Source organism: Bacillus rossius, chromosome 1, assembly GCF_032445375.1.
Source record: "Bacillus rossius redtenbacheri isolate Brsri chromosome 1, Brsri_v3, whole genome shotgun sequence".
NCBI classification, from domain to species: Eukaryota; Metazoa; Arthropoda; class Insecta; order Phasmatodea; family Bacillidae; genus Bacillus; species Bacillus rossius.
In genome coordinates, this window is record NC_086330.1 from 300,524,453 (window position 1) to 300,596,541 (window position 72,089).

The window sequence follows — 72,089 nt, forward strand, 5'->3', positions numbered from 1 at the left end:
AGTTTGCTGACGGTTGGTAGATGAGGAACTTAAGCTACTTTTAGGCTTTTACCTTCATGTTTTATTAAATAATTTATTTTTACATAAAATTATTTTTTTTGGGCATTCGTCGAGGATGTAACCAAGGACAATAACCGATTTAATAAAAAAAAAATTAATAAGGAAATTTTTAAATGAATTTTGGAATTTTTTATGAATTTATAGCTAAATAATTACAGATTTTTGGATGTGGTGTCATCCAAGATGTCCGACAGGTCCTTATCATAGTCAACGAGCAGCGGACACGCCCAAACATTTCCTATTCCTCACGATTGACTAGCCACCACCAAGCCACCACCAAAATCGTAGTCCCATAAGGAATACATTGCACCTGAACATACCAAATCATACTGCTTATGTTATTATTTGTTATAATAATAATAATAATAATAATAATAATAATAATAAAATAATTCGTAAAGTAAAAATCATAAAATGATAAACTTTAGAGGAAGATATTTTGGGGATCTAACAAAACAATTCACTGTATTATTTTACCTTATAATTTAGATTGTGTTTCTATTTAATAATAATTATTAGAATTTAAACTTTTTAGAATGGTGTTAAACTTTACTCTGAATTAATTCGCAATGAGTTCTTGCTCTCCTATTTATCTTCCTAATATAGTTGTGGAAAAATATTTTTATATGTATTTTTCCTTTAAACAATTAATTCATCACTTAGAATGATGTGCTTTAATAAATGTATAATTTATAATTGTATAATGTAAAAGAACAGCTAATAAAATTAGAAGTCATTGAATTTATGAAAAGAAAGAAATTATTTTAATAACAATACACAATATATACACTAAGTGAAATAAAAAAAGTTTTTTTTTGTACTTAAATATATGTGTTAATTTTTTATTTGATTAAAAGTTGTATCAAACAATTGAAGTTAAGTAATTGAGACCATAAATGTGTAAATATTTCAAGGCCAAACTCTGACTTATTTAATGGTCTTTTTTTTAAGATGCATCTTTTCTTTGCACGACAGTCCCTCCCGAGAACCGAGAAGTCTTCCTGGAGTCACATCTGATCGTTATATGCCTTCAACTTCATCCGGACGGAAGGTCAGGGTGCGCCACCGCAGCATCGCCTGGCTCAGTACGCGCCTTTGCGGGGCCGGTCGAGTTTCCGCATAATTTTTTTTTTTTAATTTTTAGGTTACTACGATAGGAAGAAAATTATAAGTGTATTGATAATGGAATTTACGGGAAACTGTATAAGTTATACGATATACACAGATCACGTTTACAGTCTTTAAACTTTAATTTTTAATTGTGGGTTTTGGAAAGTTATACATTAAGTAGTGGGGAAGGTGCCCGACGAAATTATATTCCCCGAAGTGGTTGGGTTCTCTCGGCGGCCCTGCGCAGTTGTTGTGAAACCTTACATCAATGAAAATTTGATCTTCTTAAAACCCTTTGAAAAACTTAGGTTTCTACCATTTTCAGAAAACTATTTTATTTTTTAAATTACGAACCATATAGATACTAAAAATGAAGAGTTATTATGCAAACCACTTCTCACATACGAGTGGCGGTTAATTCGAAACTATATACAACACGATAACATGTTCTCAATTATTGCTATGATTGAAATAATAATTTACCTTTAACTTCTTAAAAAAATCACCTTACATGAAAATCTTAGTAAAATCTTTTACACATAATCAATTAAAGTGTATTACTAATTTATTTAAAAAAAACGAGCGAAACACAACATAATAGAAGGAAAAAAATTAGAATTAACTCTCCCCCCCCCCCCCCCCAGAAACTCTTATTGCTAAACTAGAATTGGTTGTCAGGTGGAAAAATATAAAAGAAAAAAAAGTACATCGTTCATTCTGCAAAGTCATGTTGTTTACCGTCTGACGGAATCGGTTATGCCACATCGCAACAACGCATACCTCACAACTACCTCATACGTCATACGTCCTCCAGCTAATCAAGAAAGAGGATTACCATTGTTCTTGACGTGAACAGCATGTTTACGGCCGTTTTGCGCGATAACTGATATGTGCGGTGGACAAACTAATTCAGCGGTTATACCGACCGGATTAAGGGCTCAGACCTGATCGCAGTAGAGGCACGCTTCAATGGCGTCGCCGAAGCGGAGACAGCTATATATACGACGAGCTAGGAGCGGCGAGGTTTTCTGTTCCTCTTGAGTGTTCGAGACGACGCCGGCGGCATGGAGGCGACTAAGGATGGGGCAGTCGCTCTCTTGAAAGCCGCCGGCTTCAAGATCAAGAAGGTTACGGAGGCCAGGACGGCTCGCTGGAGGTTGTCGCTGTCCCTCAAGAAGCTGAACGAAGGTATTGCAGTCTGTGTCTGGCAGATCGTCTCTCATTTGACAGTTCTCAGAAGTAGCGCCAGTGCTTCTGCCACCAGGCCCATAGCTAGATCCTGTACACACATTAGACACACATTCAACGAAAATGACATACATTGGACACACTTTCAACAAAAAAGGGCACACATAGGACATACATTCAACGAAAAAGACACACATTGAACGCAATTTCAACAAAAAGGACACTCATTAAACACCCATTCAACGAAAATGACACACATTGGATACACTTTTAACACAAAGAACACACATTGGACTGAAATTGTACGAAAATGACATACTTTTGGACACACTTTCAACACAAACGACACACATTCAATGGAAAGGACACGCATTGAGCACACATTTAACGAAAAGGACTGGCCCATTGTCAGGTACTGGTGAAGGAAAATTATATGTGTAACCATTACATAATTTTTTTAAATTATGGTTTCTTTATAATGGCACTTTAAAAGAAAATTAATTGTCACACTGTAATCTCAGGTAATAGTAGAATTTAAGAACCCCAACGTTTATTCACAAAATTTTATGTGATGATTTTGGTTGAGAGAAAAAAACTTATCATTTATATTTTTGTTTTTATTTGTTTTTAATGCCCTGTTTTAAAGTTATATGTGAAAAATAATATATATATATAATTAAATATATGAAACACATATGTCAAGTTTGTACGAAAGACATGCTTACAGTAACATTGTGCAAGAGCTATAAATGGAAAGGAAATACATTATTGTAGCCCAGAAAGGAGATTCGAATAATCATTCCAAAATAATCTCTCTGTACCCTTATGGAAGGGAGAGGTGCTACGTCCCTGCTGACAATATTGTTTGTAGACATCTTCACGAGGTTGTCAGTGATCTTGATTAAACATCGCATGTTGTTGCTTTGCGAATAACAGTTTGAAAAATGTACACCACTTTCGATAACTGCCAACTTTGAGGTGTTATATGACACAGACTATAGCGAGTATGAAATTATAGTACCAGTGCACTTTAAAATTCTGGTATTATCTATGAAATCCTGATACTCTTTTTTTTTCTCTCGTCACAACAGAGTAGTGAAATTGAGTGTGTTCTGATGAAAGCACCATGATCTAGAATTCCACTTGGATGGTGGCCATTTTAGAGTTCTTTAAAATGGCAATTGTTTTCCAATGTTAATATTAGGAATATGGTTGTTTCTGGATAGTGGTTCAGTAGATCCCTTAACCACTAAAAGTGCATCTTAGTGGATGCGACCATCTTTGAGATGCTTCCGAATCCTCCCAATGGATGCTGATGCATCCCTACATGCATTAACTATCGATATTTCCAGGGATGCGACACTCTCACCCACTGGTACATTTAGCTTCAGAATCCTGTTTCATTTTGTTGTAACACAAGATTTCATTAGATCTTGGCATAATACTTGTGGACAACATAAATAATTTAAGTTAAAACTTAAATAGAGACAAAGAAAAATGTGAATAAAAGTTAAGTTCTAATTGCATTTAATTTTCATTATAAGTACTTTAACTATTTCGGAATTTATATTAAAAACCTTTTTTTGACCAATAATGGAGCAAAAATGGGCATCCCAATTGGTAAATAGAGGACTGGAGCAGGTGGTGGGGAAAATAAAAGGGAGGGTAGTGGTAGAGGGGAGAAGGAAAATAGAATACTGATAGATGCGGTTAGATCTGGTGGAAGTGGTGGAAGCAGACAGATGCTATATTAATTAATCTATTTAAAAGGTGTTTGATAAAGTGCCGCACAAGAGGCTAATGAAAAAGGATGACAGAGTGCTAAGTTGGGTAGGAGACTTCCTTAGGGTTAGAAGACAGACGGTGAGGGTGGTAGAAATATGTTTGGAGAGGGGAAGTGACATCAGGAGTGCTACAGGGGAGTGTGTTAAAGTCCATTGTTTCCGAGAGAGAAGGACAATGCTGTGATGAAAGATGGGACAGGAGAAGAGTCTACTGGTTAGAAAAACAAGAGGTCGCCCACGGTGCTTCGCATATAGAGAAAAGTGGGCATGTCCAGCGCGACTGCCCGAATCGTGGGTGGAAACCGAAGGAAAAGGACAGCGATGCGACAGTGGGACAAAGGAGGGTGATAATTTGCAGGCTCAGGGAGCAGGAAGTCGCCTGTGGTATTCTGGGTGCCAAGGACAGGGGCATGTTCAATGGAGATGCCTGGAACGGGAACATGCCCAGTCGGGTTGCCTGATGGAAAGGGAGGTGCCACTGCAGCAAGTGAAAAAGAGCGAGGTCCATAGTAATCGCACAGTCGGAAGACGGCCGCGTTGTTACATCTGCCAAGAAGTGGGCCATATCCAGTACAATTTCCAGATGTAGGCCTATAGGATGGGTTCATAGCATGGACAACAATAGCACAGTGTTACTGGTCTGGACGAACAGGCTTAAGGAGAGGGCAGTGTCACGAACGCGGGAGACAAGGACGTGACGCGCGCCCGATACCCGGGCGTCTGGCGGGCCGCACAGCCACTGATGTCACGCGGGATTATAGCGGCCCGGCCTCGCCGGCTCCCCTACCCCTGCCCCCACGCTCTCATTCCGCTGCGCTGTTATCTATCCCCTGGCGGCCTGAGAATTCCGCGTGGAGTGGCGTGAATAAGAGCCGTTCTTCTGTATGCTTCGAGAGTTGGGTCGGCCCGGGATGACGCGGCACGTAGGTTCCAGGAAGACTGTTCCATAAATACTGCCAAGGGTATAATGTCGGCCACAAACTGAATGTACCTGACTACAGATTACGTGCCCGGCTACTGAATAGACATGCCTAGCTACCAACTGGATGAGCCTTGCCACCTACTGGATGTACGTTCCAGGCCACTGAATAGACGTGCCTGGCCACCGACTGGGCGTACCTTGGCAGCGGTCCGACTGATATGTCTCGTCCAACCTGTCTGACGTTCCTAGACAAATAACTGGATTTGGCTGGCCACAGATTGGACGTGCCTGGTTAATCAACTGTCATATAGATCTGCCGTGAAAACACATGTCGAGGCATGCAAAGTCTTGCTTCGTACGCTAAGAAGATTGCAGGAAAGGAGCAACTGTAGAAATTTGCTTGTTTTTTATCTTGTAGAAATTACATATGTTTTTTATTTGTTACTTTGATGTTTTATTGCTTGAACCTGTCTTTTATGGTAAATTTAATTACTTTATCTTTTTCGATTAGTTAAGGATCCAACTAACGACAGAAATAAACCGAGTTAATCATTAATTTAACAAGCTGAGTTTGATGAATTTAGGAATTTGACCCGAATTTCTAGCGAAATAATTACGAATTTCCAAGATGGCGGCCAAGATAGCATCGGTAGTTTGCTGACGGTTGGTAGATGAGGAACTTAAGCTACTTTTAGGCTTTTACCTTCATGTTTTATTAAATAATTTATTTTTACATAAAATTATTTTTTTTGGGCATTCGTCGAGGATGTAACCAAGGACAATAACCGATTTAATAAAAAAAAAATTAATAAGGAAATTTTTAAATGAATTTTGGAATTTTTTATGAATTTATAGCTAAATAATTACAGATTTTTGGATGTGGTGTCATCCAAGATGTCCGACAGGTCCTTATCATAGTCAACGAGCAGCGGACACGCCCAAACATTTCCTATTCCTCACGATTGACTAGCCACCACCAAGCCACCACCAAAATCGTAGTCCCATAAGGAATACATTGCACCTGAACATACCAAATCATACTGCTTATGTTATTATTTGTTATAATAATAATAATAATAATAATAATAATAAAATAATTCGTAAAGTAAAAATCATAAAATGATAAACTTTAGAGGAAGATATTTTGGGGATCTAACAAAACAATTCACTGTATTATTTTACCTTATAATTTAGATTGTGTTTCTATTTAATAATAATTATTAGAATTTAAACTTTTTAGAATGGTGTTAAACTTTACTCTGAATTAATTCGCAATGAGTTCTTGCTCTCCTATTTATCTTCCTAATATAGTTGTGGAAAAATATTTTTATATGTATTTTTCCTTTAAACAATTAATTCATCACTTAGAATGATGTGCTTTAATAAATGTATAATTTATAATTGTATAATGTAAAAGAACAGCTAATAAAATTAGAAGTCATTGAATTTATGAAAAGAAAGAAATTATTTTAATAACAATACACAATATATACACTAAGTGAAATAAAAAAAGTTTTTTTTTGTACTTAAATATATGTGTTAATTTTTTATTTGATTAAAAGTTGTATCAAACAATTGAAGTTAAGTAATTGAGACCATAAATGTGTAAATATTTCAAGGCCAAACTCTGACTTATTTAATGGTCTTTTTTTTAAGATGCATCTTTTCTTTGCACGACAGTCCCTCCCGAGAACCGAGAAGTCTTCCTGGAGTCACATCTGATCGTTATATGCCTTCAACTTCATCCGGACGGAAGGTCAGGGTGCGCCACCGCAGCATCGCCTGGCTCAGTACGCGCCTTTGCGGGGCCGGTCGAGTTTCCGCATAATTTTTTTTTTTTAATTTTTAGGTTACTACGATAGGAAGAAAATTATAAGTGTATTGATAATGGAATTTACGGGAAACTGTATAAGTTATACGATATACACAGATCACGTTTACAGTCTTTAAACTTTAATTTTTAATTGTGGGTTTTGGAAAGTTATACATTAAGTAGTGGGGAAGGTGCCCGACGAAATTATATTCCCCGAAGTGGTTGGGTTCTCTCGGCGGCCCTGCGCAGTTGTTGTGAAACCTTACATCAATGAAAATTTGATCTTCTTAAAACCCTTTGAAAAACTTAGGTTTCTACCATTTTCAGAAAACTATTTTATTTTTTAAATTACGAACCATATAGATACTAAAAATGAAGAGTTATTATGCAAACCACTTCTCACATACGAGTGGCGGTTAATTCGAAACTATATACAACACGATAACATGTTCTCAATTATTGCTATGATTGAAATAATAATTTACCTTTAACTTCTTAAAAAAATCACCTTACATGAAAATCTTAGTAAAATCTTTTACACATAATCAATTAAAGTGTATTACTAATTTATTTAAAAAAAACGAGCGAAACACAACATAATAGAAGGAAAAAAATTAGAATTAACTCTCCCCCCCCCCCCCCCAGAAACTCTTATTGCTAAACTAGAATTGGTTGTCAGGTGGAAAAATATAAAAGAAAAAAAAGTACATCGTTCATTCTGCAAAGTCATGTTGTTTACCGTCTGACGGAATCGGTTATGCCACATCGCAACAACGCATACCTCACAACTACCTCATACGTCATACGTCCTCCAGCTAATCAAGAAAGAGGATTACCATTGTTCTTGACGTGAACAGCATGTTTACGGCCGTTTTGCGCGATAACTGGTATGTGCGGTGGACAAACTAATTCAGCGGTTATACCGACCGGATTAAGGGCTCAGACCTGATCGCAGTAGAGGCACGCTTCAATGGCGTCGCCGAAGCGGAGACAGCTATATATACGACGAGCTAGGAGCGGCGAGGTTTTCTGTTCCTCTTGAGTGTTCGAGACGACGCCGGCGGCATGGAGGCGACTAAGGATGGGGCAGTCGCTCTCTTGAAAGCCGCCGGCTTCAAGATCAAGAAGGTTACGGAGGCCAGGACGGCGCGCTGGAGGTTGTCGCTGTCCCTCAAGAAGCTGAACGAAGGTATTGCAGTCTGTGTCTGGCAGATCGTCTCTCATTTGACAGTTCTCAGAAGTAGCGCCAGTGCTTCTGCCACCAGGCCCATAGCTAGATCCTGTACACACATTAGACACACATTCAACGAAAATGACATACATTGGACACACTTTCAACAAAAAAGGGCACACATAGGACATACATTCAACGAAAAAGACACACATTGAACGCAATTTCAACAAAAAGGACACTCATTAAACACCCATTCAACGAAAATGACACACATTGGATACACTTTTAACACAAAGAACACACATTGGACTGAAATTGTACGAAAATGACATACTTTTGGACACACTTTCAACACAAACGACACACATTCAATGGAAAGGACACGCATTGAGCACACATTTAACGAAAAGGACTGGCCCATTGTCAGGTACTGGTGAAGGAAAATTATATGTGTAACCATTACATAATTTTTTTAAATTATGGTTTCTTTATAATGGCACTTTAAAAGAAAATTAATTGTCACACTGTAATCTCAGGTAATAGTAGAATTTAAGAACCCCAACGTTTATTCACAAAATTTTATGTGATGATTTTGGTTGAGAGAAAAAAACTTATCATTTATATTTTTGTTTTTATTTGTTTTTAATGCCCTGTTTTAAAGTTATATGTGAAAAATAATATATATATATTGTCACGATCCACTTTCGGAGGGGGGAGAGAATCGTAGCTCTTTACATAGAAACAACTCGCTTGGCATCAACTAGTCTTAACTTCATAAAATACTTTACTGTACCTAGGATCATAGGTTCGTCATCCCGTACAGGATGTCTGGTGAGAGCTGAACTAAGGAGATTTTGCAAAATAACATAATACTAAATTAAAATTATTTTATTCTTAAAGTCAAATAATCAACATCATTATTGACGAACATTTACACATCGGGATTAAAATTTAAAACAATACTCTTCTTTACTTCCTTAACGATTGAACGACCTTACACAAGAGAGAAAATGAGAGAACTTCACTAAACACTTCCCTAGTCCTTCCGAATACCTCAAATCATAATTAATACTTAAAATTAAAACCAAGATAAGTCCATACTCACATTTTCCGAAAAGCCTTTCTTGATCGATTACTTAAAACTAACGTAGGGGCCTCTCCTGCCCTTGAACTCCCGAACGAACATTACATTTTAAAAATTATAACTAAACGACTAGTGACGAGGGCCATTGCCTCCGCCCGAAAGCTTGAAGATGACTACATTATGACCTAACTTAAATTACATTACGAATTAAACGGCTCGTGGCCTCTGGCGTTGGCCATAGCCTCCGCCCGAAAGCTTGAATTCCTACATCACGAACGAACTAACAACTCGTGACCACAGGTGAGACGCATAGCCTCCGCCTGAGTGAGCCCCGAGTCACCACTCACTTGCGCTTAAATTCGCGCGCCCTGCCGCGCCTACCATAACAAAAGCTCGTTATTGAAGTCAAATTTACTAAACAACTAACTAGAACATCTGGGAAGGCTACCCCCCCCTCTACCCCAATGTGCAGGCCACACCGCGCGGCTTGTTACGACAGCGCGCCCCAGTAACTGCGGCCCGTGGCTGCGCCAGCGCGCGGCCAAACAAACAAACAAAATTCTGCAAGCCCGCAGCGCGCCGCGCCGGCCCCGTGCCCCAATTACATGGTCACGCCACTTGCGCTGACGAGTGAACAGAGCAGCCAGCCCAGAGTCCCGTCAGTAAAGTCCCTAAATTTGATTTCAACAACCCTGCAAAATTTCAACCCGCGACATAACCCTCCCCTCACAGAGCTCGAGCCCCATCGAGCTACCTCAAAATTACAAATTGTCTTTTTCCATTAAACCATAACTATAAATTCCTCATTTCACAAAAATAATAATTTTCTTAGTTCCTTGCTGTCTAAACATACATCTAGATTCTGCATAAGATTTATTTTAAAACAACAAGTATTCATAAAATTAAATGTAAAACTTTTATCTGGTTTGTTCTCACAGGAACCTTCAGAGGCTCGAGTTCTCAATTCTAAAAAAAATTGTTCTGTTAGTGAAGCTCTCTTTACAAATTAAATTACTGTTCTTAGTTTCTCAGTATTCGTTAAACAATGTGCAAATTCTTGATAATTATTATTTTTTTTTTTCGGTTTCCGTTTATTACCATACTTCTTTCGTTCTTCAAAAAAAATTAAGTGTCCTTACAGTGTTTCAATTAATTAAACTCTTATCTCGTGAAGGTTGGTGCAACTCCTCGAAGTCAGTGTTGTCGAGAAGAGTAGCTCCCTGGGCTGGCCATCAGCAAACACCACTCAACTCCAACAGCTACTGGACTGGCTTCCAGGGCAGCTCACAACTTCTCCCCACATCTGCTTCGGAGTTGTGCCATCCTCATCACGAACAGATTACAATTCTGAAACATCATCAACAGGCATTACCATCACGCCTGACAAATACAAAACTAACTACTAAACTGCAATCGATGGGCAAGGATGCAAACACACAAAAAAATAAAATTAATTAATTCAACTGCTAACATAAAGTATCCCACCCTTAGCATAATCTAATCAGGCAAATAATTTGATAGGAAAAACTTAAGGAAGGGAAACATGACCTCCAATGATTTTCCCTAACTCTTGAGTCTTGATCTTCTCTATACAGCAAATAGTCCCCACGAAGTAACTGGGTTGAAGGTCAGTTCACATGACCCACCCATAACCTCTTCTACTCTTCTTTTCTTCTGGGGGCAACCACAATGCCCACCAATCTCTCTCCATGGTGCCGAACCAGCTATCCCATGAGAGTAAACAACGTAGTCAATAGAAGCGCAGAGGGGAAACACCAATCTCTGGCTTGTCGAGTCATAAAACTGCTTTATCTTCTTCTTCTTCTGAGTAAAAATATCTGACTAACCTTGCTTCTATTCTTCCAAACAGTAAAAGTTCATCAGGTATCTTCATGAAAGAAACATTCTAACTAATAATTCTTCATTTTTCTTCTTCTTTATTTCTGTTAGTTGTAATAGAAGGCCATGTTAGGGAGGTTATAGGGAAAAAGAGTGGCCAATTCCCACCCCATCACCCACCTAGATCATGACTAATTAACTTTTAAACTTTCTATTTCAAACAAATAAAAAAAAACATTTTTTTTTATTCAAACTTTTAAACTATAATTACTTTTACTTCATAACCTCAAAAGCTAATCAATAATTCTAAATGAAATTGTGATTTACTGCATCCTTGTTCCATCCGATCTGTTTGTTTATAACCTTTCTTGTAAAGTATAAAATTTTCAAACATTACTAATTCAAAAAAAAATTAAATTCTGGTGTCCTTTGAGTTACATTTAACTTTACTATTTCTTAGCTTGAAATAATTTAAGTTTTCAGAACTATTTCATTGTCTAATTCACAACACTTAAAAATCAACTCAAAACAACAAATCATCAAAATCAATAAGATCATCTGACCTACCTATCAGTACTGTGAACTTGAACTGTTCGTACACATTTATAATAAGCTATTGTATTTAAATTCCAACCTAAATAAGGTTTAAAAAAAACTACTAATCCCTCTGTAAATTAAGAAAATTAACTTTAAAAATTAAACTTAAGGTATTAGTTCTTTTTGACAGCTACCACAACTCACTAGTTCCATTACATTACTATAACCTAAAAAGTTCTGTAAATAATGTTTATAACAAAAAAAAACTCCAGTTATTGTCTTCCATAAAAAAATAAAACTTTACATAACCTTATTAATCTCCACTTGTAAGTCCATGGCTGCCAGCTTTCTCTTCTCTTGAATCTTCAGTCTTGGCTCTTGTTTCAGTGATCTTGTATCTTGTCTCTCGAACTCTTGTCATCTTGTAAACTGGACTGCTGCTCAGCTCATCTTAAGGAATCTGTAACAGTTTCAAAAATACATGTTAATTTAAATTACATAATTCCTGTTCTTTGGTCCTAAAAAAAAAATTGTATTATTAGTACACATTACCCTGAAACAACATTATTATTCATTGTTTATTACTTAAAAAAAATGCTTTACCATAAAATCCTTTTTTGTTCTTTTCATTAGGCCTATTTATTTTCCTTCTTCTTAATTAAATTCTGCTTCAAATGTTAATCCTAACTTAAGACCTACCATCTATTTATTATTCATTACCTACATTATTTATGTTACCCTAAAATTCCCATAAGTTTCTAATACTTCCTATCAAAGACATTCTCTCTAAAAAAAATTTACTTGTGACTCTTAACTTAACAAACTTAAAAAAAACTTTTACACTAGACTTAACTTATTATTCATTCTTAGTTACTAAATTTCTATATGTAAACTTTAGTACTTACAAACAAAAACTGCCTATTTCTCTCTACCTCTTAATCTCTTTCAATTATTACAATAATAATGTTACCTTGCATCTTTAAACTTTCTTCTTTTCAATTAAATTAGACATCTCATAACAATAAAAATTCTGCCTATACTCTTCTTATGGGTGTACAAACCAACAACAAAATTTCAAATTCTCAAGTTTCCTTATATTTAAATTATGCAATGCACATAACCTCTGTGGTGCCTGTACCCTTTTAGGCCTACCACCTTCTCCTCTCACAGCATGACAACTCTTATTCCTCGGGGTCTGTATTCACTGTTACAAATCAAATATCTCAAAAAAAATTAAAAACAAATTTATTATTTTAAGAAAACAAAAATTTACATTGAATTTACTATGGAGCCTGCAAATCTCAATGTCCCACAGCAGCTAACATGACTAAATCCCATGGAACCCCAGGTTTACATAACCTGTGCCCAAAAATTTAAGCATACCAGGCTTTCTCTGCACTGGTTTTACAGCATCACACACTATTTAGGGCCCCTGATCTGCCATCAGTCCCAAGGAGCTTTCCCACAACCCCTCTCTACACAAGCGCCTACCGCATTCCTCTCAATTGGCTATCGGTTTTACGGCATTCTTTTGGGATCCGACCATCAAGTTAGGGCTAATCGAACACTAAACCTCCATACTTCCAAACTAATGTAAATCAATTAAATTTTCTCTGTAATTTCTTAAAATCCAAATAAAAATTATTCAAACATGCCCAAGAAACTTTCAAAAAAAAAATTCATAATCTTATCTTCAAACCCTTAAAATAAAAATAAATAGATTACTCTGTTTTCTCCTTAATAACTGTAAACTGTCAACAAATATTATGTCGTAAATTTTAACTATGCTTACTGACTCTTAATCATAAAATCTCATTTGTCCTAATTAATAAACAACCGATTTCCTTAAAATCTCACTGTATCTCTCACACTCAAACTTCACTGGCTGAATATCTCAATAAATTCAAAAACAATTATCTAAACTCTTAAAGAAACTCCTCCCCAATTATTCAAATTACTTCACCTTATTTTATTTCATTACTTAAAACACCTTACTCAAAAAAATTAATTAATTCCCTTCCATTATTATTTGACCAGAAAAAACTTTCTCATTAATTAATTTATTAAAATTCAATTTCACATTAGGCAAGTACACTAACTCTCTACAGCAATGTTTCTCATTTCCCTCCTTCCTAACTGAATCCAATCTTACTTAACCTCCAGGGAATTTACCTCACAAAATAACCAAATTCACTGTAGTGCCTATCTGCTATAGGCCCACTACACAGGGGGCTCTAACCCCACCAACAAACTTCATTGAAATGGTACCCTATCCCATACAGGATAGCCACTTCGGTACTACCATGGGGAACTCCTGCCCCAAACTACTCACAACTCTCAGGATTCTCCTAACCCTTAATTCACGTAGTCAGCCCATCTCCTATGGTCTGCGCTACAGTTCCCTTTCTTCCCAGGGACACAACACCTCACCTTAGGGTCCCTCGCCCTAAAGAAAACATTAATTTTGTCTCTCTGTTCCCTTGGAGTAAATTCCCTCTACACACAAAAACTATCCTTCCCACTTTTCTCAATGCTTATCGATTTTATAATGTACCTCCTTAATAATGTTTACAAATCCCAAAAAAATATTTTTAAAACCGAGGTAGAATTTAACTAACAAAAACATAAACAACTTACAACGAAACACTTCTAGCCTATACATCATACACTTCTTAAATTAAATTACTTACATACTGAAAGTTCCTCTTCTCCTAAAACACACTTAAATTTAAATTTATTTAACCAATAGTCTATTTTCTTATCGCTAAGTTACCGTACAGCTGATCAAAACAAGGTCACGGCCTGTCCACGTCTCCGTATGAGCCCGTGACGTCACCGAATTCCATCAGGTGCGCCAACCCTCGCTTGCGGTTCCTCCGTTCTCCGCTAGGTCTCAGCACCTCCCCGTCACGTGTTCACTCTGCCACGTCCACTGACGTGTCGTTCTGAAACAACTCTCAACATTTTTCTAATTAAAACAAAACATCACTATAAATTCTATAACTCTCTTTTACATAAACTCTCGTTTTCTTTTTAATTCCTTTCTAACGTTTATCCTTCCCTCGACTGATTTAATTCGTACGTCTCGTCTCCTACGCGCACGAAAACAAAACAAACTTCTCTTGAAAATAATTCCTATTTACGACAAAAAACTTTATTTTAAATTATAATTCTCTTAACCTACAATCTTAAAATGAACTTCAATTAAATTAAACCACTTGCATTATCTCTAATAAGCATTTAACTTATAACGTATTCTCCTCACGTAATAATCCCCGATATAAATCTACAATAAATTCAACGACTTAAAACAACTTATCACTATAAACTTTATCCTTACAAGTATCCTCAAATAAACATCTGTTACGTCAAAAAAAAAAAAAAAAAAATCTCAAAGACTTCCTCCACTATAGACTAAAATTCCGTAATCCTCTCCTCAAGTAAACTCTTAGTAACCTGCTATCAGAAGCTGAAACTAACTTAATAATAAACATAAAAATCTACCTCTCTCTCTCTCCAGAAATAGAACCTATCCGGCGAACTCTACCATTTCTGTCACGTGCACCTACCCGGCGCCTCCACCATTTCTGTCACGATCCACTTTCGGAGGGGGGAGAGAATCGTAGCTCTTTACATAGAAACAACTCGCTTGGCATCAACTAGTCTTAACTTCATAAAATACTTTACTGTACCTAGGATCATAGGTTCGTCATCCCGTACAGGATGTCTGGTGAGAGCTGAACTAAGGAGATTTTGCAAAATAACATAATACTAAATTAAAATTATTTTATTCTTAAAGTCAAATAATCAACATCATTATTGACGAACATTTACACATCGGGATTAAAATTTAAAACAATACTCTTCTTTACTTCCTTAACGATTGAACGACCTTACACAAGAGAGAAAATGAGAGAACTTCACTAAACACTTCCCTAGTCCTTCCGAATACCTCAAATCATAATTAATACTTAAAATTAAAACCAAGATAAGTCCATACTCACATTTTCCGAAAAGCCTTTCTTGATCGATTACTTAAAACTAACGTAGGGGCCTCTCCTGCCCTTGAACTCCCGAACGAACATTACATTTTAAAAATTATAACTAAACGACTAGTGACGAGGGCCATTGCCTCCGCCCGAAAGCTTGAAGATGACTACATTATGACCTAACTTAAATTACATTACGAATTAAACGGCTCGTGGCCTCTGGCGTTGGCCATAGCCTCCGCCCGAAAGCTTGAATTCCTACATCACGAACGAACTAACAACTCGTGACCACAGGTGAGACGCATAGCCTCCGCCTGAGTGAGCCCCGAGTCACCACTCACTTGCGCTTAAATTCGCGCGCCCTGCCGCGCCTACCATAACAAAAGCTCGTTATTGAAGTCAAATTTACTAAACAACTAACTAGAACATCTGGGAAGGCTACCCCCCCCTCTACCCCAATGTGCAGGCCACACCGCGCGGCTTGTTACGACAGCGCGCCCCAGTAACTGCGGCCCGTGGCTGCGCCAGCGCGCGGCCAAACAAACAAACAAAATTCTGCAAGCCCGCAGCGCGCCGCGCCGGCCCCGTGCCCCAATTACATGGTCACGCCACTTGCGCTGACGAGTGAACAGAGCAGCCAGCCCAGAGTCCCGTCAGTAAAGTCCCTAAATTTGATTTCAACAACCCTGCAAAATTTCAACCCGCGACAATATAATTAAATATATGAAACACATATGTCAAGTTTGTACGAAAGACATGCTTACAGTAACATTGTGCAAGAGCTATAAATGGAAAGGAAATACATTATTGTAGCCCAGAAAGGAGATTCGAATAATCATTCCAAAATAATCTCTCTGTACCCTTATGGAAGGGAGAGGTGCTACGTCCCTGCTGACAATATTGTTTGTAGACATCTTCACGAGGTTGTCAGTGATCTTGATTAAACATCGCATGTTGTTGCTTTGCGAATAACAGTTTGAAAAATGTACACCACTTTCGATAACTGCCAACTTTGAGGTGTTATATGACACAGACTATAGCGAGTATGAAATTATAGTACCAGTGCACTTTAAAATTCTGGTATTATCTATGAAATCCTGATACTCTTTTTTTTTCTCTCGTCACAACAGAGTAGTGAAATTGAGTGTGTTCTGATGAAAGCACCATGATCTAGAATTCCACTTGGATGGTGGCCATTTTAGAGTTCTTTAAAATGGCAATTGTTTTCCAATGTTAATATTAGGAATATGGTTGTTTCTGGATAGTGGTTCAGTAGATCCCTTAACCACTAAAAGTGCATCTTAGTGGATGCGACCATCTTTGAGATGCTTCCGAATCCTCCCAATGGATGCTGATGCATCCCTACATGCATTAACTATCGATATTTCCAGGGATGCGACACTCTCACCCACTGGTACATTTAGCTTCAGAATCCTGTTTCATTTTGTTGTAACACAAGATTTCATTAGATCTTGGCATAATACTTGTGGACAACATAAATAATTTAAGTTAAAACTTAAATAGAGACAAAGAAAAATGTGAATAAAAGTTAAGTTCTAATTGCATTTAATTTTCATTATAAGTACTTTAACTATTTCGGAATTTATATTAAAAACCTTTTTTTGACCAATAATGGAGCAAAAATGGGCATCCCAATTGGTAAATAGAGGACTGGAGCAGGTGGTGGGGAAAATAAAAGGGAGGGTAGTGGTAGAGGGGAGAAGGAAAATAGAATACTGATAGATGCGGTTAGATCTGGTGGAAGTGGTGGAAGCAGACAGATGCTATATTAATTAATCTATTTAAAAGGTGTTTGATAAAGTGCCGCACAAGAGGCTAATGAAAAAGGATGACAGAGTGCTAAGTTGGGTAGGAGACTTCCTTAGGGTTAGAAGACAGACGGTGAGGGTGGTAGAAATATGTTTGGAGAGGGGAAGTGACATCAGGAGTGCTACAGGGGAGTGTGTTAAAGTCCATTGTTTTTTCACAATAATGATAAAAAAATATAGGAGATGAATTGAGACCAGGATGAGAATGTTTTCAGACGATTGTGTGGGTTTTGAGGTAGTGGGGGAAGGGGTATACCTGCATGGGGATCCGACCAGGTTATAACGATGAACAGAGAAGAACGGGATGTTGCTGAATGTTGGAAAGATGGCGGTGATTATATTCACAAGGAAGAGGAAGGTAACAATGAAATTTTACAGATGGAAGAGGCGGGAAATCAAGGAGGCAGAAGAGTATAAATACCTGGGGGGTGACCCTGCAAAATAATCTAAAATTGCCCAAACAGGTTCAGTGAATGGTGAGTAAGGGAAGGAGGGTGCTGGGGTTGCTTGGAAGGACCATACAGGGATCAGGAAGGAGGGTAAGGAAAAGGCATACTCCATATTGGCCAGACCAATATGGAGTATGCGGCTGTGATCTGGGATTCCTACCTAGTGACTGGGGAAGCTGGAGAAGGTGCAGCCAAGAGTAGCGAGGTGGGTGTACGCATGTCGAGGATAAGTTAAAGGCAAGAGGGTGAAATGCATAGTCCATTTGATATGTTAAGGAGTTGAGGTGGGAAGAATTACAGGTGAGGAGAAGAGTATAAAGATTGGTCAGGCTGTTTAAGGTGAACAGCTGGGCACTAGGATACGCAGAGGTGGGTATAGAGATCATGGGTGGAAGCTCAAGAGGGAATGGAGGGGAACTGAAAGAGGGAGGCACGCCTTCCTCACGAGGTCAGAGGAGTGAAATGGGCTGGAGGAAGGAATGCGGGGGACGAGTGATTTAAGGGACCTGAGGAAACGATTGAAAAGGGAGGGGGGAGAGTGAGAAATGGGGAGGACTCCTTGCCATCAGGTAAAAGCCCATTGCGAGTGTAACAAATCAAATCAAAAACAATGGTGTAGTTATTTACGATTGAATCTCAGTAGATATACATCACCATTAGTGTCCTTTTCATTATGGCTGCATAAGCTAAGGGATGTAGGGATGTGTGCGGTATGGACACACTTTTTTGTTCTTGGAAACAAGCCATTTATAATATTTGACGGGGCCGGATGGTAGAGGGTCCAAACAAGGCGCTCTCGGTCACATCCCCAGCGAGGTCACATTGGGAAACGTGGTGGATGTTGACAAGAGCCGGTGGAGTTCCTTGGAGTTCTTCTTTTTCTCCTACCAAGCTTTCCGTAGCCACTCCACGCCCTCCTCAGCATGGCCGCCGAGAGAAACTAAGGGTCCGGGGGCAAATAGCTTTGTCGGACCACCTCCCCGCAATTTGATGCACAAACTTTTCAAACCCCACAATTAAAATACACACAACCACATACACCCACATATACACGCGCGCACACACACACACACACATATAAAGAGTTTAAACGTTACTGTAACCATAGATGAAATTTGATCTGTGCATATCGCATTTTTGTAAGGTTTTCTATGAATTATATTAACAATAGACTTGTAATTATAGTCCTATCAGGGTAAGCCCAAGCATTAAAAAAAATATATCTCGACATACAACCGAGATCCTGGGGATTTACCCCTTGCCTCCCCTCTTCCCCTCCCTCCCGGTGGTCCTGCCCACCTCATTCCACCTCACAGTTCTGTCCCTGGGCAGGGCAGCCGGATCCTGTGAGTCCACCCCATTTTATCCATGCCGACCCTGCCACAGGTGGGTCGCCACACGTGGAACTTTTATTTTAATATACGGGATGATGCATGAGCAGTTACCATCGTTCACAGGGCTTAGGCTGGGTTTACAGGCTGCGCAAAGATCGTAACACGCAACGCAAGATAATCGTAGTCGTTTTTTTAAAGCACGCAAGTTCCAACAAGTCACCAAACTTATAACTTAAAGTGGTAAAAGAGTAGAAAACAATTTTCTTCCCCGGGCTCCTTTTGATATTCATATTTATCGTGAAAACAAAATAAATTGTATGTAATTTTGGTTTCTAAGTGCTATTATCTTTTTGATTGTGTAAATGTTTGACAAGTGTAAACCTGGTATATATAATAAAAATAACATTATGGCCCCTTCTATGAACATAACGTTTGAGTCTTTAAAAGTCATCGAAACACTCTCCCAATATGGCCGTTAGAAACGCAAGCCAAAATGCAAGAAAGATGGAAGCTGAAGAAAAATATTTATGTTTCGTTATTGCGCCTAGCGTAGTTTGTAAACCCGTAATATATAATGCGGTCGCTGAAAATTTTGCGTAGTTTATAAACCATAAAACCATACTCTGGAGCGAAATGAGTCATAATGCCGGCCCTATTCCCAATATCGACCGTCTCCGAGGCTAGAAGCCTTTCAGCGCGCTGAGCAGCCTAGGTTGCGTCAGTGCTCGCCTGAGGCTACAGGGGGAAGTTGGAGGGAGAAGTCTGCTGACGGAAAATGGGGGGGGGGGGGGGGGGGAGATAGTGAGGGAGAGAGGGAGATATTTATACTTGTCCCATTGTACGGTCGTTAGTGGGGCAAGGCTTGCCAATACTTCACTCACTCTCGCCCGCCGTCGCAGTGCAACAACCCTACCGCACAGCGAGGTGCTTGCCCCCGCAGACATGTTCCCGTTACTTCTTTAGTGATATCTCTCCGAGTGTGATGAATAAATACCTAAATTGTATTTTCAAATAATATTTAGTGACGCGAATAACACGCATTTTACGCACCCGCCGCTAGAACTCGTTGCCGGAGCAGCTACGTCGACTAATAAAACATTTGATTAGCAGACCGAGATTTTAAACTATTAGAAACGGTTTTGATAAAACAAAAAAAAAACCTTGAAAAAAAAATACTAAAACCAGGCTTTGAATCTGATTTTCGACAAGGAATTTTATAAAATACTGTAAATTTTGTTAAAATTCATTTAAAAGCTAATACTAAAAAATTTCCTTTTGGATTTGTGAACTTTGGTTAACGCCATCCGCCATAGAAGGCAGGACATATTTCCGTTCAATGCGACTTTATTTTCATTCACGAAATTACTCCCACCAAATGCCGTATATCGAGAGCTAAGATGTTACCCATCAAAAATTCTGATATGTTTCTGGAGAACTACACAGCTGGAGAAAGTGGACGAAAAACTGAGCTGCGGTAACAATATCTTGGTTCTGTTGATATTTCAGTATATCTCAAATATATCTTAAATGACGTCACACTATAAAAATTTATTTTTTGGTCTGATGCATCTCAAATCTAAATTGGAAATTAAATAATTCATTGTAGCTCTGGGTGAAATTTTTTGTATTTGTTATGGTTTTTGTGCATTTAAAATTTTTTAAAACCTCTATAAATTTTACTCTCATTTATACCTACTAAATACATAATAAAATAAATTTTCAGTGATTTTTAAATCGATAGGGACATCATTTGCTTTAAACATTTAAAGATACTTCGCATATTATTATTATTGTTATCTAACCTTTATAACACCCTTAATCGCCCATGTGTTCTTCACGGAAACGGACGTCATTTCCGTTTCCGTTAGGCACAATTTTGATTGGCTAATTGCATTCAACATCCAACATATTTTAGAACCCGTCCTTTATGCAAAATATTTTATGGGAACTTGCCATCCAACTGGTCAAACCAACATGGCTGCACTGGTTAAATTTTTTGGTGATTTCCTAAGCCTCAAACTTTATTTGACAAGACATATTGGAAGGTGTTGGAAACGAAAGTTTGACTGCGTTACATGGCCTTACACGAAACGGATATTGTTCCAGTAGCGAGTTCTGTTCGGTTCACAGAAAACGTCTGGCGAGTTTCGCGCGAGACTCCGCCAACCGAGACGTTATTTAGAACGATCCACGCTAAACCACCTTGACCTTGAACCCTTTAAAACACATTATAAACGTGAACTGGAGTTGCGTAATGTTCGCTGTTAGCCCTCAACCCCCGCCCAGCCCTGCCACTGTCCCACTCAACTTATACGAGTTTGACACGCTGACTAGAAACGGGGCATTCGCAACAGGTGAAAATGTTGCGTCATTATTTTGTTTTGGAAACACGCCAACAACGTGCTAAAAAAACTAGCAGGTCAACGAGAAATATAAGATTCATTGAACCCTAGTCAGATAAGCGTACGCGTTTCTTCGGAATTTTATTGTTTCGCTTTTATTAATGTAAAACGTAGGGTGTGTTAGGTCTATTACGTAAATAAAGTTTTCGTAAAATTTCGTTTTATTCTATTCCGAGGAGTGCAGGTTTTCACAAGTCTAAGTGATCGTTTACTAAAATGAAAAATTGGCAAAGTCATATTAACGACATTAAAAATACTGTAAAAAACTTGAAAATGTGTTAAATCCCACAAATTGGCTTTTTTCTTTCCCGACATAACTAAAACTAAATGTATTTTGTAGGAGGAGTCCGAGTTAGGGAGGGATCTAGGTGCGTCTCAGGCTGAAGCATATACGCCTAGTCATGCTGGTGATCAGCCATGCAGGTAGAGGGTCGAATGCATCGTGTGCTCTGTTCGGGGATTGGCCAGCCATGGCAGCGATTGGCGCCATGACTAACTCCCCTATCTCAAAACTAGCTTGAAACTATGTTGTTGGGGCCAGGTAAAGCCTGCACAGAGACAGGGAAAATCCTGGGCACTTACATGCGGGATGCAGTTTGCATGCATAATGTCGTAGGAGAATACAGGAGACAGAGGATGGTCTGGATGAAGAGTTGGTCGGGGCAGAAAGAGTCGACCATGCGGGGGTTGGGAACTTGGACGCAAGCGCCCCTGGTGGCGGGTTGCTGCACCCTCGCCCACACGGTCCACAGTAGCACCTAAAAACTAAGTAACAACGAAAAACAACCAAACTTTCAAAATAGGCACTTGATTACTATACCTACATAATGCCCATAAAAGGATGTCCCAGTTATAAATTTTTATATTAATCGTAAGCGTTGTAGAGTTTTGGTTCCAAATCATAATTAAAGTGTATCTCAAACAGTTTTGGATATCGTATGCGCGAATAATGCTTTTTTTTTTTCTCGCTTGCAGCGCCACCTACGCAAAATGGCGGCTCCTGAGCGTAAAGCGTTTTGTGTTCTGCAATTTGCTCAGAGCGAATCTGTAGTTTCAGCCCTCTCCATTGGAATCTCTTTGTACGAGAGTGGTTAAACCTAAACGTCGAAGTCCCTGACTGTTGAATTGGACGTAATGATTGAGAGCTCTTTTTCGCTGGCCACCACGTCACTTGACATAACGCCATGCGATTTTTTTCCCTTTGGAGCTTTATAAAAGATCGTGTCTACGTTCCGCCGCTACCTAATGTTTAGCCAGAGTTGAGACACAGGCTATTGATTCCATTACTCCGGACGTGGTAAGTGTGGGAAGAAATGGACTCGAGGTTGGATGTGTGCCGTAGGTATAACAAAAGGTGCACATATTGAACACTTATACAAAAAAGAAGCTAAGTTATATTACAATCAATTTGATGATTGAGTTATTGTAAATAGTCTAAATTAAACCGTTATAATATACCATTCAAACTGGGACATTCTTTTATGGACATCCTGTATTTAACACCGTATGTGCGCCCTGCAGAGGCTGTCTCATCGAGTCGGAGTCCATTTTGCCCTTTTTTATTTTTGCAAGGGCATCATACCTTAAACTATTTCTAAAATAATAACCTCTACTAATATATTTAAAAAAAATTGTTATTAATATTTGTTTTTGATTTTTATATTGTTGTGTACACACACGCGCACACACAAATATATATATTTGGTGCTTAATGCTATTGGATTATAATATACTCTGCTAAGTCTCATTGTAGTGCAAAGTTAGAGTTCCAGTACAAGCCAAATTTTGTTTTTGTATTTTTAGTTTTTTATTTTAGATTTTTTATTATTTATTTTTTTGTAATTTTATGATATCTAAGAAAACTTTTGGTGGTTTTTCCGTGTGCTTTCGAATTATTCTTGTCAAATTTATGGTGGTTTTCTCCGTGTGCTCCTTATTATTCTTGACAATATTTTGATGGTTTTCTCCGAGTGCTTCTGATTATTCCTGACTAGTCATCTGATGGTTTTCTCCGAGTGCTTCTGATTATTCCTGACTCGACATCTTATGGTTTTCTCCGAGTGCTTCTGGTTACAGATGAGAAATTGATCTCTGCATGAAGGATTTTTTTTACTTACTGAGGCATGTCATTTTATTCAAGGTTACATGTAATTAGTGAATTTCTGCTACTTAATCAACACTTGTAATATTTTTATCATGTGGAAATTAAAAAAAAATATCATTACTCAGTCAAATAATAATAATCTCTGAGAAATCTAAGAAGCACTAACAGGAAGGACGAACTTCCTTCTCCTTGGAGTCTAGCGAAGCCATCCTTCTTTTGCGATCGTTAGTGAGCATCCCGCATCCCGCATAAAAGAACTAAATATTATTTACCTGCAAGTAACATGTGGCGACATCTGTTGTTGAAAAGCAGAACTACTTGCAACAAGTACCTTTGAAGGAGATAAATTAATTATCGCTGATGAAATAATTAAAACATTCTATTTAAGTAATATATCTAATTTAAAACTCTTAGTTTGCAACTGGCATTAGTCTCAGTAACTAATATGAATTCTGATTCGGGATTTGTTGCTGTATCAAAACGTCATCACTGTAGATACTGTAGCAAGGTGTTTACCTTGAGAAAGAATGCTAAACGACATGAGAAAAGCGTGTGTAATTTGGGTCCTTGTCAAAAACCATTTCATTGCAGTCAGTGTCAGAAATCCTTTGGTAGAAGATATTACTTGGATAGACATTACAAGACCTGTACAATTAAGATGAATAAAGATGACGAAGACTGGGCTACAACATCGCGGAAGAGGAACGAAGGCGAAAAAGCTAATGCTAAAATTACTGATCTAGATCAAGATAATAATTTAAAATTTAAAACAAACGAAGGAAGTTGTAACCACATTAGAAATGAAAAGATATTTACTCCAATATCTAATCGTCTCCATGAAAATGTGAAAGATGGAGAACCACCTGAAGCTTACAAGGTCGAAGACTTTGATGAATCATCTGAAGCTGGCATGATTGAAGATTGTGGTGACACATCTGAGGCTGACATGATTGAGTACTGTACTGAAGCACCTAAAGCAGGCAAGATCGAAGACTGTGATGACGGTCTGAGAGCAAAACGATGGAAACAACGTAATAAAATAAATTATCCTGATCAAGTTTGTGATGCTGACATGATTGAAGACTGTGGTGACACATCAGAAGCTGGCATGAACGAAGACTGTGCTGACACATCTAAGGCTGACATGATTGAGTACTGTGCTGAAGCACCAAAAGCATGCAAGAGCAAAGACTGTGATGGTGGCTTGAGACCAAAACGATGGAAACGTCGAAATAAAATAAATTATCCTGATCAAGCTTGTGATAATCACTGGCAAGATGACAAAAGTGACCTTGTTAAAACGATAGACACCAGAGATAATAATATTTATTATAAACATGCAAGGATGATGAACGCAGCAGAAGAGATTGATTATACCTCATGGGAAGTTCCTAACATATTGGTTGACAGGCTACGACTACTACATGGATCGCTTTGTGCAGGAAACTATTCGAACATTAAAGAAATATCCTTCATGCTCAAAGAACTGAGGGAAGCTGGCTACATACAATAATGGCTTAAATTAAATGTATGTGTATAAACTTGAAGATAAATTAATATATTTTCTTTCTAGATGGTATCTACCATTTATCGAAATCTGATTTCTAAATAAAACTTATAACTTAAAGGTGTAAAAAACGTTACCACTGCCAGTCAAAATGTATACTAATAAAGTCATGTCAGTAATCATGCCAAGTTCGATAAGAAAAGTAATTGGAATCAGTTGGAACCAATTGAAGATGGAGCTGTTGGAGCATTTGGAGCCTTTTGAAGCATTTGGAGCCTTTTGGAGCTGTTGAAGCCATTTGGAGCATTTGGAGCCTTTGGAGCATTTGGAGGCTGTTGTAGCATTTGGAGCCTTTTGGAGCATTTGGAGCATTTGGAGCCATTTGGAGCTGTTGGAGCCATTTTGAGCATTTGGAGCCTTTTTGAGCTGCTGAAGCCATTTGGAGCATTTGGAGCTGTGTTAAGCATTTGGAGGCCGTTTGGAGCATTTGGAGCCTTTTTGGAGCTGTTGGAGCCATTTGGAGCATTTGGAGGCTGTTGTAGCATTTGGAACCTTTTGGAGCATTTGGAGCTGTCTTAAGCATTTGGAGGCCGTTTGGAGCATTTGGAGGCTGTTGGAGCTGTTGAAACAATTTGGAGCATTTGGACCTGTTGGAGCATTTGGAGTCGATTGATCATTTGGAGCTAAAGACATTTTTATTTTTCTTGAGGATATCAGGTAGAACATAATCAATCAGCTTACTTATGAAGTAACAACGTACGGAAATTAAATTATAACTTGTGACTGAACTGTTTATATGGTAAATCGTATCCATTCCGAGGACCTAGAGAAGAAATTCTCTCAAGACATCGGCTGTTACAATTTACAGTTCTGACGATGAGAAGCAAACTGTTAAACATAGTGCCCAGAAACTCTGTCAAGAAGAGGAGGACTATGTTAGTAACGGTTCTGGTTGGTCTCTGTCTAGTATAAACCGATTGGAGCTAAGAATTAGTCATTTCGCTTCTATGCAGGGCTAAATGATTATAAGATTGCTGGCTTTCGCAAGTGATCCTGTAGTAGAATAGAAATTATGTAATAAATATTATGTTTGTAAAAAAACTTGTGTTTTATTTTCGAAACTGTCTTATTTGAGGCATTTTTACCTAAAAATTAAGATTGTTTTTAGCTTCTTCCAGGTTCGTACCAAGGACCTTAGTCGATCTAATTAATTAATCAGTATATTGTTTGCAAATTTATTAAATGAATTTTGAACTTTTTCCTGAATTTCTAGGTTAATTATTACGAATTTCCAAGATGACGGTCTTGATGTCTGATAGGATGATGGTAGTAGAGGATTTAAAGTCTCTTTAAGAATGTTGAACATGGTTTATTGAAATTATTATTTTTTACATAAAATTAAACATTTTTGCATCGATCGGGTATCGAACCGAGGACAGCAATCGATCGAATCAATATGTAAATTAATGAGTGATTTATTTAATGAATTTTGGAACTTTTCCCGAATTTCTAGCTAAATAATTACGGATTTTCAAGATGGCGACCAAATGAAAAGATGGCGGACGTGACGTCATGTTACCTGACGATATATATGCTATTAACAAAGTGGTGGGGGTCAGTCTGCCAGCAGCCACCACGGGGGAAGGATCGGTCGTCATTTTTATTTTTTTGCCCTCACTGGGTTCGAACCGAGGACTCCGAACTCCGTGTCGTAAAAGTACATTTTTTATAAAAATTTATTAAAATTTTATTATTTAATTTTTTTATAATTTTTAAATTTTTTTCATTAAAATCGGATAATAAATAAAAAAGTTAAAGATGGCGACCATAACGATAATTGCAACGGTGACGTCATAATTCAAAATGGCGGATAACACAATGCCGGAATGTTCGAGAAAACAAAATGACGTCATCCAAGATGGCGGATCCAAAATGGCCATCGGGGTCAATGTCAAGGTCACGGTACTACTTGTCCCGTTACGCTCATCCAAGATGGCGGCCGTGACGTCACAATCCAATATGGCGGTCGGCACCTCTGGCACCTCCTGCGAAATCCTGTGCCCGGAGCCCCATTTGTATACTACTAAGAAGGTACACAAGACTTGCTTTGAGTTATTGCACCTTACGTAGTTTTTAAACCCGGCGTTAGCCAACGCAGTTTGGTATACATCAATCAGCCCTCGTATGAAACTCTCAGTACCAGGCATTTGCAATACGTATGGAGGTCTTTCTACTCGGCACACTTTAGTTGGGAACGCGTCTTTGGTAAATGTGCACTGCTCCTGCTGCATTTAATTTCGCCTTCCCGTACACCACGCGCACATTAGCCGTCGCTGCGAATGTAAAGTCTCGCGTGCTTTTTGCCAGATGTGTAATCGAAGTGCGATATTCACTACGCTGATCGCCCAAAGCCGAACATAAGAACATACCTCAACCAACCATCCGTGTACTCACTGCGCTTCGACCGCGCGTCCTCTCAGCCAGTGGAGTGGCCCCTAATTATTGCGCGCGAGATTCAAATTTGCGCACTACTGTTCGCGCCTTTGCGGGGTGGCGTTTCCGGCCGTATGCTTCTTAATTAAAAATGGCTTGTTTTGACATTCCTTGCCCCGCCATTTACTTTATGCCCTGCAATTTGCGATCACTTGGTATATTTTGAGGACATTTTGTTGAGACGACTCTGATTCACAACATGCAGAAATATGTCCCCCTTTTCACGATCAGATAAAGTTAAAACCGAACTTAATGATATATTATTTAAAGGGCATTTTGGTTTGTAATGTATTTTTTTTTGTTCTAAATTTTATCCAATCGAAGTTTCGTTATCAATCCAAATGGATGTAGTAACTATGATGTTTAAAACAAAGAAGCCGTGTTCACACGAATTCAACTTCTTTCAAGTGACGACTCTAGTGACGTCTGCATGTCTCGCTCGAACTCACTCGGAGGTAACGAATGTACACTCGAATGTTGCTCATGTGGCAAGGTCGTGTTGCCTCCAGCCCGGCACGAGCAACACTTATGAGCACCGGGTAGTAGTCATCGCCCCTTTTGTGAAGGTATCATAAAACACAATTGCTTAGCAACAAAAAACACGTTAGGGAAAACAGATATCTTTGTTGTATTAATTAAAACTTAATTCGAGATAGTCAACGTTTTCCAGGGAATTTTGAATGGTTTGAAAAATAACTTTTATTTGCTTGTGCAATAAATAATGCAATAGTGATTAAATAATAGTTTTTTATGTCTACATATGTTAGTATAAATCTATTTTCAGCGAGATAAATAAAATGACGTATGCTTTTATTGCGTGTACTATACATCAAAAAATAAAACAGTTAAATCGTCAAGGCTCTAATCGAAAAACAAATTAGTAAGTGTACAACGGTGTTCGATGTCTAAGTTACACAATTTGTGAGGTATAAATAAAAAGAAAAAAATTGTGAGCGAGGCTTTCAGTACTCGCCAGTGATGTGCAAACATCTAACCTCGGTAATGAGTAAATTAATGTGTTCTCATGTTGCAAATTAACTTATACGAAACTCGAAAAAGTAATTTATCATATAAATAATAAAAATAATGCCGATAGTGATAAATACATACACGCATAATGTGTTTTCAAATAAATTTCTGGACACGAATCACACGTAGTTCCGCACCCGCTGCTAGAATTCGCTACCGGAGCAGCTTCGTTGACTATAGAAACAACCCAAACAACCGATTTGCAGAGTGAAAGATTAAACTATATAATAAAACGACTCCGATAAAAGCGAAAAACTTGAAAAGTTACAAAACCCCGGCTATGGACCTGATTTTCGACAAGGAATTTGATTAAAATACTGTCAATCTGGTTAACTACAATTCTTTAAACAGCTAAGCACAAGCAAGATGATTAAAAATTATAACAAGAAGTATTAAAGTATAGTTGTATTATTATAAAGTTTTATGTTTTTATCTACGCGAATTCATGGACATTCATTTTCTTATAAACGTAATTTATTTTAATTTATTTTTAAGTCGAAATAAAGGATATATGTTTATATTGTATGAAATAATCTAATGGACTGAACTATGTATTTAATAATATTATAGCAATAAGGTAAATACAATTTATTCATATTTATTTGCTTGAAGCACAATTTGTGTAATTCAGTAATCGGTTAGTAAAAAAAGTAAAAAAAAAAGTTTTTCCAGTGACGATGTGTGAACGTCAAAAATTAAACTTTGTGCTTATCAGCCACACGTTCTACCACTGCAAGACAATTCGGGTTACGAAAGGAGACTACGTATTATTAACAGTGCAATGCCAATTTTCTTACATATTTTAAAACTTGGGGTTACTTTTTTTTATGAATGTTTTATTTTACCAAATATATTCCATGGAGTTTCACTATCATACAGTTTCATTTAGCACACCAATGATTTTGTTATGTACCCTAATATTTAGGAAAGCGACTATATAATAACTTATGTGCCTTCACGTGGGTCCGCCATCTTAGTGTCACTTTTTCCGGTCCATTTTCACGAAATTACTCCTACCAAATGCCGTATACCGAGAGCTAAGACGTTTACACACATAAAAAAAAACAACACTAGACCTTGACGAACACGGGAATTCTAAGGCACAGTCGTGACTTGAGGCAAAGTAGAGTAAGGTACTTATCCATTTGATTAACCTGCAAAGTTTTTGCTTTTATTTTACTTACTTGACCCTGCATGCGGCCCTAAGATTCACACCAGTCCACTCCATGGCCCGAATAGTTCCGAAGTTGGTTAAATTAAGTTAGCCACACATTATAAAGTAATTTTTAAGAAACCATTAAAACCATTTTGCAGCATTTATAAAGTAGCTAACATAACCAACTATCCACTTTTTATAAGTTTTTATGTAGCTATCTTAACTTAACGAACCATCCACTCTTTTAAACTATTTTAAATGTAGCTAACCTAACCAACCAATCATACGATATCACATAAATATTTGTAATACTTGCACCAAACCTTAAAATGAAATAAAATTTTGAATTTTCAGTAATGTGGATTAAGCTCAGAATTACGAGTTTTTATCAATACACATCAATCATCTAACCAGCAAGCACACCGGTCACTATCAACACACCTGGTCTTCGTTTTGGCATAAATTCAGCATGAGCAATTAGGGTTAAGTATAACATATACATTTTTTCGCCGTTCAAAGTAATAACAATTCGAGTTTCATGAAGTTGAAAATGAGTAAAATAAAACATATAGTAATATACAGTGGCTTGTTAAATTTTATTATTTTATTTATCCGAAGTCAGATTTAGATAATAGCAAATAGTTATATTGGCTTACTGCGCCTTAAAGAACATCAACGAGAGCTTCTGCATAATTCCAAAGAAATACATTTTCTTTTTTTCCACGCACAGCTGCGGTGAAAAGACTTGACTTGGCCCCAGCTCTCGTCTTCCCCTCTTTCACCCGCCGATGGCCTCTTACCCCCACTCCTGCTGCCATGATAATCTCCTGGCGAAGTGATATGTCTTCGGAGCGTGATCGCACGAAACTCTTTGGTTCACGGGGTTATTTCCAAGCCCGACGTGCAGAGGGGAGTGCAGTCGGAGTGTGAACATCAAAGAGGAAGCAGGGTAGTTTACGGATGGGTTAGAGCGTAGGTAAATACCTGGGTGGAGTTAGCTCGTGTGAGTCGGTGTTTCTATTGGAGTCTTGTGTAGCTGTCTAGGATATTTCTGTTCGCAATATTCTGGAAGCTGATAAAAAATGGTTGAGAAGATCTTGGAAGAAGTGCAAGGCTCTGAAGCTGAAAGCTGTAAGTTGGTGACGACATTTTGTTCCTTTGTTCTGAGTGGGTCTCGTGCCGGCCCTCATTAAATTCGTTTACTTTATATTGTGCTTTAATTTATTTTGATCAGATTGTTTTATTTTCTGATAAATGATTAGTTTTTATAGTTATTAAATATATATATTAAAAACATTTCATAAAGGCTGTAGTTAGTTTTCACAGCGGCATTTTTTAGTAGGCGATTTATTAAATATGATATATATCTAATATGGCGGATATTGCCGGTATATTTAGAGATGGTTGTTAAGCCGGGTTTTACAGTATAGCCTCAATCATCTGTGGTAGCTTATCTAGGCTGAACGTTCAATCATGCTGTTTTTCCAATTACCTATAATTTATGAAATGTTCGTATTCAGTGCTATGTCTTAGAATCGTGGCTGACGTTTCAAAGATGGAATTTGCGCCATAGATCGATGAACTGTTTCCACAACAGCGGCACGTGATAAGGCTATAAAAAAACACTGCCAAAATATCTTATTTTTAGCAAGTTGTTTTTTGTGAGACTGCTATTTTTGATTACACACTGTCTTATTTTTTTCAGATTAGCTTGTTTCAAACGCAACTCGCCCAATCGTAAATATTCATAAGCAAATTTTAATGATTCATGAAATTACTTAAACCACGTATATTGTGTTACATAAATAAATAAACTGTACCATTTGTAAGCCAAAGATGAATTTTTGACCATCTTCAGAAATTTTTTATTTTTTGAAAGCACATAATCTTATAATTTGAGTGACATAGTTTGCGTAGTTCTTCTCATCTCCTAAATTAGCCTATAACTATCACCTGGAGCGTGGGTATTGAAGGCACTGGCTTAGTTTTCTCTGCCGTCGTTAACAACTTAAAATGCCAGATTACAGGCTACTGTCGCTAACGTTTCTTTGCAATAAGTAAACTATAAAGCATGCAAAGTAGGGCAATCCTGAAGAAGAGCCACTGTTCCATAAAAATTTCAAAAGAGGGCGTTGTGATATGGGACAGCGGATCGAAGCCTGTTTCATAGATTTTAACAAAGCCTTTGATAAGGTTCCACTTGAGAAATTGATTAAAAGTCATAAGGGACAGAAGGATGGTGGAGTAGATGGGAACAGGACACAAGAAGGTACATGTGTGGAGGATGAGGTGTCTGGGTGATTTGAATAGACTGGTAGAGTGGGTGGAAGGGAATGACATGAAGATAATTGTGGGCAAGACGAAAGTGGTAAGATTTTCTGTGAAGAAGAATTTTGTTAAGAGGGTCTACCACTGGAGGGGAGTTGTGATAGGTGAGACCCCAGACAGAAGTACATAGTGGTAGGGCTGTAAGGGTTTCTGGGGTGGGAGAGCAAGCAGAGAAGATTGTTGAGAGCAGACAGGCCCTGGGTATGCTGGGATGAGTGTTTAGGGGAGGAAGCAGTGTTTTAAAGGAAAAACGTAGGCAACAATTGTTTGCCCCATATACTGGAGTATGCAGCAACAATGTGGGATAGAACTTCATTTTTCTAATTTTATAGTTACAAGTTTTTCATTTTTATTTCATTTTATTTTTCAAGAAAATTTTAATGTTACTGGGTTCTACATATTGCGAGAGTTGGCTATTTTTTTTAGTAAGCAGTTAAGTTGAGGTTCATATTTTTTTGATTTTTTCAAATAAAACTTCATTTCTTCTATTTTTAAAGTTATTTTATTCCAATGTAATTATGCTACGAAGAAGTCGTTCAAATATAGGTAGTAGTACCAGAGATGCAAGCAGAAATGTTTACTTCTTATTGATGAAACCGAAGAAGCAAAGGAAATGAGGTCTAATAGAAGAGAATGTATTTTTTTGAGAAGAAATAGAGAAACGTCTGTTAAATGAGTTACACTTATGCTCCTTAGTCTTGACTGATATAGACATGACATTGGTCACACAGCCAGAGAATCCTCCATTGAACGTGAAATTAGTTGCGATTAATTTGTGGACAAATAAATTTTATTCAGCAATGATTTCAATGAATTAAGTTTCTCATCTTCTATATCTATAAATAGTATTTAGAAAAGTCACAATTCGAGTTTTGTCTGTTACTTTGCTTGCTTCTTAACCACACAATGGATTTTGATGCTGTTTTAACAATCATTTAGAGAACTTTTTCCAGAAAGTATGTGTGTATAATACATTCATAACTAAATTAAAAAATAGTAGAGAAATCTTAGTTTTTGTATTAGTCATAAAAAGAAGCTTTATGCTTATATGTACTGACTTGTTGAATCTAAGTGAGCCACATTAATATATCGCATCCGTGCGAAGCCGGGGTGGGTTGCTAGTATGTTATAAATGACCCTGTAATGTAAAAATGTTGAAACAACTTCGTTACAAGGTCCTGAGACAGTTGTGAAGTTGGTTGACCTGGTGATGATGCCATGGCTTGGGGCGGGCTTGTTGTTGAAGCGGGGGTGTGTGTTGCAGGCGAGGTGCTGTCTGTCCTGTGTGACAAGACGGATGACGTGCAGCAGCGCAAGGAGGAAGCCCGCAGGAAGCGCCGCAAGAAGAAGAGGAACGGCTCGAGCTTGGTTTCGTCCTGCTTCCAAGGTGAGACCGCCAGGCCACGTTGCAGCCCCCAGCAGGGGCTTGGCAAGCCAACGAGATGTGCATGGCCACAGAGCTGCAGGATAAACAATGCGATTTCAAAACTACTCGAGTTATCCGAGTGAGGTCTTGTTCATGAAAAGCATTTAAGAATTTTCTGAGGGCCGAAAAGTACTTTTGATTTCCAATTAAGTTTTTAAACTTTTTTTTTTAGAAATGTTATTACATGGCTTAAAGATGTGTTTTCAGAGTAATTTTTAGGCATAAAACAACCGGTACAGATTCTTGAAAGCACTTGGGGACTTGCATTAAACCTTTACCTTAATTTCTTTGCCATATAATAGTTAAGGCGAGAATACTGTGCGCCATTTCACAGCCTGTGCTTGGAGGCAGTGCCGTGCTAGAAGCACTAGCAAGTTTCACACTTATCATCCTGCCTCTTTAACACACATGACTAGATTGGCCCCTTAAGGTTCCCTCATGTTCAGTTATGTCTTCTTAAATTAAAGGATTTACCCATTAATTTTTTTTTAAAAATCTGCTTTTGTTCTTGGGTTACAAATTTACTAAACTAAATTTTCAAGCTAAAAAGTCACATTAGTGATGATAATTTATCAGTGCTTGAATTAATTATGACTGCAATTAGGTAATATTAAATAAGTGCCTTTTGAGAAAATATGAGATGAAACCCAATGCAAGAGAGCTATCATGATAAATTCACAGGAAAAAGCCCTCTGTGGTGATAATTAAACGGACATTGTGACATGCCAGACCCGAGCATTAATACATAGGTAATAGGTTTCATTAATACATAGGAAAAGAGGACGTAAAAGAGCATATAATGAAAGTTATTTTATATTTGTACGATTTTTTTTGGCGCTAATCCGTACACTACATATTTACCTGGTTCTGATATAGAAGAAAAAGAAATAAATTTTTCGGTGGAGGGGACATTAAAAAGTATGGGTAGGGCTCTTTTCGGATGGTAATATTTCACCATGAACTTGTATAATCACTGCTTATTCCCATAAAAGCTACTTTGGACATAGAGTTATTTTTTTCTTTTCCCCTATTATTTTTCCTGGCATGGGATTTGATACATAAGTTGTTGCATCTCTTATACTCTCACTTTCTCCCGGTCGGTGGTATAGAGCCATTTTCAGCCACTTCGTTTGATCCCTTTTTTGTTCATATTCTTGTCACGGCTGTTCAAGGTCACCCTGGCAATGAGCCGGTCCTTGCGCTCTTAGGAAAAGGGGGGGGGGGGGGCGCTGATGTTTTTTGGTGAGAAAAGGGGGGGGGGGGGGCCACTGATGTTTTTTGGTGAGAAAAGGGGGGGGGGGGGCGCTGATATTTTTTGGTGAGAAAAGGGGGGGGGGGGGGGCGCTGATGTTTTTTGGTGAGAAAAGGGGGGGGGGGGGCGCTGATGTTTTTTTTTTGGTGAGAAGGGGGGGGGGGATGCAGTTTTGGTTGGCTGACGTGGCGCCAAGCTTTATGAAGTATAGTGGATTTCATTCAGAACCAGAGGCAGGTGTGGATATCCTGTGTATTTGAATTTTAGACAGATTTCAGCAAATAAAATTATGTTGTGACAATAATTAACACACCATTTTAGTGTTCATAATAAATTATTTGCTGTGTTCTTTTATTAGCTGTTTTATTTTATTTTATTTTGCAAGTATTAATCTTATGGTCAGTGTTTAATATTATCTTCAAACAAACAAACTGATTTTACTTTAAGTTATTTTTATTAATATTTTAATTTTCATCCTGTGCTTTTGTGATTGCTTGGCTACGATCATGCAGATTTTAAAATTTGTTGAGTGAGCAAATATTGAGCTAAACAATTTTAATTATAAAAAAGATTTTGGAGAAGCAATTATTGATGGGATGCATTCTTTCCATTTGCTTCCTTTCTGTTCCACAGATGCCTATCGATAGAAGCAACACAAATATTGCAGGATTAAATATGGATCTAATATATTTTAATGCATAACAAGAGACATTTCAGTAGATTAATGTTAGGAAAGTCATGAAAAGGGTCTGAAATAAACAATAACAGTGCTGTAGTTTCCAACAGCTTTTTGCTACCTTCTATTTTTTTTGTGTATCATTTAATGGTAGCACATTAAAATAATAATCAGCACATTCCTGCGAATATTATATTTATATAGGTAGCAAATTTTGTATTAGGTTTTATTTTGCTTATTGTATTTAAAATAGACCATGTGATACAAAAATATCTATTAAAAGGTTTTGAAAAAGCTCAAAAATTGGTTCAAGTATTTGTTTAAAATACCAATTACATAATTAATAATTTTTCAATATTATTAATATAAATTTGAACTCTTACTTACGTTTGCTGTTTCTAGTACTGTCATATTTGATTTAAATATACTTCTTTGTGCAATTACATTGCATTGAATTTGTACATGTGCTTAAAGCATTGATTAGAAAATATAAATGATGTTTTGCTATTTATAGAAACGAAGTTCAACCCTAAAGGGTTTACTAGTTTAACACTTTGGGTACAATATTTTCACCCAAACTTGTTTGTTTTGTTTGCAGAATAAATAGCATAGGCCCCCTGTTAATAAAATTCTAATGCTATAAATAAGCCTTTGAAAATTTTGTATTATACTATTCTTTATTTTTTATTAAAAGTTTTTCATGTAGTTGGCATCAATCATACCTTCCCCTCTCTTGTGAACTAGACAATATTTTTTTCTAGTTGCAGCTTTGTTTACGAGATAATGTAAATATCTGTACTGAAGAAAGTGGCACCGGAAAGGGTCTACTAAATATGGAATAAAATTAAAATAATTTTCAAGTGCTATGTACTTAATTGAAATTTCCAATCCATAGCTTTACATAAATAATCAAAATTTCGGGGTCACATATTCAGCCACGTTATTTTTGGATAAATACGGTACAGTTTGCAAATTGAGTATAATTCAAAAAGGCCTTCAGTAAAAGTTTATTTTAAACAAGTGACTTGGGTACCTTGAGTGTTGAGAACACAACTCTTATAAATACCTGGAATTGGAAATAGGAGAGATGGGGAAATGAAGGCTCTGAATGAAGCCTTCTCCCATTTGACCATAACTTAACTTGAATAAATTTTTTTTCTGGGAGAGAAAGCTGGAAGAAGCTTTTATTTGTAAATATTTTTTATTAAAAAAAAAATGTTAGTTTTGAGAACATTACTGCAAGGCTTGTTTAAGATTTATACAGTGTTTTTTTTTGCTAACTGCTTTTGCTATGTTCGTTGAGTAGGTGCGGTCTGTAGTGATGTGTAGGGACCCTGAAAAGTAAAAACAAATTGATCCAAGGTGGTGTTAAAATAAGGCAAAAGCATAGCAAAAGTTGGGTAATACAGTATAAAAGCAGTGCAATAAATGTGTATAAAAATTATCTTAATTCTAAGATTTTGTATTAAATATTTGTTTTTACCTTCTATTCCCTAAATAGCTAAACTATCAAATTATGAAAACGTAAAATGTTAACAAATGAGAGGGTATGTAATTTCTATATAATTTTTTCACATTTGTTTGGAAGTTTTTGATGAATCAAGTTTAACTACACTTCAAGAAAACATTTTTTATGTCACATCAAGTAATTAAAGAAAATTGACAAAATACCTGGTATAACATAAAGTGTGTAGTAGTTTGTCATTAAACAAATCTTTTTATCCCACTTTTAAACCAAATAACCAAAGATATAAGCAAGATATATAAACTCTGCTGCATTTTAGGCACAACCCAAAGCATGGACAGAGGCCAAATATCGCGTTTGAGACATAAATAGTACTGATTCATGATGTGGTAGAAATAAAAATATGTTAAGACATTTCAAAATAATCTGTTGTAATTTATTTCCTGTGTCATGTCATATGTTCTAACGGCGATGTTTTCAGAAATGTCGTGTATCATCTGGTGGAGCATATGGTCATATTCTTGATGAGGGGGGGGGGGGGGGGGGGAAAGCAAAAAAGGGAGAGGAGGATTTCAGTGTACTACACATACCAAACCAGTGGCCATTTGTTTACAAATATAATAAGTGTACCTGTAGGGGAGGTTAAATTGGAGAAAAATGTTCATATCATTACATTTGTATTGTGAAGATTCTTTTTGAATTTTTAATTAATATAGGGTCACTTTGAAACTTTATAGACAATTTAATAATTGTGCAAAATTTTTTATAGAATTTTTTGTAAAAAATTAAAAATTCACTTTTTCCAAAATTTTAAATTGAAATTTTAAAAATTATTTTGAAAATTTTTTTCTCTCTAGACATTGTGTTACTATATCACATGAAAGGCCATACCAAATGCTGCAAAATGACACCTGTCTCACCTTTCTAACTTAATTTGGAGAAGAGGTATGGTAATTTTAAAATATGCTTGTCGTGCATTTTTGAGTAGTGTTTTTTTTCTTCGAAAATTTACAAAGCAATATTTTCAGAACGGATGGATATATCATTCTAAAATTTTATACTTTTGTTAGTCTGTGTGGAGGTATCATCTGTGCAAAATTTCATCAAAATCTGAGATGGTGAGGTAAAAATTTTATTAAAAGTGTGTTGATTTGACATGGAATGACCCTATAAACATATTAACCAGTAATATTATGATCTGATTTTCTTCCGAACAGCTTATCTACAGTCGTCAATGAAAGCAGGCTAGACCAGCCAAATACAAATATAAACATCTGCCATATAGGTATATGAAAATTTGGAAAAAAAAAAAAAAAAATGGGGGGGGGGGGGCCCTTCATATCTGATGGCTAATGCTCCATCTGTATCTTTACCTAATCTCTGGTAAAAACAGCTGTATTTCGGGTCCAAACTTTGTTTTTCATCAGAAATGTTTAAATTCCATGAAAAACTTAAAAATAACATAATTTAGTCTTTTTTTTCTAATTTTACGGTTCACAAAATTTTTGGTTGTCTAATGATGTGACATTTCTCTATGTGCAGAACTGTACAAGCTGACAGGTGAGGTGCTGGGGACAGGGGCATATGCCTCGGTGCAGACATGCGTCAACATCTGGACTGACGTGGAGTATGCAGTGAAGATCATAGACAAGATCCCGGGTCACAGTCGTGGCCGCGTCTTCAAGGAGGTGGAGACTTTCCATTACTGCCAGGGTCACCCCAACATCATCCAACTCATAGAGTTCTTTGAGGATGAGGACAGGTGTGTCACTTGTTACATTTAGTTTATATGATTTGTGCTCAAACCACGGTTGCACAAGCCTGGTTGATTTTGTCATCTTGACTATTAGGTAAGGGTTACTTCTGTAAATACAGTTAAACCTGTATAAGACGTCACGGCTTAACACGTTTTCCCGCCTAAAACTTCAGGATAATAAAGAACTAAAATTTTCTCATACACTTTACATTAACATAGCTCTTTTTTTTCCCCACTATTCTTATATAAAGGGCTTATATCTGGTGGAGATACTCAACAGGATGCAAGGTATTCTCCCTTATGTTCATCTGCCGCGCTCTAGTAAATTCCAAAATTCCTATTGGGCTCCCCTACTGTTACTCTATAGAACACTCTTAGGGTACTTGATATTGTGGTATTAAGAAGTTCATTCTTCTAAAGTAGATTTTTATGCATACTGAAAATGGTCTTTCAAATCCTTAATCCTTTTTGTTGGGAGTAGAAACCATGCTTATGTGTGGTGTGTTGGGCGTTGCAGGTTCTACCTGGTGTTTGAGAAGGTGAATGGCGGGCCGCTGCTGACACGCATCGAGGAGCAGGTGCACTTCACGGAGCGCGAGGCGAGCCGCATTGTGCGCGATCTGGCCAGTGCCCTGCAGTTCCTGCACCTCAAAGGTGCGCATGCCTTGCTCGCTCGCAGTCTCGCGACAGCAAGTGGGGGGAATTGTAGCCATGCTCCCCCTTTGTTTGCACTAAGAATCATCACACAAGTTCCCAGTTTCATGCACCATACTTTGTGGCAAAAGTTACTTAAAAGTAGTGGTACACCGATATGACTTTACCGATTACCGATTCAAGTACCGATTATGAGAGCAATAATCTGCAGATATCGATTCAGTAACCGATTATAATGAACAAATTTTTTAAGTGTAATAATGGACAAATAATTTTTATTCCCACGTTAATTTAATAACAAGATTAGGTACATCTTTGGAATTTCAGTACTTGTGAAGTGTTTTCTGGAAGGGATGTTTTACCTAGGAACGGTCGTGGCCATGAGGTGTCTGAAACCATTATTATTGACTACCACATAAGGCTGCATATCTCACAAATCATTTTCAGCTATTAACTGGGTCAGTTATAATGATCTGGTGTCATTCACATCATACAGTATTTTCTTTTCCATGATGTCTGTTATTTTTGTTTGAGCCAATTTCATTACCCCATTTGTATCACAATCATCTGTGGTTACATTAGCACACTTCTCCACTAATTTATCAGGATGCATTCGCTTTATGTGGTTCCATAGGTTAGTAGCAGTGTATCCCTGCTGATGGGTCAGTCCACTACCACTACCACGACGAGAAATCATTTTTTTACAATGTAACATGTTGCTTTATTTTTTTCACTTAAGTTATAGATATAATGTTTCCACACTTCACTTTTTTCTCCCTACTCGCCATCTTACAATAATATTATAAAAACGACACATATCAACCAATTCTAGCACATGTGATTTTATTTATGTTGACTGAATATATAAAATTATAAATACTTTTTCACTTTTAACGTCACACACAAAAAATATATAGGATGATATTGCCAAAGATGCCCTTAACGAGTTAGTAAAAAACCAGTGATAAACTCAGTAAGGCATGGGGGTAGCACAAGGTCGTGCGATAGAAGATGGGTATGACTCCTAGAGGGGGAGAGAGAAAATCAGCTGGAACTGTCCGACCGCCTTATTGGTAGATTCCACTTTCCGAAAAACACTCGTAAGATTGCATTGGGCAGGTGGTGGTGTTAAGCTTCAAAATTGGTGTAAATGTGTATTTAGTGGCTTAAAACTAACATTTCGTAAATATATTGATATACAAAACGTGTACATGATCTGCTACCTTTATTATTTCATGTTAATAGATGTGGGATAAACGAAAATGACTTGTGTAGCATTCGGCTGTAGTAACCGAACTGGACGAAAATCTAATTTTCGATTGGAGAAAGAAAGTATTAGTAAAATCACTTTTCAGTTTTCACAGGTATTTATAGATTAGTTTTATTATTAGTTACTGTTCTATGTATTGTTTGAAGCATGCTTTTCTGTTTATGCGCTTGTTAAAGTGTCACCAGTGAGTTATTTCTACTTTTAGGTTAAATTAGTTAAATTTAAATTGGCCTGCACTCGTAATACAACACTGAACACTAAATAAATCTGAATATGTTTGGAATGTGTGAATGGTTATGCCTATTGTACACTATTTGATGTATTTGATGTAATTATGTGTAATTTTACAACTTTATTATGTTGTCACCGAGTTCACATTAATAATCATTGAAAAACTCAAAATTTAAGTTTCCAAGTTTCAAACAATTGCGTAATTCAACAAGATGTTATTTGAAGCATTAAAGTGGAGACCAACACAAATTTAAGAACACATTATATTATATAAAAGGCGAGAACTATCACATCTCATTGTGCACCAAAGAGCGACACACATCATTTAAACTATATAAATAAACCACAGGAATATTTATAGCATCTTTATTCAAGTGTGATTTCATTTTCATCAAATATTACTTCATATACTCGCATAAGAACTCCAATTAATTCAAAACCATGTTCTTGCATATCAAAATTGGTTCTCAATGTGGGCGTGGCTTGGCAGAATGTAAATACGGCCACCATATTGGTACGTTCCACATCAAAGTTTGTTTGGTTACACATTCGCAGCCATGAACTCTATCTGGTTACTTCTTATATCTGTGTAGTAAGGTATCAGTACAGAGATTTTGATCCGCTACTAAGACTCGAAAAGATCTATTGTCATAGAATCCACTGCAACTGCTTGTAGTATTTCGATTGCGTGCCATCTATTTAATGTCTCTGGCTGTAGGTAATGTACAAGGCCATTAAACAAGACATAACATAAGACACAACGTAAACAAACGTGTAGGAAAATTTTTTTTTATTCAAGGCAATGAGATTTATTAAACTTCATGAAGTATCTATAATTAAGATCTGATGGAGATACAGTACAACCCGGTTATAACATTCCCGTTTTTAACATTTTCCCGCCTATAACACCATAATTTCATGGTCCCGTCATTTCTCCATTTATCACAATGCTTTAATTTCCCGCCTGTAACAATATTAAAATTTCTACATTCCCGCCTTTAACGTTCAAATTTGCTTTGATAACTGCCACAATTTGCAGTATCCCTTCCTTCAAAGTCATAATTTAGAGCGAAACCATAGCTAGAAAATTTAGCACACATATACAAACATCAGATGTTTACATTTGAGTAGTTCACCATAGACGTGGTACACACGCACTCCACAACTTGCACCAGATCGACTATCAATATGGCGTCCTGTTCGCGCTTGTTAGCCTATGACTTGTTCCTTTATACTTATGATGCGCATTTTGTGCACTGATACATGGTCGGAAACAGTGCTACTGTAGTCTATGGTGCTGGTTTTTGTTTCAAAGGTTTAACACCTTGAGATGGTTAACTGTTCTTTGGATATATTCACGGCTTTTGTTTGTGGTTAACCTTTGCCGTAATTATTTTTTAATTATTGTAGTCACGGTCGTATTTAATTAAAATACGCTGTATTGAAATTTTATTCAGGTGTTTGTACGGCTATGATGGCCGATAAATATAAGCGAAAATATATTCTGTAGCTGAAAAAATTCAGTTTATTAACCAAGTGGACAGGAACCCCAACAAAACGCGTGTTGTGATTGCAAAAGAGTCGAATATTTCTGTTTCGACTCTGAACTGTATCGTACAAAACATTTTTTTTTCTTTAGCATATTATTAGGTATTATCTATAAATAAAATTAACCAATTTTCCACTCTATTGCTGTACTTAGTGTATTACTCCTGTATTTTGTGTTGTTTTACCTATACTTTTTAATTTAATCAATCCACGTGTAATTTTTACAAAGTGAAGATGATTTCCTGCTTATAACATTTTCCTGCTTATAACATTTTTTTATGTTGGTCCCTTGGAGAATGTTATAACAGGGTTGTACTGTAGATGAATTTTGCAAAAAATATAAATATTACTCTATTTCGTCCTAAAATGTCAAACAAAATATTACACGGTAAAAACCCACTTAATTACGCCGGGCTGAGTATAGCTAACACTTTGTCCAAATGCAGTATGTATCGTATTATTAAAAACGTTTTACTTCATTCCAAATAATTTATCTGAATCGCAGCAAATGGTATCATAATACAGTCAAACCTCATTAATACGAATCCGCTTTGTATGAAATTCCCGTTTATGCGAAGTACTTTCACAGTCCCAGAAAAAAAGGTATGCTTTCCTATGTTATTCAGTACTTTTAATACGAAATACGGTTAATATGAATTACGAAGTTGTTTTTATCCCTCAGGTAGCTGTTAACGTGTATAAGTAAACGGTTAATACAAATTTCACAGCCGAAGTCTAAAGTAAATCACGTTTTCATAACCGTAATGTAAACAAACGTGTCTCCAAAGATAATATGTATGTATCCTACAGTGCAAAATGGTCGAAAAACAAGATGAAAAGTTCAACTCTAGTGGCGATGTGAGTAACTAAACTAGAAAAGATGCCATGTTGTAAACGGAAAACGAAAAGGAAAGTACTCTATACCTTATTAATAGAGATGGTGATTTATAGAATTTAAAATAATGACATTTAGCATTTTGAATTTGAAATTTAGCATTTTGTAGCATTTAAAAAACACAATTTAGCCAATTCTCTCATTTTACATTACTGAAGAAAGGTATATTTTTAAAAAATAAACCGTTGCTTGCCGTTTTACCAACTTTTTTTCTTCAACCGACTTCTCGGTGATTTTTTTTTGTCTGATGTCCCTCAGATTTAATGTTCTTTTCAAGTAAATCTTTTTTTTTTTCCATTCCAGATGGCGATTACATAAATTAAAATTGCCCATTAAAATATTCGTATCACTTTCCTATAACTGTTAACTTTTGTATTCATTTATGCGATTGCGAATGGAAATGACGTTTCGTCCCATTTTTACCACGAGAAATAACAGTATACAACACATTCACGAGTATGCACGTATTTGTAAACACGCAACATTCCACAGACTACACAATAACGCGGCTTTCACGTGAAACACAGCCAGAAAATGGGACTTACAATTGTTACAACGAAGCAGAGATGTCGCAATATGGTGGCCTAAAAACGTGTACTCTTCAAGATGACGGACAATCTTCCAGCTAGTTGTTCTTTGCTTTGTTTACAATCGCGAGGCACGGATGGCCATTCTACATTCAATATTTACGAACAATAGTAGTTGTGAATGACGTGACAATAAGATACTTGTGCTGAATACGCCATAAAATGATGGTTTCTTTTGATACTGAACTGAAACAAAATGCAATCGGTAAATAAATTGTGTAGAGTGAAGACGAAACTACGTTTTTTACCTTGATTTCACATTTATCTCGGAATAGTCTAGATTTAGCATTTTATAGCGGAAAAAATATAATTTAGCATATTTTAGCATCTATTTGACAAAAACTAAAAATCACCATCCCTACTTATTAATATTAGTCGTCGGAAGTGTACATACGTAGAAGTTTAAACAATCTATGGAAAAAAGTTCTGTTACTTTCCATTGTTCACGCATGTGTGTCTTAACCTCAATTTTGAGTGTGAGTTGTTTTGTAATGACTGCGAAATGTAAACACAACGACCTTACATTGCAAGTTAAAGTTAAAATTATCGAAGAAGTAGACAATAGAGAGAGAACGAAAACCGAAATTGCGAGAGAATTTAAAATCCCGCAATCGTCGTTGTCGACAATACTAAAAAATCGTGAAAAGATTGAATCGGCTTTTGCGAGTTCGTGCAAATTATCAACAAGAAAAAGAATGAGAGGCCCAAAACATCAAGAAATGGAAGCTACCTTGTTGCAGTGGTTTGAAGAAATGCATGCAGCAAACTTGCCTATTTATGGACCTATGATTCAGAAGAAGGCAGACTACCTAGCATTGAGGTTAGGAATTTCAGACTTCAAGTTCAGCAATGGTTGGCTACAACGGTTTAAGGATCGCAATAATATTGTTGGCAAAACTATGTGGGGAGTCGGCAGGAGTATATACGACCAAAGTTAAAGATTGGATACAGACTGCTCAACCAATACTTGATCAGTACTGGCCTTTGATAAGCTTTGTAATGTGGTAAACAATGCCTATAAGAAAAAAATAGTGCAAACCAGAATTGATGCTTTTTTTTTAAACCAAATGTTTGAATAGAAAATGTGTCATGATTGCAAGTTTATTGAAGTTTGTATTATGATTTATTCTGTAAGTGTTGCATTGTGTTTGTTTTCTTCAGTGTTTAATAATTGTTATGCATGTAGTGAAGCCAGCTTATACTACCAACAGTGTATATAATTTTCTTTATGGTTGTAAATATAGGCTTTAAAGTTCAATCAATTTTTTTGTCATGATATCGCAATAGTTTGGTTAATACAAACCCTCGTTATTACAAAGTGCTAAAATATGGTCCCTTCAGGTTTGTAATAATGAGGTTTGACTGTATCCTATTTATATAATACTTACGATTAAATGAAACACGTAGATAATCGGCAAAGTATTCGTTAAGATAATCGCAGATTACGGTTAATCGGTAAGTACCCATAATCGCAGATTACGGTTAATCGGTAAGTACCCATAATCGCCGATTACAATTCATCGGTATCCACATCGGTGCACCACTACTTAAAAGTAAAAATTATAATTAATTTTGGTAGAAATGTATCTTTTTTGATACATAATATGTATGTTGTAACTTTGATATGGTGTTTTGTTTAAGATGATAAATTAAGCTTGTAAAAAATGTCATTTGCTAATCGTGCACTGATTCAGTTATATATATTTGATAAAATTTTATCATCTACATGATGTTGCATAGAGTTTTGGAAAAGTCATGAAAGTTGCTGATATTTATTTCTACGTCCAAGTATACATACTGTGTAGGGTTTTTCACAAACAAGCTGTTTTGATAGGAGTCTACCATTTTTTATAGTATAGTATTCTTCCATAATTTCTGAGAAAATATTTGTAAATGGTTAGCTAACATAGTTAATTGGAAAATGAAGTACCTAATTAATTTTACTATCTAGAATTGATAGAAATGGATGCAATACCTTTTTTACTTAAGCTGACCTTGAGTTTTGAAAATGTTACTAAGCTGAGCAGAGTTTTGAAAAAAAAAAAATAGAATGAAAGGTCAAGTTCAAGTTTCTGCAAACTTGTATATATCTGAACTCGATCTGCTAATATTTTAGAGCCCTAATTAAAAAATAATTTTAAAGGACAATTAATGGACAATTATGTACAATTTGATAATTATTTTCTGGATTAGTTTCAACCTTTTAAAAAACATTCCAATGTGCCTTTTATGTCCAACTGTAAATGTTATGTCACACCTGTTTCTGTTATTGCTTGCGTGATTGTTTTAGTGGCTCAAAAAATTTTGCCTATCAATTAGGCTTGACTGTTTATCTAAGTTTGTCTGAATTGTAATAAAAAAGCTTAATTTTTAAGTAGGGATGGGTTGAGTACACATTTTTATCGATTCCGATACCAGTACTGATTCCTAAATTTCGATTCTCGATTCCGAGTCATTCCAGTTTTCGATTCCTTGTAATTCTGGTCACATAATTAAAACTACTTAAGAATTGAATGCATTACATAATGATAATTACATGTATAAAGGATAATTATAGACTTAGGATTAAATGTTGAGGTTTTTTTTTTTTTTCAATTACCAGTGAAGAAGCATTTTCACATAAAGTTTGTTTGCTAGTAAGTACTAGGCTGTGCACAAAGAAGTTCAACATTTAGACAAGGTTCTTTAACAGGCGATAACGCTGATAACATAACATCTTTGTTCAAAATGGGTTCAAAGGTAGCACTACTTTTTTCTGTGGTACCTTTTGACTTAGTTGGTGACAGTGCTGTAAACAAAAGTTTGTTTTTCTTCAAAGACTATTTTTTCTGGTAGTAATGTGTGCCGGGATTTCAAATGCTTCATTAAATTGGTTGTAGATTTATAAGTACCGCTCCGTGAAATTTGCGCACTACCATTATTACAAATTGCATATTTGTCATTTTCACTATTGATGCGAAAATGTTCCCAAACTTTAGACATGTTAATACAATATCAGAACATTCACATCGTAATTTGAAACGACAGTCGCCGAACATTTTTTTACTAACAAACTAGCAAAACACTTGAAAATAGTTTTAGCAAAACAATATTTGTGCCAAATGTAATTCACCGTCGTGCTATTGAGGTTACTGTGAATTGTTTCGCATTTATGCTATTTATTTGGCACAAATATTGTTTTGCTAAAACTATTTTCAAGTGTTTTTCTAGTAATTATTACGGTTTTCCTTTGCAAGAAATAAACACGAGCCTCTGTTGGCGGTATGGCCAGAGAATTCTTTATTATCGATTGTTGCTTTCATTATAAAATTTGTCCCGTACGCAACGAATCGATACGTTTCGACTTGACTTTATATTTTATGGCCACCAGAGATTTTGTGGAGGCCATCATCCTTGAATGGCTCACAACTAAACTGGTGACGACACGTGATGTGATCTCGTTTCATAACCGTCACTTTCTTCACAAAAAACAATGGACTTTTCTTAACTGCAAATAAAATTAATAACTCTTTTTACAATTTATTTACGTCTAATACATGAGTGAGGAATAGTGTTCTTCGATCGTGGAGTTTTAATTAGAGGTTAAACATGCCCGGTAACATTGTTTTTATTTATTTTTATTCGTATAAAATTAATATTTAATAATAATGAGCATTATTAGGAATTTTATGCGCATACGGCAGGTAAGATATATTAAAATAAGTAAGTAAAGTTCAGACGAAAATATATTACTACTGTATTTTCTTAACTTAACCGATTCCTAACCTACCTTGCCCTTTTTTAGTACCCGATACTGAGTACCCAAATTTTTTAATAATCGGTGGTATCGAGGAATCAGAGAATCGAATCGACCCATCCCTATTTTTAAGTAAATTTTGTACAACAGAAGCTCTGCTTAGTTTTTTTTATATAAGAACATAGGGACCTGAGAATATGATACTGGTTTTGACAGTATTCATTCCAAAACAATTTTTGCAATTTATTGAATATTTGCTTTGGTTAAGGCGGACAACATACAGAAATGGTTAAGATGTTAAACTGGGATTGCTTGTTGCAGGCATCGCCCACCGGGACCTCAAGCCTGAGAACATCCTGTGTGTGTACCCGGACAAACTGAGCCCCGTCAAGATCTGCGATTTTGACCTCAGCTCGGGCATAAAGTTTAATGCAGACCTGTCTTCCCCACTCGCCACCCCGCAGTTGCTCACGCCGGTGAGTACGGTAGTTTCTCCTTAATCCCCTTGTTTGCACCATGTTGGTCATGTTAGGTCTCCCAAGTAGTCATAATTGAATAAATATCTGGTTATGAAATTTGTGACCAAACAACAAATGCAAAAGGGGGTGTTTCAAGTAGCCCCTAACTAATGTTTTATTCTCCATAAAATGATGTAACTGACATGTCTGAGAGACTGTGCCTTAGAAATTAACTTTAAATGGTGTTGGCTGAAAAATTTCCTTTTTTATACTACATAATCCTCTGTGATCATTGATGTCTGTTAGTACTTAAGGCTATGAGCAGGAGTCTACAAGCCACTAAAACATGGAAATGTAACAAAATTGAACTGGTCATGAATGCCACGTAAAAGACCCAACATACAAAGTAACTGTTGGAAGGCATTTTCATCTGCAGCAGCTAGTTTTGCATTTTATTTTTCAGTCTACAGTTGCATGTTAAATAGATAATAGGTAAGAGACTGTCCACTTAAATCATTTAGAAATAATCTCTGAAAATGTTTGGGTTTTGTGATTTAATAATATATACACGAACCTGCCGATAGATAGTATATCTGTTTGCATTATGTACAATTTTGATTGATTTTTTTGAAATTTACCTTTTAATTAAATATTTTGTAAGAACATTTAATGAAATGTACTGAAATTTGTTCACCATCCTGTAATAAATATGACTTAAGAAATGGAAGTGAGAGTGATATCCTGGTGGTCTTGTATTGGATGGCTGCACTGTGCGAGAGTAGCTGACAGGTGTGTATGGGCTGGGTGCGCAGGTGGGCAGCGCAGAGTTCATGGCGCCGGAGGTGGTGGAGGCGTTTGTCGGGGAGGCGGACTTCTACGACAAGCGCTGCGACCTGTGGTCCCTGGGCGTCATCGCGTACATACTGCTGTGCGGCTACCCACCCTTCTACGGCAGCTGCGGGCTCAACTGTGGCTGGGACCGCGGTGGCAACTGCCAGCACTGCCAGGTGAGCTGCTTTCCATGTCGCACTTACCTTTGCAAGCACTGTAACGTCAGGGGAAGCCTTCATTTCACAGACGAGAGAGCCACACCCGAAGTTCATGCTCACTTTTTTGTTTACATGATTTCACAGTATCTTTAATGTAGCTATCCTAACCAAATCAACCGTCCACAATGTTTTAAAGTATTTATAATGTAGCTAACGTAACCTAATTGACCATTAGTTATCATGAGTTACAATGAACAAAAAAAAACCTGAAGATGCACGATTGGGCGTTTGGCTCTCTCATCTGTGAAAAGAAGGCTTCCCGTAACGCATGCACACGTTCTTATTTAACATATTTACTTGACCAATGGATGTTCAAGGCTCTGTGTCATATGTCATGTAGACTGTTTGGTTTTTTAGTCATTACATTACTTTTATATAAGTTATTTCTAAAATATTAACTCTACCTTCTGTGCATTTGTTCTTCTGCGCAAGTCTTCTTAATTATCATCCCTTTTGCAACTTTTTACACTTATGTTTTTACACTGACTATCTGTAAAAAATATTTTGTGGCAGAGCAAAAAATGCAATGGAGGTATTGAGTTCTAATTTTAGAAATAACCCTTGGATAAATTAAACTATAAAAAACAACAAAACCTAAAATATGTCTTTCTGAGCTTCGAGTAAAATTTCAGCATGTGAGCTAAGTGCATACTGTTTTAATTTTGATTTGTTCTATGGCTTAGTGTTTTTATTACATGTATATTAACTTGCATTTAGCAATATTAGATAGTATTTTCTCATTTTAAAATTATTTAGAGTATAGACTCAAATTTTAGGTTGCATCATGATTCACAATAGTCTTACTTAACGCCCATTCTAAAAGAATTGAACTGACCCTCTTACCTTCTTACCTGGAACTTGGTACAATACATTATGTATATGTTGTTCGACAATTTGCAGGAGCTGCTGTTCAGCAGCATCCAGGACGGCCGCTACGAGTTCCCTGACGCAGACTGGGCTCACATCTCTGAAGACGCCAAGGACCTCATTCGCAGGCTGCTGGTGAAGGACGCACGTCGCCGCCTGTCGGCAGAGAGCGTGCTGACACACCCCTGGTTGCAGCAGGGCGTGTGTGCCGCCCCGCTGCCTGCACGCTCGCTCACTACTCCGCACAATATCCGTCGGTGAGCATTACACTGTTCTTTTTTGTTTTTTTTTTTACAACTCTTGACTTTGTGGGTAACTTTTTTAAACCTGGTACTGCTGTTATAGAGGTGTGCGAATCTTCGGAAAGTCAGTTAAATCGAAGACTACCATGTTTTCTCAATTAATCGTCACATTTTATTCTAAAATCAAGTTTGAAAATTAGGGGTGTGTCGATTATGCGGAAAAAATTTTTTTGTTTGGTAAAGTTATTCATAAAAACTAGAGGTGGACGGAAATAGTATTTTTACTTCGGGGTGGGATTCGGTTGGGAAATATATTAGATTTTCAGGATCGGGAGCAAGAGCAGTAAATTGTCTCTTAGCTTGATGTACAGAAAATTATATTTACTTTTAAAATGTGCGTACAATAGAATCCCGCCGATGCTACCCCCCTCTGATGCGTCCATTCCATTTATACGACCGTTTTTTGAGAATTCATGAAAAATTTGAGCAGAGAAAGTCGAAAATTTGAGTAAAATCGGCTGAAAAACAAGTCTGTTATACTTTGTTGGGCACTATGTGTTCACGTTTATCTTGGTGAGAGCTGTACTGTAAGCAAGCAGGCATACAAAAGAAGGCTAAAAATAAATACCACCTCTCTAGACTGTCCACGCTAGCCAATACCGGTAAACAGCGCGTATCACCTGATAGTATCCACGTGCGGGTCTATTGCCGTCCTGTTCCCGTGCCTTTGTCTTGCAACTGGTTAGTGTGATCTTGCTCACTTGTGGATATGCTACTCTCGCGTGTTGATTTGGATTTCTCTTGATTTTTATTAGTGATTGTTGACGACTTATTAATCTTTGTTTCTTGGACGCCGATTGGGTTACACTACTGGTTTGGTTTTGTGAATAATTGTTGACGGCACACACATTTGTTTTTGGATTTTGATTTGGTAACATTGTTGGCTTGATTCTATGAACGATGGTTGACGACACACGCAGTTTTACACGGATATTGATTTGCTTACAATTTTGGCCTGATTTTGCAAAGCATTGTTGACGATTGTGACTCGTTTTTGAATTTACACGGACTCGTGGATTTAAGGAGACTACGTATTAGGTGCTTCAAGTGAGCGTGAGAGATAAGATAAAGAAGGTGAAGAGGGTGACACCTGCCAGCCAATATATTTGTGGGAGGGGGAGACAGAGATAAAAGAGAGCAAGCCCTGCAGCAAGCGGAAGTGGTCAAGGTCGCGCTAGCCTCACACGCACGTGCACACATGCTTGATTAAAATAATTGTTAAAACCTAAGTATTTTTACGTGACGACTAATAAATCGAACTTCGGCTGCACGCACGAAGAAGTGTCCCGTTACGCATATTGTCCCGTTATGCTCGGTCTCGTTACACTCATTGCGGTGCAAGCGTACATCTATCGCTTCCACTCTATTGGAACAACCATCAGTTTGACTTTTTCGAGGCACATAAAACTTGAAACACTCCCATTTGTTTCCAACTTTTCCTATCATTGTCCTATCCTTAACAGAATAACACAGATTGGAAGAAGTTAAATAGCAAACATGTATAAAAGAACTTTTAAAGTTATAGTTAAAATAATCTCTTCGTTAAAGTTATAAACATATTTGAATTAATGAGTGCAAATAAAAGTAAATGTATCAATTAAATTGTAGATTTCATTTCACTCCTTATTTGTATCCATACAAAATAGTGATAATTCAATAAAAATGATTCAATTTTATTCATAAAAGTATGCAATTCTTCCATCAATGTTTTGTTATGACGTTGAAGCATGTGTGTGCGAGATGGCTGTCTTTGGGAAGAAGCCTATCTAGGATTATTGAACAGTGGGAACCTCTTGTAAGTTTTTTCAAAGATGAGGTTACAGGGAGTTCTCAGAAACAGCCAGGCACATTATCATCATACAAGATCCCAAAAAAACAGCAAGGGCCATCCAGCAGACCTACTGAAAGTAGTGCTAGTACCGGTTAAAGGAAGAAAGAGGACAAACCTTCTGAAGTGAAAGAACAAAAAAAGGAATTTTGTAGTTCTGTTTTAAAGAGTGACAGTGCAGTATTAGAGTGGCAGTCCTGCCCTGAGTCGTGAAGAGAAACTTTTCATGTTTTTATCTTCCTCACTAAACAAGGCATTCTGTTTATTTTTGCTGAATGTTGTACCGGTCTTTGATAAACTAAATGTAACACACTTCAATCTTAAAGTCCACACATACATGTATTGTTAGATCTCCTGCAAGATTTTCTGAGAAATCTCTTATTGCATTTTGTTTGTGGTAGTGCTGTGAAAGGTGTGGCACTGTTGGAAGTTGATTACCATTGTGCAGCCAATCAAAAGTGTGACAGTGAGTTAATGATTGGAAGTCAGGCTGAGAGAATTGTTAATTTGTTGTCAGATGAGGAAAAAAATTTTTTTTTTCAGCTGTCAGAAAATATTTTACCTCAGCATGTGATTATGTTGTATATAAGTTTCCCATGAAGAGTATAGTTCATGTCAATGCTCAAGTAGCAAAAATAAGTGACATCAGTGATGTGAAAATTGCAAATCTGAAATATTTCATTGATTTTGTTTCCTTTCATACTGCCAGTCAGATGGTGAAGGCATGGATGGTGCTATGGATGAACTGCATAGGAAGTTTGCAGCATTGCAAGTTGAAGATCTCACTGTTGTAAAAAATAAGAAAGAGAGAGTTGTTACTATATGGACTGGAGTAGGAAATATGCTCACTGTTGATGGAAAATTAAAATATGACAGAATTTCAGAAACTGTTTTGTCGATACTTTTGATTCACAATGTGTGAAGCATCTGAACACATTTTAACAACTTCTCTATGGAAATAGGTGCCAAACCATACATGACCAGATAAGAAATTTTTGTCCGGTGTAGCTGCATTTTTTGGGCAATCATAGAATCAGGAAACATAACCTTTAAATACGATGCATTTTGGTCAGCACTGCGAACTTACATATGTGACACAACTGTTAAAACACACCACATGATCTCCGCACGAGTCACATTTTCATTCATAATTCATAATAAACCTATTCATACCACATGAGCTTGACTCTTGCCGAGATTTAACCGCACTTACAGCTGTAGTGTTTTCTGATATATTTGTAACAGCAGTAGCTGCTGGCGTAGAATACTGCTGTGAAACTAAGTCAGGTGTAATCTCAGATCCACGAGGTGATTTATCAGCACAATTAAAAAATATGTCCAATGTGCATCCCCAACCCGAAAGCTTTGTTATCAATTTGTTTCTTGCCATTTAAATTACTCCTCACTGCAGTCTTTCCCATATTACTTAATGAGAAGGTTGTGTTGCACAAACTACATGCAGCAGAGAATGGATTTTCTTTTACCGGGCGAAGCCATTCCTTAAACCGCTGATCATCAAGCCAGTCATTGGCATTCATTTTCCAAGACGCATGAAAAAATGTACCTTCTATTTTACACAAACACACTGCAACACTGCAAAATACAAATAGAAACCAATAATTTCAATAAGCCGCAAACATACTGTAGCCGATAAAATGTGAACACTGTTTGCTAAACATAGTTAATTATTAAGGCCACTCCAACCCGCTAGTTCAGAAAATATATTTGTCCACGTGGGTGGCACAAAACAGCCGCAATGGAAAAACGACATATCAAGTAGTTACTAACGATGGTACGGCCCGTGTAATTCATCGAAACAACCAAGCTTTACATACACACCCGCCATTTAAAAAAAAAACTGTAAACACTAAACAACATTCCATTCTACTCGCGACTGTGCAGTTGAGAGGCCCCGAAAGGCGCATACAAGTGTGCATTGATAAGGCCCTGCATGGCGCATACATACCATGCCGCAAAATCCCGGTGCTACAAGTGCACGTTGGTAAACACGAAACACGAAAGTAAGTAAGCTAAGGTTTGTGAGGCACAGAACCAAATATCCATTATTTTTTATTTTAATGTATTATATTTTGTATACAAATCCTGTTGTTCCATGTATGTAGACACCCTGAAATTTAAAAATAAATATATTCAGATCGGCAAAAACAACCTCCCTGTTTTAAGGGATAAATCCCTGAGATTTCCGTGATATTTCCCTGTTTTCCCGGTGAGTGGCCACCCTGGGAAAATATACCTACACCGGTACAACGTGGCGACGCAGACGATCAGATAAAGGAAATAATGTTTAAAAACGTCTTTAAAAGAAAATTTACACATCAGACAACTTCGTATTTCCGTTAATTAAGTGGTAATTTCCAAATAAATATTAAATTTCTACCTCAAAATACATCGTTTTATACGGAAAAGATACCTACACAAAGCGCTCGGCATCTAATAGCGGGACCAAAAACATAATGCGACGTTACGCGAGAAGTTTTTTTATCCCAATTTTAATGGCCAAAAATATAGGTGTGATGATTATGTGATAAAAGAGGGTAAGCTTTGGTTACAATTCTGGAATATTAAAACTGAAAATTCTGAAGATTTATTCTTACAGCCTTGTTTCCATAAATAATATGCAATGTCTGGCTGGCTGCATTTTTATTGGAGTATTATTTTAACATACTAAAAAAATTGGTTGTTTGTAAAGTCCGTTTACGGACGATAGTTTATCGTGATGTCATGATGAATCATTGATGAAATGATTGCATACTTTTATGAATAAAACTGAATAATTTTTATTGAATTATCACTATTTTGTATGGATACAAAGGAGTGAAATGAAATCTACAATTTAATTGATAAATTTACTTTTATTTGCACTCATTAATTCAAATATGTTTATTACTTTAACGAAGAGATTATTTTAACTATAACTTTTATACATGTTTGCTATTTAACTTCTTCCAATCTGTGTTATTCTGTTAAGGATAGGACGATGATAGGAAAAGTAAGAAGTGAATGGGAGTGTTTCAAGCATGATGTGAAGGAAAATGGCTTACCCAACAGCAAGATGCAGTCAAAAATAATATATTTGCGCCACGGACGAAGCAATGATAGGAGGAACGGGTTAGCAAAGAGCAATGAAAATGTTACATTGAAATGCATGAAAACAGAATTACGCCACGGACTCGGTCGCAATGATTGGAGGTTCAGGTTAGCAAAGAGCAATATAAAATGAGCGAAATGGGACAATGTGTGTAATGGGACACTTTTTCGTGCGTGCAGCCGGCGTTCATTGTATTATTAGACATACGTCAAAAATTTTGCAATAGTTTGGGTAGTGGGAAACTTAAGCTGTTGAGCTTTCCGTGGTACTGAAATTATCTTTACGGTTCTCGGTTGGTTCAGGTTCTCTGCAAAAATTAACAGGCACCAACACACCTAGTTTAATACTTAAGAGATTTTAATTTATGGTTTCTTCAGGTTTGTGGTAGTGACATTTGACTGTGTCTGTTGATACATATAAGCAGACCGCTGTAAACAGATGGCTCTCTGCTGTTTGTGCAGGAACAACAGCGCGCGGGAGTTGTCTGCATTCGCGGAGAGCGCGATGGCGGTGAACCGTGTCGTGCTCCAGCACTTCAGCATGAACCTGGATGTGCCCCCGGCTGCTCCACCTCCGGCCGCGCGTCTCTCCCCGCCTGGTGACTCTGCTCTCATGCGGCGCCGTCGCTCCCAGCAGCAGCCAATCACGGTGGAGGCAAGTGGCTAGCTGGCCTCAACACTCCGCCGTTCAAGTACCTGATCTATTTTTACCGACACCTGTAAATAACTGTCCACAAAACATTTTTTTTAAATGGAAATCCTGCAGATAGTTTTCGAGCGATAGATTTTTCGAGGATCAACATTCCTCGTGTTTGTGGCTTTTTCCCCCTCCCCCCTCGTAAGTTTTCTGTATTTTTTTGTAAAACTAGTAAAGATTTTTGTTTTCTTTTTTTACATTTGTATGAAATACTTGTGTTGACGCGGATTTACGCGTTTGCCTAGACTGATGTTTAAAGTTTAAAATAACAGAAATGCACATTTTCTGTGTGTGTCATGTTACTTGTCTTTTGTGAAGCTGGCTTGGGATGGATATCACTGCTCCGGTTAATTTTTCTTCAAAGTTATGAAGTGTGAATGAGGTAATAAATATCTAATGGAGGGGATAAAATTTATTTTTTGTCTGTAATTTTTAAGGTTTGCTGTAATATTTTTAAGACAAATTTTTAAAATTTTTTTTTTAAGTTATGTTTCTCCACGCTAACAGACGAATATTAATTACTTAAAGATATCCATACAGGTCAGCTGTAATGGATTGTAAAATCTCTAGTTTTAGTTCTGCTGTGTGCTTGTGTGCGTGTGTGCGTTTAACGTATGATTGGTGGCAAGTTGCTCTTCCAATGTGTTCATATTGAATCTTGGGGAGGGTCGAGTCGCTTGTAAAAACATTTCCAGTTGTTGATGACTGCCTCAATTTTTTCTCCCCCCATGTTGACACTGTTATTTCTAGCATTTGTTGAAAAGCTGCGTGACAGTGAATCTAATTTGAAAAAAAATTGTGTTGGATGGAAATTTGGGTAAAAAATTTCTTAAAGTAATACAGCTCGTGATAACTGGGTTTGTTAATTATTTTTCTGAAATTTTTTTTTCTCTTAATTCTCTGTTATTGTGTGCCTTGTAAATTCTTGGCAAGTATAAATTGGCATTTTTTATGTGAATTATGTTTAAAGAAACCATTGTACTAAATTTCCCGTGAAATTAGTGTTTTATTAAATTTTTTTGTTGGAGAAAATATTTATTGTGTTACCATGAAGATTCAGTTTTCATGAATACCATGATATTGAGGTTTGTTAGTGTAAGATGTATTGAAGCCTATTTGTTTGCGAGTTTAGTTTAGTCACTGGCAGCTTTTTATGATATTGAAAATAAAAAACAGGCCGATGTTTTTTTGTCCTGTGAAGATAATTTTCACATCAAACTGGTCATAGTTTTGTACAGCACGAAGTCTCCACTATTTAAAAACAAAATTTTGTTGACAAAAATTTTTTAGTGGTAGAGTTGCTAAGAGCATGTAATGGATGTAATTGAAGCGCATTGCATGAGCGATGGTAGTATTGGAGAGATTTCTTAAAGCCTTCCATAAATTGCTGTGATTTGTGTGGAGAGTATTGGAGATTGTGTGTATTACTGGATGGTTACAATGCAGGTGAAGTTCGTTTTTGTATGGACGAAAAAGTTTTCAGTGCTACTTTGAAAGTTTATGGTACAAGAAACATGTGTTTCTGTGTACTTTTACTTTTTGGTGTTAGTGATTCAGAACAGGTTGCGGCGAGATGGGTTTGGTGCTGTGATGTCGGAGGCACTTTTACTGTGATATTGTTTGAAAAAAATAATGAAAATAAATAAAAATTTACATAAAATCTGTGGTTCTTTTAAATCCTGTACTTAATAAATATTCAAAAATATTGAGACTATCCACCTGAACTTACAGCCTTCCTTTCCTTCGTGTGGGCAGTGTCCTGGGCTCGCTGACGTAATTTTCAGCCAATCACGGCGCATGGTAACAGATGCTTCCACGAAATGCTTACTTCTGTCCCACGATGCAGCGATTTTGTCTCTTTCTCGCACTCCCGTGACCGTGACTCACGCCTAGTGTGAAATAAAGCCTCGGTCGTGGAAAAAATGAAGGAAAATCACATCAGCATGCCTTCCCACACAGACCAACCCACATAAAGAAGCCAGCAAAATATTACGAGAAAAATAAACTTGTGAATTTAAAAATAAAAACAAACCCGGAGAATTATTTTCATAATAACTGTGAAAAAGGAAAAACTTTAAATTTAACCTGAAATATGACAAAAAATTTATAACAAATTATTATTGCTGGATGGATGGGGAAGGCTGTAATCTGGGTTGTTACATTACCCCTCCAACTTCTCAGTTAAAAGCCAAAGCTTTTCACTGAGAAGTAACTAAAGAACAAAAAAATGAGAAAAATTTGTTTAAACCTAACCTCTGAAGTACCTACATACATTTTAAACATTTCTATGCACTTAAAATAACAATTCTTACAAATGTGGATGGCACACAAAATTTATCTTCCCTGCCTCTTAGGAAACATTCTCGAAACTCACAAATTCTACTTCAAACTGTCATGGGTTTATTCAACATGCTCAAATAACTTTAAAAACAATCTCAAACATAATTTTCCACAAACAAGAAGTTGACACAATTCTAGTCATGGCATGACAAACACTTCATTATGATACAGTCGTACGCTTCTGTTCTTCAAAAACCAATTACATGAACCAATGCCCTTCTTTAGGTTTCAAACCATATCTCCCCTTTCAGCAGCAACACACATCTTAACATTGATGAGGGGTGGGAGCGACCAAGGAGAAGGGACGCACCCTTGCAAAAAAAATTGGGATTCCATGCCGGAAATACATTTAAAATTAACCTCCTGGCACCCCAGCTGCCTCATAAACCACATTACACAAAAAACATTTGCTGCTTATTTAGGACAATACAAAAAATTCACCTAAACTCTGGCCATCATGAACACACAACTGCTTCTGTAGCTTCAAAACTTGACGACTACTGTATTTATGCGAATATAACACCCCCTTTTTTTGCCAAAAAATAAAATCTATACCTAGGGAGGCTGATATATACAAAATACCGTACTAGAAAAAATATGTTCTGATTATTACGGTATTACAAATCGTCACTTGCTCTGCTGGCAGAATCGCTGTCTGAAGACGTGTCTGAAATTTGCAGGATGTTGTCCTCTGTGCCGTCCAAGTTGGATGAAATGCCGGTCACCTTAAAACTTTTGGCAATCATTTCTTGCTGCCAAAATCCACGAACACACTGTTGGTAGTGGAGCATGTTTCATCCGTCCAGTCGGTGTGAGGTTGTGTTCAGCTGTTGTCATCCACGTATTATATTGGCACCTAAATTCCACCTTGAGCGGCCTGTTCACAATGACATCCAGTGGCTGCAAAATCTTTGTCATGCCCCCCGGGATGACAACAAGATCGCTGTCTTCCTTTTCACACTACTTCACAGGTTCAGTTAAGTGTCCACGAAAACTGTCCAGCACTAACATGGCACGCTTTCGCAGCAAACCACCGGGTCGACTGTCTCCACACACACTTCAGCCAGTCCAGAACAAGTTAATTTGTCATCCAACCCTTTTCTTGCACCCTCACGATGATTCCTGGTGGAAACCCATCCTTCGGTAAAGTTGTCCGCTTGAATAGTGCGTATGGGGGAAGCTTTCGGCCATCCGCTGTAATAGCCAGCATAACCGTGCAACGTTGTTTGTCAGCACCTGTGGTTTTAACGGAAACTGACCTTCCTCCAACCAGTGAAACTGTAGTTGATTCTGGTATGTCGAACCACACCGGTGTCTGATGGGCGTTGCTGATTTGCGATAGAAGATAGCCATTCTTTTTTCGAAGCGCTTTTTTACGTGTCGCTGAAAATTTAGCAGCTTCGGTTCGTATTCCTCTGTCATTTTTTGCGCTAATGTTGTTCTGCGGTGAATAGACAAGTTATTTCTCTTCATGAACCTTCGTACCCAGCCGTAACTAGCTTTGAAGTTCGCTTGATTAATGTTGAGATGTTTATTCAATCTTGCTTGCTTCTAATTGCAGTATATCTGTAGAAACAGAATAACCGTCTTTCCTTAAATTGTTCATGTACTCAAACAGTTGTTCTTCCACTTTTGGATACACACATTTTCTGCCACGAAATGCACATGTTTTTAGGTGAACACTAAAGTCTTTCCTTATTTCTACACCACCCACGAATGCACTGCGCATTAATAGAAAAATGTCTTGCAGCTTTACGTTTACTGTTTTCCTCTGCATACCGCACAACTTTCAACTTGAAAGATGTGTGTAACTTGCCCTAGTTTTACCCATTTTCAAGCAATGTACATAGATAATAGAAGGTTGGCCGACCATGTGTTTACTACTGGATAGCTGTCAAAAAAAAACTCCGGCTTCTGCTGAGTTACAGCAGCACTGCCGTGAAAATAACTTGGGCGAGTCCATTCGTTTCTACTCGGGGGTGGTGGGTTAATGGATGTTTCAGGATTTTTTTTCTTCGGGTGTTATACACGGATATTCAATTTTTTCAATATTTAAAATTCAAAACTAGGGGGGCTGTTGTATACGAGCGAGTGTTATATTCGCATAAATACGGTAGTTTTCAATAACGTATTGAGTTACTTTTCATATCTTTAATATAGGATGTTGACACCCTGTCATTTAATCCAAAACTACATATTTTCCAACAAACATGTGTGGCACTTAAATTTAAAACATTAAACCTTTTCAAAATTCTATTAATTCTCTGAAAATCTAACTTCCCATGACACAACATTAAGCACACAAAACATTACCTGAAATGCAATGAAATTATCACAATGTAAAGCATTTCTTAAAATAAAATTTAGTACCATCTACTCAAAAGAATTTATAGATATATTATCATAGTTATTTTTTCAAAACAGAAAAACATTCACATAAACATATAGTTATTTATCTTAAAAATTTATCTGAACAGCTTTCTTGTAAAACATTATATTATTCATCCTAAAAATCATAAATCTTGTTACATTCCTATATTATGTTATAACAAATCTTTAAAAAAATACAAAAACCCTATAAAATACAAAACATTATCAAAATGTACATAATACAAAGTATCACCAAAAATTCTGAAACACATTATCAAATGGCAAAAAGAATGCAAAACATGAAATTTTCTACCAACACAAAAAGTTAATTTTTATTTTTTTATCATGCTACTTTCCATGGTCTTAAAAGAGACACAAAGTCTCTTTCCCGCCTTTTCCAATTGTCTTTGAATTTTTCTGCAACATTATCCATGACACCTTTTAATCTGGTTGTTGGTAGAGTTTGCCGCATTAATTCGATAGGTGAGAATCCTGTGCTCTCATGCCACACATTGTTCATCAGCCCTTCTACTTCACTCACAGGGTGGCCACTCAACCTGGGAAACCTGGAAATGTCAGGGAATTTTGTAGCTACAGGAAAAATCAGGGAAAGTCAGGGAATTTCATCAAAAATCTGGAAATTATTCGTTGAAACAGGATTTTTAAAATATTACTAGTAAAATAGAAAATGAAAGGTAGGATTTATGTTGAATTTGTGTTTTCGAGACCTCGTGTTGTCTCGTAACATTTTGCGGCTTTCATACATTAAGTTGGTGCACCTGTCTCGCTATTATTTTATGGTTTGTTAATCTGTTATTCCGTTCTGTTGTTTGCATGATTATTAGGCCTTGCAGCAGATGGACCTTTTCGTAAGATTTTGGGACTCTGAAAAAAATGAAGTTTCATCACTACTTTACATCTGCATTTCTTGGTCATACAACGGCTGCTGATTTGCTTATCCACTTTAAAAGCTCTCTGTCTGATATAAATTTAAGTAAACTTATACAAGTGTCAATGGATGGCCCAAATGTCAATCATAGATTTTTGAAAGATTTGTTGTTTGACTTAAAAGGTGACGACCCTAGTAAGCCGACATTACTAGATATAGGATCTTGTGGTTTACACACTGTCCATTGTGCTGTTAAAGCAGCTATACGTGAAACTAAGTGGGAGATAGTTGAATTTTTGAGAGCAGTCTACAACTTATTAAAAAATGTACCTGCACGAGGAGCAAATTATATACAATACACAGATACAAAAATATTTCCTATGAAATTTTGTTCTATTCATTGGGTAGAGAACAGCAAAGTTGCACTTCGAGCTATTGAAATTCTATCTTGTTTGTCAAAATTTGTGGAGTGTGCAGTGCGGGATAAGAAAGCATATACGAGACAGAATGAATGTTTTTCTGTTGTTTCAAGATGTGTCAAAGACAACCTGTTTGGAGCAAAACTTTCATTCTTTTATTCTCTTGCAGGTTTGTTAGAACTTTTCTTGAGACAGTTTCAGACAGAATCTCCACTGGCTCCATTTCTTCATTCTGCTCTCTTCTCATTGATACACACATTGATGGTACGTTTTGTTAAGGAAGATGTCCTTGAGAAGAATTTTCTTTCACCAGGTAAACTTATTTTGAGCACAGATAACTTGCTACATGCAAAAAATGTTGATGTTGGTTTTGCTGTAAGAGATGCATTACAAAAAGCAAAAGGAGTGAAAGAATTCAGATTTTGGAATTCAAGCAATGTTGTCGCCAAGCTCTAACTCAATGTACCACAAAATTGTTGGACAAGTCTCCTCTGAAATTCAGACTAACTGGGGCACTGACATTTCTTGATCCTGCTGTTGCTACTAAATCTGTTCTGTTCAAGAAAAATTTGGCATCATGCTTGGAAATATTGGTGAAACACAATTGGTTATCTGGTGTGCAAGTCGACAGCATTCTACGTGAATTACATCTTCTTCTAGAGTCGGAAGAAGTGATTGGATGCATGACTGCATTTGAAAAACATTCTCGCCTCGATCATCATTGGATGAAGTTGTTAAGTTCACACAATGTTTCAAGCCAAGTAGTTAATTTTGTTAAATTTCTACTGATAATTTCTCATGGAAATGCTAGTTTAGAGAGAGGATTTTCGGTTAATGGTGACTGTTTGATTGAAAATCAAAAAGAACACAGCCTTGTGGCGTTAAGACCTGTGCACAATGCAGTTACCGTAGCAGGTGGGGTTGAGCATGTAAAAATAACAAAATCAATGATGCAGTTTGTTAGGAATTCCCATGCAAAATATCTTGAGGCTCTGCAGACACAGCAAGAGCTGGACAAAATTGAACATGATAAACACCAAACAAAAAAGCGACAAGTAAAAGAACTAGAATTGTTGGAAACAAAAAAAATTGTAACTGGTAGAAGATATGAAGAAGGAAGTTGATGCCATCAATGCAAAAATATACTTTATAAAAAAAAATTGAAAGGTTTATTTAGTGTGTGTTTTTTTATGTACATGATTTTTTGAACTTTCAATTTTTGAGGGTGTTAAATAATAAAGTGTCAAGTTGAAGAATTTGTTTGTGTTGTGTGATATGCTACAAAAAATGCAAGTACCAGCAGCTTGAATAGGTATGTACCTAGGCCTGAATATATTACAATTATTGCTTTAAATTTTAATTAATATTGGAATTTTAACTAGGCTTACACTGTGAATTTGTTTCTCTTTTTAATTTTCTTTGTTAGAAATAAATATTTATCATGATTTGTCTGCATGTATGTGTTGTTTACAACGGGCCTTATTTTTAAATTAATTTTGCCGATGATTTTGACTGGTCAAAAAAACCTGGAAAGTCAGGGAATTTTTTCAGCTGAATTGAGTGGCCACCCTAACTCACCACATTAACCCACTGGCTATGATTTTCACTGCAATATAATCTAAACAGTCTGCCCAGCTCCCTCATTACTCTTTCCACAGGATTGGCTGCTGGGTGATACACTGCTGTATAACCTAACTCAATACCTAGAATACCAGTCACAGTTTTCCATAAATCACCCCGAAACTGGGGTCCATTGTCCGAAATTATTTTATTAGGAGTACCCACCTCATTATCATATACATCTAGAATTTTTTCAGTAGCCACCTCTGAAGTAGCTCGCTTGATTAGGTATAATTTAACATATTTTGAAAACGCATCAAACACAACAAAAATATATCTGACTCCACCCCTCCCTCTAGGCAGTGGTCCAAACAAATCTACACAAGCTATTTCCAGAGGCTCTGTTGCTAACACATGTTGCATCACCCCTTTACATTTACTATTCATTACTTTTGTTTGTGCACATAACAAACAATTGTGTACAATCTTGGCTACAGTTCGATATACATTTGTCAACTCACAAAACCCCTGAACATGTTGAACAGTTTTTTTTACTCCATAATGTCCAGATTCCACATGCATTAGTGTACAAATTTCAGTTAGTAAATTATTAGGTACACACAAAGCCCATTTTGGCACATTACTGCTTAAATTTTGAAAAAGGTGTCCTTTTATCACAAATTTTTCTTTTATTATCTCTCTGCAATCTGCATAACTCAATTATTTAATTACCTTTGGCAACCTAATGTCCTCGGCAACCTCATATTTAAGTTTTTCCGAGAACTCTTTCATCCCAGTCTCTACCTCTGTCTGTTTACACGAACTCCTGACTTGGAATTCTTTGCCTGGGTGGCCTGTACATCTGCAACCCCTCTAGACAAGGCATCTGCAACTACTTGCATTTTCCCTGGGATGTGCTGTATGTTTGGAGTGTATTCCTGTAATGCTAGAATCCATCTAGTGATTCTACTGTGTAGTAATCTACAAGAATTTATGTGACATAAGGCTTTGTGGTCTGTCAGTACTACAGTTTCCCTACTGTAAATGTATGTACGGAATTTGGAACAAGAAAACGCAATGCTGAGCAGTTCTTTTTCAGTTGTTGTGTAATTTACTTCAGCCGTGTTGAGTGCCCTGCTGGCAAAACAAATGGGTACCTGTTCACCTTCCTCATTTAATTGAAACAACATAGCCCCTACTGCCTCATTTGATGCATCACATGTTATGTAAAATTTCCCATCCATTTTAGGGTGGTGAAGCAAAACTTCCTTCTCAATTCCTGTTTTAGATGTTTACTGCTTGCTCCTGCTCAGTCCCCCATTCCCAGCAATGTCCCTTTTGCATCAACTTCCGCAAAGGTACACAAATGTTACTGAAATTTTGTATGTATTTCCGAAAAAAATTGAAGAACCCTATAAACCTTTCCAGTTGCTTACGATTGTTAGGTGAAGGATATTCTTTTACAGTCCTTAATTTTTCTGGGTCAATATGGATGCCCCTAGCATTCACCACATTACCGAGAAACGTTATCTCTTCCTTCAGAAATTCAGATTTTTGTAAATTTGCTGTCATTCCTCCCTCTTGCAGTTTTCTCAAAACCCTTTCAATAATATTACAGTGTTCTTCAAACGTAACAGTGGCAATCATTATATCATCTACATAGATTGTCACTACCTCAAGTAATTCCTTTCCCAATACAGCTTCAAGCCCCCGGATGAAGACTGACTGAGACATTTAGGCCAAAAGGTAATTTCTTAAAACAGTAGGTCTTTCCTTGGTAGGGAAAAGCAGTGCAAAGTCTAGACTCAACAGTCAATGGAATCTGCCAATAAGATGCTACTTCACGCCCAAGCCTTCTGTGGTCCCGAGGAGGGGAGTGACGGGAGCGCTAGTGTCACAGTGAGAGAGGGGTTGGCAGTAGGGGAATACCGTTAGCTGTGGAAGCAAGGAGTATACACATGCGTTCATAAGTGTACGCAACATGTAAGCATGATTACCTGGATGAAACGATGGCCATGAAGCGCAGTCGTGCAGTAAGAAATGTTGTGATAAGGTGAAGGTACAGTCGTATGAAACAGCGAAACAGTGTCTACGAAGATGTCACAGTGTGTACCAAAGTGTGTCACAGCATCACATCGTACCATTTGTGTTATAATAATTATTTCACTCAGCACCGTATTTAACATAGATGTCGGTATACATTTGCCTATAATCAAAGAAAATATTGTTTATGTGTGATTAATTAATGAAAAAAATGCAAGAAACATTTCAACACAGTTTCATGCATAGTGCACGTAACAAATGCCCACTCAGCCATTTAGTTCTTCAATTCCTGATATGTTACCATTGGAATATGTGCTGCTGTTGTCCGAAAAGTCCCATTCATTGTCAGAGCTGGAATCGCCTAAGTTAACACAGGGTTCTTACAGGAACTTACAATTAACTTTCAAGGACTTTCCAAGGACTTTTCAAGGACTGTACAATAATTTTTCAAGGACCACAGTAAAAATAAATTATATTAGCTACATCAAATTTTTACTTAAGTAAGTCAAATTAAGTTTAGTTTCGCAACATTTCTATTTCTGCTTTTGTATTTTTAGTATGTTAAGTATGTTTTTCTACTAAATTTAATCCCTACCTAAAAACCTACGTAACATTCACACAATACCTTAGTAATTTTTATATTCTTCTAACTTCTCACATAACTGTCTGTTTACTTCAGCAAGGGATGCAGATTTTTCTTTGGCTGTTCTTCGAAGGCTGTTGGACTTTGACACCATGGTTAAACTACCGGTTGCTTCCGCCTGTTCAGAGAACCTATCAGCTGATTTTGTGAGTTCACAAATATCTGCTTCGATTCTTTGTTTCTTGGTCTTGAGTTCATCTATTTCATCTGTGATATTTTTTCGTTTTAACTTCTGCTGTTCTGTTTCTTTCTTGCGCCTTTTCTCTTCCAAAAAGCTTTGCCATTTTTGGCGTGCGCTTGCTGCTGAAGCTATCAGATCATTTGTAATGTTTACATTTGAGACACCACCAACAGATGTAACATGCTGACAAATGATTCTCTGCGAAATTACTGTACGGTCATGCATGTTTTCTACTTCAATTTGCTTGTTAACTGAGAAACCTCTCTCAACAGAGGCTTGTCCATGTGACAAAATCAGCAGCATTTTCATCACACACCATAATCCTACGTAGTTGGAACTAGAGTTTGCACTACCAAATAACAATGAATCCAAACGGTCAGCTTCAGGTTTGAAATTTCGAAACTGTGATGACGAACCAAACTCCAGAATAAAATCTTTGTAAGCTGAAAGTAATGCATCGCAGTCTGTTTCTTCAACTCGCCCTGCATCTACCAAAATTTTCAATACTAATGAAAACCGGGTAGGGCAAATTTTTTGGTCATTCATTTCTCTAGGGTCCAAACAACTGAGGTTCCTAACAACAGAATATTGTAAAGGACACTTGTTCAACAACTTTTTCACAATTTCCAAGAGAAAATCACGACATTCCATTCGTAACTGTATAATGTCACGATCCTTGCTTACATTCTTGTGAACCAAATCTTTTACTCTATTTTCTGCAGCAAATCCTAAATAGACTTTGGTTGCTGGCAAATGGTTTTCTTTCTTTGCAACTTCAATTCTGACAAGTTTGCCACAAGAATTTGCATTCTTCATAATATCATCTTTGATAAACCTTTCCATTAGGCTTCGCAGCAATTTCAACATATCTTTCCCTAAAAATGGCAGAACTGGCTTATCAGTTTGATATGCTATCAAAAATGGTTCCACTTCTTTGGCAATTGACTGAAATACTAGCAGTTTTACAGGCGTGAGTGGGTCAGCTGCCGCTTCTTTGATGGCCATGAAAGATTTGGTGTTGGGGTTGGGAACATTTTTGTCTGTTACAGACTTTACATACTTGAGCATATGAGGCCACATTTCAATAGCACGAGCTGCAACTATCGAATTCTCTATCCACCTAACAGCACAAAATTTTAAAGGAAAAAGAGTACTACTGGTCACATTCACATAATCTTCCCTCCTAGCTGGAGAGTCCTTAAAAAGATAATACATACTTGACAAAATTCTCTCCACATCCCAGGTAGATGAAACTGATCCATACTTAAATGCACCATGAAGTATGTGTAACCCACAACTGCCAGTTTGTATCACTGTTTTATTTGTGTCTTTCTTCAGTTGATCACAAACCATGTCGTAAAATTTCCAATTGACATTTGGACCATCCATGGAGAGCTGCAGTAAAGGCATGCTGGGAAGAAAAATTTCAGAACTGAGTTTTTCATACGAACTAAACATGTCTTCTGCAGTTGCATGTCCCAAGAAACTAGAGTGCATATAGCATGAGACGACTTTGTCGGTATCCCAATATCTAATATGGTAATCCAATTGCTTCTGATGAAGTTTTCGGTTAACACTCTCGTCAAAAAGCAGAACATACGAATCTTCCTTTCGAATTTTTTCCATGAGTAAGGACCTAAAATAAGGTGCTATCCCAAAACAACACATATAGGCACACTTTGTTTCTCCCAATGAAAAGCCTTTGGCAACACTGCTATCAGGAAACATTTGTCTGAACAAGGGCCCAATATCCTCACAGGACTTGTATGAAAAATGGTTACTGCATACTTTAAGGGCCCACAGAATTTCTGCTTTTAAAGTGTCCTGGCCAGTAATAAAAGAACTAATCAGGCCTACCTGCTGATCTTGAGAATTCTGGATATCTGGTTTCACGACTGCTAAACTTGTAGATTGGCCATCTTGTGAAGGCTGTTTACCACCGAGATATACTTGTATTCCAAGTTTTGGCTTCTGACTTGCCAGAGCGACATGTTTCTTCCCACCCATATGACTCGTTAACGCCGATACACCCATGTTACTGATATCGAAAACACTACTACATAAAACACATTTGGCTTTATTTCTGTCAGTCGTTTTTTGTAGCCATTTACTGAATTTTGGGTTACGTAACCACAAATCGTTAAAAGTACAGTTTCCAGGCATTTTGAGAAAAAATGTTAACAGTATCTCTCAAGTTGCATAGGTACATAAAAACACCAAAAGCACTATCAAACACGTTGAAGGAAAATAATAAGAGAAAGTGTGAAAAAATGTAGTTTTTACATACGACAGCCGCAAAAATTAAATCAAAATGCAAACAAATAGGCTATTTGATGCAAATATCAAAGCCGGCAAAAAAATCTTTTCGCAACTCGTAGGAAGTATAAACTAAAAACGAAGTCGGAACTGATATTAAAACATTTCTAGAAATAACACTTTTCCCTTTCCAATCACTCCGACAATGCCATACAATTACAGAAGCATGTAAATCCGGAAAAAGTACAAAGCAAAACCACCATCTTGCATCTAACTTCTTTTGTTTGTACCACATTTACCATACTATACCATATTTATCCTGCATATTTTAAAAATCGATACCACAACTACCACGCGATACCACATTTACTCTTGTGTACCGAACTATATCCAATAACACAGTTACGCAAAGCATTATTACGCACCATAACCGATAAATGTCGTTGCCAATAGAACACGAGAAATTCCCAAATCCATTTTTTTTTTTACGAAAATTCACTCGGTTATCGTCTGTTCACGTCAAGCAAATTATATTCTAGAAATAAGAAACAAATTATGGTTTTGTATTCCTAAGCTAGGATTTTAACGATGGGAAACTAACTGGAATATTATGTTACCTGAAAATTCAAGGACTTTCCAAGGACTGGATTGAATTCAAGGACTTTTCAAGACCTTTTAAGGACATGGTAAAAGTTCCAGGACATTCCAGGACCGTACGAACCCTGTTAACAACAATTTTATCAATTTCGTGCTCCATTAGACAGTCACCTGTCCAGTACTCTGCTTCTGTATGTTTTACATGTAAAATAGCATTTTGCCATTCTTCTTTGGTGACGCTATTGATTGCTTCTGTTGTGATGTTTTCAATGGTACGTGATGATTGAGCGACATTTTTTTCAGCAACACGTGATTTCACAATATTCCATACATACTCAATAGCATTAAGCTCACAGTGGTATGGTGGTAATCTTATTACTTCATGCCCATGTTCTTCTAACATCTCATCTATGCGAAACCTGGGAGGTGGACGTCGACCACTAACGAGCTGGAGGAGTTCACATTTTTTCATATCATTGTCATGCGGAATGTTGTTCTGTAACCATTGGATGATATCTTGTTTTCTTGTACCGGCTGTTGGTGGCTTATTTAACTGAACGGAATGATAAGGGGTATTATCCATTACAACCAACGAATTAGCAGGCAGATTTGGAATAAGCTTGTCTTGCACCCATCTGGAAAAGTTTGCGAAGTTCATCTCATCGTGATAATCGCCACTTTTACCTTTGGACTTGAAAATTAGATATGCACCTGGAATGAAACCTAGATCGCAACCTGCATTTATGATTATCCAACGTTGACCAGCGCTGTCATTCTTCAAAACACCGGGTGTTTTGTTGTCTTGCCAACACTTGCTTACTGTGTACGTCGGGTGAATCCAGGTTTCGTCAATGTACACAACTGTTTTTTTCTTTTCACCAGCCTGCTCATTTGCTTTCATTCGACGTAAATATTTGCCCCTACAAGCAACGTCATTGCGTTCCATTAATATTTTCCTTTTATTCTTGCATTTTTTGAACCGGAAACCCAATTTATGCAGGATTTTTCTCAAAGTTTCTTTTAGTCCAGGGAAATTTATTTCTTCTTGAAACTCTGTAAGAAGCTTATTAAGTGTTGGAACCTCTTCTTTCACCGTATAAAACTGTTGTTCGGTGCGCTGTATTACCCCAAGGTCAAACTCATCAACTGATATCTTGTTACTACTTGCTTTTCTTTTCTTTCCTGGTGTGCGCAAAATTCCCCCACTGATAGCGGCTTCTTTACTTTATTTTCTAATTTTGCATATTGTTCCTTTCGATTTCCCTGTCGTTGCGGCCGCACGCTTTGTTGCATTACATAATGGATGGGTAAGTTTGCCTGATGCCTTCTCCTGATCACAAAATTCAATCACATTGCTAATCACTTCCCTGCACTGGCTATGTATAGTTTTGTGTTTTGTTGTACTGCCCGATGCCATTTGTCAATACACGTTATATTACAGTCACGTACGCTTCGAAACCTTGCTCCGCTTTCAAAGGATCCGTGAAATACTTGAACAGCGATACTCCTGTATGCGCGCACTGTGTCGTGACTTATGGTAATAACTCTACTTGCCGTCCCACCCGTGAGGCGGACTAGGGAAAGGGAGGGGACAGTGTGGCGGAAGGGATGACGGCGGACCTTGGGTATTTCACATTTTTCCCGGGACCACAGTTGGCTAAGGCGTGTAGTACTAAGTCAATTTTTGAAAAATATGCACAGCCTTCAAACTTTTGTAGTAATTCGTCCATGGGTTCGGGTTTTCGTTTTTACTATTACCATCGGGTTCAAGTACTCAGAGCTGCGCCGTTCAATGATATCATTATCTATCATGTTTTGAATTTCTTGTTCTACTGCTGGACTCAAAAGATAAGCTACTGGGTAAGGTCTCTGCACAAATGGTTGATGGTTCCTTAAATTTAATTTGCATTCGTACTTGTTATTTTAACCTGGAAAGTTAGCAAATCCACGATGTTCTTTCCGTATTATTTCCCTCAATGCCTTTTGTTGGTCCATGGTACCACTATGTAATCTGATCTGGTCAACATCTGTTTCTGTAATATACTGTTTTTCTAACAAGTTACACCCCAAAATATTTCTCCCGTCAAAATTTTTTCCCATGATTAATTGCAAACGGAAAGATTGTACTTTGTTATCAGACACAAAACCCATTTTCTCCCCTGCCAGTTCTATACGCTGCTTAGAATAATCAATTACTACATCATTTCCTTGTAGCCAGTCTGCCCCTAAAACAATGTTGATACTGAGTTCCTTCACTACCAGGAAAACAATCCACATAACAATACCCTCAAATTTTTATTTCCAAAATTACTTGTTTTTTAACATTTTTGTTCCTAATCCCTGTGGCCCCTACAATAATTACGTTTGATACTGGCAGTACCGCAACTGACTGCGTGATCTCGTTACCCAAGGACAAAAAAAACTCTTCTGACATGGCAGTTACTTCACTCCCTGTGTCAACTAGCATGTTGGTTTTCAGATTGGCACCAAGAATTTCCCCTTGAATGTAGGGGCAGATCCCTACTTTCCCTTGCAACAAGTTAGCTGGCTCCTCAACAGTTCCCAATAAATCATCTCTGTCATGTGTAACTGGGTTTTGTTCCCTGGTTTGCAAAACATGGCACTGTGTCTCCGCCCCAGTAACATTGGAGGGGAGGGATCTGAGGCTTGATCATCCCCCTCTACTCGTTTAAATTCCAGTGTCACTGTCTTCCCTGCCCTCTATCATATCTTTGCCTGTCCTGGTAGCCTTTATCCCTACCTCGCAAGCCTTCCTCCCTTTCATCCCGCCTGTCGAGTGTTTCAAGTAGTCACACTACTTCATCCACACTCTTAGCCCTCATACCCAGAATGCA

At 37.1% G+C, this 72,089-nt stretch overlaps 1 protein-coding gene across 2 annotated transcripts; it reads left to right on the plus strand.

Annotated features, from left to right (window-relative positions):
• Positions 1-7,906: 7,906 nt before the first annotated feature.
• On the plus strand, positions 7,907-57,596 carry LOC134527819 (MAP kinase-interacting serine/threonine-protein kinase 1-like). 2 transcript variants are annotated; one of them, XM_063360767.1, is made up of 8 exons: positions 7,907-8,066; positions 33,396-33,518; positions 38,493-38,712; positions 39,224-39,360; positions 47,949-48,103; positions 48,898-49,092; positions 50,035-50,258; positions 55,702-57,596. In XM_063360767.1, exons 1-8 carry the CDS (start codon positions 7,943-7,945, stop codon positions 55,904-55,906), a joined length of 1,383 nt encoding a protein of 460 aa, XP_063216837.1. In that variant the 5' UTR covers positions 7,907-7,942; the 3' UTR covers positions 55,907-57,596. The 2 variants fall into 2 exon arrangements, with proteins under 2 accessions (XP_063216837.1, XP_063216838.1); XM_063360768.1 differs by lacking the exon at positions 7,907-8,066 and adding an exon at positions 30,690-30,934.
• Positions 57,597-72,089: the final 14,493 nt, after the last annotated feature.

Excerpts from the sequence above, each read along its gene's own strand:
- LOC134527819 (XM_063360767.1), top strand. The coding sequence starts at position 7,943 with ATGGAGGCGACTAAGGATGGGGCAGTCGCTCTCTTGAAAGCCGCCGGC. Across the intron at positions 8,067-33,395 it reads CCTCAAGAAGCTGAACGAAG|GCGAGGTGCTGTCTGTCCTG; the intron begins GTATTGCAGTCT and ends TGTGTGTTGCAG. Across the intron at positions 38,713-39,223 it reads TTCTTTGAGGATGAGGACAG|GTTCTACCTGGTGTTTGAGA; the intron begins GTGTGTCACTTG and ends TGGGCGTTGCAG.